The 70,886-nt window shown below is 36.3% G+C and overlaps 5 protein-coding genes across 8 annotated transcripts in view; 1 reads left to right on the forward strand and 4 right to left on the reverse strand.

Moving 5' to 3' along the window:
* The window catches only part of LOC132131958 (protein shisa-5-like), a 22,627-nt gene extending 13,549 nt beyond the window's left edge, over positions 1–9,078 (reverse strand). The window contains exon 1 of the mRNA XM_059544158.1: positions 9,013–9,078. The gene's annotated coding sequence lies outside the window, so the exon portion shown is untranslated. The remainder of the gene's footprint in view (positions 1–9,012) is intronic.
* On the reverse strand, positions 7,147–9,094 carry LOC132131369 (protein shisa-5-like). The gene is made up of 4 exons (XM_059543392.1): positions 8,926–9,094; positions 8,551–8,713; positions 8,319–8,331; positions 7,147–7,474 (listed from the first exon to the last, which is right to left on the reverse strand). The coding sequence occupies exons 1-4, from the start codon at positions 8,984–8,986 to the stop codon at positions 7,226–7,228; spliced, it is 486 nt and encodes a 161-aa protein (XP_059399375.1). The 5' UTR covers positions 8,987–9,094; the 3' UTR covers positions 7,147–7,225.
* An 11,321-nt stretch (positions 9,095–20,415) lies between these two features.
* bap1 (BRCA1 associated protein-1 (ubiquitin carboxy-terminal hydrolase)) lies at positions 20,416–26,800 on the reverse strand. Of its 3 annotated transcripts, none has more exons than XM_059543291.1 (17): positions 26,586–26,800; positions 26,352–26,381; positions 26,102–26,156; positions 25,122–25,254; positions 24,881–25,000; positions 24,486–24,547; positions 24,222–24,364; positions 24,070–24,148; positions 23,765–23,903; positions 23,506–23,650; positions 23,075–23,181; positions 22,864–22,994; positions 22,054–22,547; positions 21,724–21,944; positions 21,530–21,622; positions 21,379–21,451; positions 20,416–21,002 (listed from the first exon to the last, which is right to left on the reverse strand). In XM_059543291.1, exons 1-17 carry the CDS (start codon positions 26,620–26,622, stop codon positions 20,869–20,871), a joined length of 2,196 nt encoding a protein of 731 aa, XP_059399274.1. In that variant the 5' UTR covers positions 26,623–26,800; the 3' UTR covers positions 20,416–20,868. The 3 variants fall into 3 exon arrangements, with proteins under 3 accessions (XP_059399274.1, XP_059399272.1, XP_059399273.1); XM_059543289.1 differs by having other exon boundaries at positions 23,075–23,262; XM_059543290.1 differs by having other exon boundaries at positions 23,075–23,262; positions 26,314–26,381.
* Positions 26,801–29,350: 2,550 nt separating this feature from the next.
* Positions 29,351–56,279, forward strand: LOC132131988 (helicase ARIP4-like). 2 transcript variants are annotated; one of them, XM_059544193.1, is made up of 22 exons: positions 29,351–29,506; positions 32,247–32,404; positions 33,114–33,372; positions 34,652–34,764; positions 34,854–34,967; positions 35,968–36,203; positions 36,289–36,471; positions 36,554–36,687; positions 38,126–38,322; positions 38,413–38,755; positions 39,816–39,993; positions 40,073–40,294; positions 42,540–42,658; positions 42,816–42,925; positions 43,771–43,870; positions 43,948–44,153; positions 44,234–44,409; positions 45,448–45,644; positions 45,736–45,914; positions 46,007–46,095; positions 46,164–46,263; positions 53,858–56,279. In XM_059544193.1, exons 2-22 carry the CDS (start codon positions 32,284–32,286, stop codon positions 54,775–54,777), a joined length of 4,296 nt encoding a protein of 1,431 aa, XP_059400176.1. In that variant the 5' UTR covers positions 29,351–29,506; positions 32,247–32,283; the 3' UTR covers positions 54,778–56,279. The 2 variants fall into 2 exon arrangements, with proteins under 2 accessions (XP_059400176.1, XP_059400177.1); XM_059544194.1 differs by lacking the exon at positions 29,351–29,506 and having other exon boundaries at positions 32,249–32,404; positions 46,007–46,096; positions 46,174–46,263.
* Positions 56,280–57,251: 972 nt separating this feature from the next.
* On the reverse strand, positions 57,252–59,372 carry LOC132131156 (transmembrane reductase CYB561D2). The gene is made up of 3 exons (XM_059543144.1): positions 59,102–59,372; positions 57,960–57,997; positions 57,252–57,861 (listed from the first exon to the last, which is right to left on the reverse strand). The coding sequence occupies exons 1-3, from the start codon at positions 59,226–59,228 to the stop codon at positions 57,358–57,360; spliced, it is 669 nt and encodes a 222-aa protein (XP_059399127.1). The 5' UTR covers positions 59,229–59,372; the 3' UTR covers positions 57,252–57,357.
* Positions 59,373–70,886: the final 11,514 nt, after the last annotated feature.

Genomic DNA, 70,886 nt, shown 5'->3' on the forward strand with positions numbered 1-70,886 from the left:
TTTTTCACAATCAAATTTAAAGTATGAGCAAAACATGGGACATGGCGAAGGTGGAGTAGCTGGGCACTTAGGATCATGTTAGATGCATTGTCAGTCACCATGCACTGAACTTTGGAGGTTATTCCCCACTCAGCCATTAGCAAGGCTTTAGCCTCCATGAGATGCTGGGCTGTGTGGGTTTGGTAAAACCTCCTTACACCCAGTGCAACAGTTGCCATTTTTGCCTCTGGTGTTATGTAATGGCAAGTCACACCAAGATATCCATCCATATTAATGGAGGACCACATGTCAGCTGTAAGGCTAACAAATTCGGCCTTTTGTAGGTCCTCCATTGTCTTCTCCTTGGCTTTGTTGTACTTTTCGCTGACCATTATTTTAAGCACCTTCCGGGATGGGAGGACATAGCTTGGATCAAGCTTGTTCACAAATGCCCTGAATCCCTCATCGTCCACGATGGTGAAGGGCTGCAGATCCTTCACCACCATGTTTATAAGAGCCTCATCCAATTCCCTCTGTCTGACTTTTAAAAGAGAAGACAAAACATACTTTCAGACAAATACATTGGAAAAATACAGCTTCAATTAGTGCACATCTATTAAAAGTATAGCCTACTGGTTCATTATTTGGAAACCTTCCAGTGTTTATAATCAGTGCTTTATATAACTTATAAACTTTATAAACAGTGTCCCAAAAGGTTGTAATTATATTTCAATTATAATTATATCCCAAACAATGCATACCTTGCTTAGATGGCCCAGCAGTGTCAGTAGCAGGCCTAGGTACAGGGGGAATGCCATCCTCTGCACCCTGCAAAATGGCAGGATGAATGCTCCTCAAATGGCGCATCATGGATGATGTATTTTTGCAGTAGGCTAGCTGCCGATCACAATACACACATCTCACTTTATTTGGGGGTTCTAAATGGAAATGCTCCCACACCACAGATGTACGGCATCTCTTCTGGGGAGCTTCCATTTTATCTATCTATCCAAATCTATCTATCTATATATGAATCGATCTATGTATCTAGATATGTATCTTTAATCTATGTATCTATATATGTATCTATCTATAATATATGTATTTATATATGTATCTATAATCTATCTATATATGTATCTATCTATAATATATGTATTTATATATGTATCTGTAATCTATCTATATATGTATCTATCTATTAATCTAGCTGTCTATATATATTTATATCTATGTATCTATTAATGTGTCACTATATGTATACTCTGTCTGTCTCTAGCCTCTCAGTCAATGTGTTGTGTAAATTTAAATGTAAGTCTAAATTGCCTATAACTAATCAAATCGCACTATGTCACTATATCACCAAAAATCCGCTATCTCAAAGTCAAACTCCTCTCACAAAAACCCACGAGGTCAAAATGCGTTTATTTCACTTTTATACAGATGTGCGATTGTGTGGTCTGTTCCCGACCGTTCCAATCAAACGCTGATTCGGCGGACCACACCTGCTGAAACAATTAGTGAAACACTTCGAGGCTTCGTTTGGTCATAGTCACGTGACATGGGTGTTTCGAATCACGCTTCGGATCAGTGTTTCGACACATCTGCGCTTCGGGATCTCACAAAGCTTCGGAACGACTGTTTCGCTTCAGCCATCCTTACCACTACCAAGCAACACCACTTACCTTCGGTTCGCTTCCCCACAGTTTCTGTGTCACCCTCTCCTGCTGCCAACTCACCTCCGCCTTCCGGATTCGTCATTCCTCACCACCATCTTGGACTGTGCATTCCTCCCAGCGTTATTTGTGTCTCAGTTTTGTATTGTCTTATTGTCTTCATTAAATCTCATTAATCTCGCACTTGCTTCCCGCCACTCCTTCACCCAGTCGTTACAGAAACCCCATAACGTTTTGAGGTAATGTCTGAGATGTTTTTTTATGAAATACAGTTTTAAAAGTAGTCCGATTTAAATTATAATTACACAGATTTGGGAAATTTCCATTGGCTTATTACAGGGCCTAATGTTAACCCAACTGATGGAAATTAATAATAACTGAACTTGTAACAGTTTTGTTGCAAAGCACAATATTATGGTGAAATAAGATCATGTGTTTTATTTAGTTAAAAATGAATTATTGTTGTATAAGCACAGCAATAATAGCAAAAATGCTAACAAATGCAGGGCTTTTGTGGAGAGCCTGAATAGCTCTGAGGACCAAACTTGGCTCCTCTAGAGTGGGGTCACCAGGAGGACTCTGTGCTTGTCTTCCCTGACTCGTCTGATGACCTGAGGGATCAGAGCGATCGGGGTAAAAGTGTAAGTTGTGGGCCAGCGCATTTGAGTCCTTTGAAAAATAGGTTGGGCAATAAGAGTTGCCTTCTGAGGTGAAGAGGTCGACCTCTGCCTACCCGAAGATCTCCCAGATTCTGAGAACCATCTGGGGGGACATTGCTCCAGGATAGAATGTCTGCTCCCAGATTTGTTCTGCCAGGTATATGTGTTGCATTGAGCTATCACAGCTGGGTAATGCCCATTCCAAGAGGCGATTTGCCAGTGCGCAGAGGCAGTTGGATGAAAGGCCGCCTTGGTGATTTATGTAGGACACCACTGACATGCTATCCCCTTCAGGAACGCCTGAAGGGGCTCGTTCCACTGCCAACATCTCGAGGCAGTTGATGTGGTGATGGCTCTCCTCATGTGACCGTGAGCCGAAGGCTGGTCTGCCCTTGCACAAAGTGCCCTAACCCAACATAGACGCATCTGTCGAGAGCACCGTCCTTCTGGAAACTGCCTGCAGAGGTATTCCACAACTGAACCAAACAGGGTTCATCCAAGGTTTCAAGGCTGCCAAACAGGCCTAATTGACCTTGATGCGAAAGCAGAAGTGCCGCCAAGTGTGAGGTTGGACCCGGAGTTTTAGCCAGTATTGCAGAGTCTGCATTCATAGAAAAGGTTTAACCCGTGGAAACGCGGGGGTCTCCGGGTGAACTGCAGTGAGTGGTGGCCGTGGCGGGACTTTGCCCCTTCCTCTTTCTTCCCAAAGGATCAGGAAGATTTTGGAGGGGTCGAGTCCAGCACAATCTTTGGCCGGGACCTTGTCATTTTTGGAAGGTAGCATGCTTAGCAGGGCGAGCTCGCCGATGCTGCTCCTTAGGGGTGCTGCCTGGGAGGTAGAAGGGGCAGGCTTGCTCTAATGCTGAGGGCGACTCGAGGCAGAGGCTGATCTGGAGTGTTTGGGAAGGAAGTGTCACATGGCCTGGGATGACTTCTGTGCTGCAGTGAAACGCTCAGTGAACCCATCTACAGGAGGCCCGAAGAGACTGGTTGGAGAGACTGGGGCATTGAAAGTAGAAAGTGAAAGTGACGTGACATTCAGCCAAGTATGGTGACCCATACTCAGAATTCGTGCTCTGCATTTAACCCATCCAAAGTGCACACACACACACTGTGAACACACACCCGGAGCAGTGGGCAGCCATTTATGCTGCGGCGCCTGGGGGCAGTTGGGGGTTCAGTGCCTTGCTCAAGGGCACATAAGTCGTGGTATTGCCGGCCCAGGATTCGAACCCACAACCTTAGGGTTAGGAGTCAAACTCTCTAACCACTAGGCAACGACTTCCCCAGAAGTTGAGAAAGGCCACTTCGTCTTTCTCCTTGATCTCCATCAAGTTGAGCCAGAGGTGGCGCTCTAGCACAATCAAGTTGGCCATGGATCGTTCGATGGCCAGGTCCATGGCTTTTGTGGCTTGCAGGGCCAAATCCATGGTGATGCGGAGGTTGTGCAAGGCAGGTGTGTCACAACCAGACTTGTCTCATATTGAGAGAACGTGGAAAGCTTGGCGTCCATCACAGCTCAGCTCTCTCATCGGAGAGGGTGATGCACGCGGGTGCTGAGCAGGCGTGGGCTCACCCAAGTCTGGGCACTGAGCCCCTCTACCCCACTGTCTCTTCCTAGCTGGCTCGCGGGAGGAAGAAGACAGGAGGGCATTCATTGTAGAAAGCAATCCATGAGCGCAGAGAGGCAAGACTCATGCCCATTTTGGCGGGTTTTGGCGCACTGCATCGCCACAGGCTCACGTAGCTTTGCAACACCGTCATTGGTTCAAAAAGTTTTCCAGTTTGAACCAATGGCAGTGCAGTTGCACTGCAGTATTGAAAAAGTCTTCAGCATCGAGGGAAATTAAGCTTTTCCTCATACGCAGTATGAGTGAAGTATCCAAAGGCAACTTGAGTTATACCCACCAACTAACCCTTCGATTAAAAGTTGCATACCTTTATCTTTAGCTCATTTCTCCTCTTCTTCTTTTCCTTTTTTTCTAAATTGGGCACCTGATGGCTTTGACCTTTTCCTGTCCATCTCTGTGTTTATTTGGCACTGGACAATTAACAGATTTCCCATCAAATACTGTCACGACCAGAAGTCAAGACTAAACCAATTTGCCTGAATTCGAGTTCAGACTGCACGATTTTCAAAGTAGTCGGGTCACTGTTCTTTTCACACTGCATCACTATCTTGGCAAGCATTGGTTCAAATATTTAACATGCCAAATATCCCATGGCTGTCTGCGAATTATCACTTGCGTGAACGAGCACCGATTTGCCTGTGATTTTGGGCATTTGTCGGCAATTTCTCAAAAACCTGTCTGCGAGCAAAAATCAGGGCTAACATTTTGCAGTCTGAACTCAGCGTTAGTGACCACATAATCATTTTGTTTTACCTACTTTTATTAGACATTTCACGCAAATCAGAAAAACAGAAATCTTTTCTGTATTAATAATATTATGAATGAAATGTGTGTTATCTGGAATGGTGGAGGTGTGACTGACTTTAGCCCACTAATTCCATTAGAGTATTGCTCTATACAGTGGACCAGTGAAGAACCTTAATCTTTAAGAGTATATCCAAAATATACAATAAAAACAGTCTTAAGATGGTGCAAGATTGTTTAATCACATGGAGAGCAGTTCAGTTTAAGATTTCTGCTATTTATTCGCCGTAAGTCTGAAGTTGGCCAGTGACTGGTTGATTTATTTGGTAGAATAATGTTCAAAAACTACGATAAAATTGTACAAAGGATTGTTTTCACAGTTAGAGAAGATGCATTAACTTTTGACCATTAAACAATTAGTTTAAGATGCCATTTATTGACTATTAAACAAAAGGCCATACAACAAAAGGTGTCAAAACACTGAGAGCAAATCTGGTTAAAATGAAGAGATACAAACAAACAGTGGGTAATGACTAGAGTATTGAAAGCAAGTTTAAGCTAAATTGAAGCAACAATACTTTTATTCTCAACACAATCTTTCCAGAGTCTGTAGAAGAAGCGGGGGAATGTGAAACCCTCTACAATCCAGAGTTGATAACTGGCCATTTGTGTGTGTGGTGGTGTGTGGGTGTGTGTATGTGTGTAGTGGGGTTTTAACTGGTCTCTGGTGAATCCACGTAATAAGGGTTGTATAGCGGGTGAAGTGAGGTGTGGTCTGTGAGAAGCGCTGGTTGAAGCGGTGCTTGTAGAACGTACATGATCTGATCTTCATCATATGCAGCCTGACTGAAGGGAGTAGAAAACTGATCTGCTGGAAAACAATAATCAGTTGTTCAGTAATTAAAAATAGGATTGACCCCCCCCCTTTATTTCTCATGTAATGTAAAGTTTCTTTTTTTGTTGTGTGAGTCAGTCACACCATCTCACCCACTGTCACCACAATCATGTTCTCAAAAGCTAACACATGGCTACGTAATGATTTATTCTTGGCATGTGAACAAATAGTTCTGCGACAATAAAAAAGAAGTTTAGGTAGTTTAAGCTTCCACATATTTTTGCTCTTGACTTCCACTCACATTTTAGGTGGCTCCTATTTGTGATCCTGGAGTACAAAACCTTAAGTCTTAAGTCAATGGGGTATATTTTTAGCATTAGCCAAAAAAAATATTGTATGGGTCAAAATTATCAATTTTTCTTTTATGCTACCGTAAATATATCAAAACTTAATTTTTGATTAGTAGTATGCATTGCTAAGAATTCACTTGGACAACTTCAAAAACGATTTTTTCCGTATTTATATTTTTTTGCACCCTCATATTCCAGATTTTCAAATAGTTGTACCTCAGCCTAATATTGTCCTATCCTAATAAACCGACTTTATTCTTTGTAAAACAGGTAGATGTTTGCAGATCTTACCAGCCTCCAGATACTATATGGTCTCAGTCTATCCAGTACTAGATGTTCTTACTGGCCACGTGATACGAGGGTGGGGGTCCTGGTGCATATGACTGTCCCTGATATGGTCCTGTCTGCATTGGCTGACCCCCGTAACCTGCTTGAGTCGGCACTGGTTGGTATTGTTGGGATTGGACTCCCAGCATTATAGGCTGTGGCTGAATGGATTGTGTATTCATGACTGTAGTTACATGTGTTTGTACCGCAGCTGTGGAAAAAAAAAACAAGACAGAAATCAATTAATAATTAGATTTTGTTAGCCCCCTGAATCTTTTATAATCCCCATTAATGGAACAGTTCACCCAAAAATAAACATTTGCTGAACATTTATTTGTCATATATTTGACATGAGTTTGTTTCTTCATCAGAACAGATTTGGGGAAATTTAGCATTACATCACCAGTGATCCTCTGCAGTGAATGGGTGCCGTCATAATGAGAGTCCAAACAGCTGATAAAAACATCACAATGGTCCATAGTCTACACGACTCCAGTCCATCAGTTAATGTCTTGTGAAGACAAAAGCCACGTTTCCACGAAACAAATCTATCAAGACATTTTTTTTACTTTAAACCATCGCTTCTGGACAAAATTAACCATATTTCCTGTGAAAAAGTCCAAAATCTCTCATCAAAATCCACCAAAATATTTGTTTAGAACTGTTTTGACTATTTTCACTTGTAAAAAATTATTGGTCTGTGCATATTTCTCTCCTGATTCAGACAAGGCCCTTTTTTTTACTGAAGATAGCAATATTATGGATAGAGGATTTGCATTTTGGCCAAAAGTGACAATTTAATGTTATAAAGTGTATTAATGATGGATTGACTTGTTTCTTATAAAGACATTTTAAGCCTCACAAGACATTAGTTGTGTAGACTATACTTGTGGATCATTGAAATGTTTTTATCAGCTGTTTGGACTCTCATCCTGATGGCACCCATTCACTGCAGAGGATTCAATGGTGAGCCAGAAAATGAAAAAAAAATATATATATATATTTTCTGATCAAGAAACAAAACTCATCTACATCTTGAATGGCCTGAGGACAAGTACATTTTCAGTTTTTGTTCAAGTATTTCTTTAACACTTAAACACTTATGTCTGGGTTTTCTGCACGTTTGATAGATACAGCAGCAGGGGCAGCAGCAGCAGGTGATTAACAAGACGATGAAGACCACAACCCCTGCTATTGATAAACCAATGGCAGTTCTAATGTTTCTGCCACTGGACAGATAAAAACATGAAGTAACAAGCATTAGAAAAAGCATCTTCTAGTATATTTAATCTGTAATTTAATCTAATAATAAGTTATTAATTACCATTTCATTTATTAAAAACATCAATATCAAATCAGCATCCATAATTAAAATTGCAATATTGCCACTAAAAAAATTGTGTATGTATGAAATATGTTACAACATTTTTTAACTCCGTCTTGCATGGGCCAGGTTAACCCCCTCAAAAATTTAGAAGTTGTATTTAAATCAACAATTTGACTAAGATCTAAAACAGATATAAAATATAAAATAATATATTTTACTGAATGCGTAAGCTTTATTTGACGACTTTTGGAGTGTTGAACTGCAACACCCCTGACAACAACGACATAGCTTGGAATAGCAAGGATCATTTTTGATATAACTCTGACTGGATTCATCTGAAAGAAGAAAGTCACATTTATTTTTAAACATTTATTAGAGGATCAACCCTATGAGATGAAACATCTCGTTTTCATGGGGGTCCTCAGGATCATATCCAACAACATAAGAACAACAGAGTAGATACAATAATTTTTTTTTCAAAACCTTAGTGCACGCACTCACACACACTCACACACATTCACATGCGCCATTACGGACATGCACACACACACCAGCTCTCATTATCACCACCCATGTCAAATGGAGTAAAGTAAACCACATTGGTTCACAAACTGTGGTATGTATACCACTTAAACATTTTATTGTATTTTAAACCCCTTTTAAGTAAAACCTTTTTAATCTAGGACTCAGTAAAAGTCACGCGTTTTAAGAGGGGTATTTGATGTGAGATGTTTGAGAACAACTGATGTAACATATTGCATATAACACAATAATCCCAAATATAACTGACAAAGTTAACATCACTACGTATATACACACAAACATAACATGATGCCTAATCTGATATGCTAAAAACGTAGACAAGTATTCTGCAGATATGTTTACAGAGCAGTTCGGAACAGAGGAAAATATCTATGTCATTTTGGTTTGGAATTACGTGAGTGTGTATAAAAACTGTAATTTGTAATTTTTGGGTCTAATGGACAATTGTATTAAGAAAGAAAAGGCTTAAAAATCCTTACATAGTGCACATTGTTTGATCATAATCGGATAATCTTGAAGATTCAGAGTAGCAGCAGTATCTGTTATCGCAGCTTCCACAGCAGTGTTTCATAAACCCGCAGTTTTCCGAAGGCATATACTCGTTATCGCTGTTGAAGTAGCTCTCACAGTCATCAAAAAAACCTAAAAGAACAGTAGAAAATGCGACAAATTTCATAGAAGACCATACGATTATATGATAAATTCAAGAGAATCAATAGAACGGAATTTATAACGTGAACATCGTTTAAAAGTTAAATAAAAAAATATTTAATAAATAAAAAAAGTTTTGCAGCCATCGGTAAACCACTCAAATACATGTTTAAATAGTTTATTTATTTTTGTTGCAAACTTACCGTCTGTTACTGTGAATAAACCCACAGACAGGAGCAGGAGAACCGCTGAGGTGAACACCATCGCGATTCTCTTCCTCTTCAACTAACTTCTCTTGATGCTCACAGTGTTACCAGATCAGCTCGTGGGCGTCTAATGAACCAGTTGTAGACTTTCCCCCTCTTTTTTGTTATCAACTGTAGTTTATATTTGTTCAGTACCTTTCTATTATATGTTGGAAATCAATAAAACAAAATAATAAAAAAGGAAAGATGAAGAAAAAATAAAAATATTTATAAAAACATGTTTTATATTACATTAGTTTTTATGAAATGGAATTAGGTAGTCTGAATTTGGAGTGCTGTAACTCTTAAAAATAAAGGTTACAAAAGGGGATTTTCTTAGCAATGCCACAGAAAAACCATTTTGGGTTCCCTAAATCATTTTTATAGATATAATATTTAGAGAACACCTTTCTCCTGTCACAGTTATGGATTTCTGTTCTTTCTGAGTTTACTTATTTGGTCATGTTCCTTTTCTTGTTTATTTAATTAATTAGCCCCACACCTGTTTCTGTTTCCCACTGATTACTTTACCAGTGTTTAAAAGTCTATGTTCTCCGTGCATTATTCCTTTGTCCACTATTGATGTTCGATTATTTGGATTAATGTTTGGATGTGCCCTTTTTTCTCTTGTGGATCATTAAAAGAACTATTTAACTATCTCCTTCGTCGTGCGCTTTGATTTATTCTCCAGTACATGTGACAGAATAGCGTACCTAAAAAGTGAGTTCAGCTGCGTTTTTCTTTATTTTTTCTTCTGTTTTTCCCCTCTCCCAGTATGGCCTTACCAGCTGTCCAGCTCCTATACCCTGGAGCAGTTGAACCGTTCGCTGGAGGACCACACCAAAGGACTTCATTGATCTGGCGTGTCTTACCCACTTCCCAGACCGCTCGCTCTGTGTTTTTTATTACACCGGCCTGAGCGAGCGGTGTTAGACACACGCCTACCAGCGAACGGTCCCAAAGAGGATTTTGCCACTTTCGTGCAGTAGGTGCTGAAGAATAATAAGGAATCCCTGTTCACCATCTGCCCCGCTGAGGAGGATGTCTCCAGCCCTGCTCCCGAGCCAGAGACCAGCAAGCCTGAATCTCCTGTGTCTCTGCTGGTTCCATCCAGCCCAAGTCTTTCTGTGTTCCCTTCCAGCCTCCCTCTTCCACCTCCTCTCAAACCAGCCAGTTCCTCAACCCCATCTCCGCTGTTGCCCGTCAGTCCCTCAGCTCACCCTCAGTCAGCACCATCTGGTCGCTCTTATTCGCATCGGGACTTCCAGTCTCCAGCTCTGCCTTGGTGTGAGGATCCCCTGTCTCCGCCTCCAGCATCAGAGCCCTGGACTCCACCTCTGTCCTTCGACCCATCGGCTCCGCCTTTGCACTTAGCTCCCTCGTCTCCACCGTGGCCTGTCATCCCATCAGCTCCACCGGGCTCCCTCGTCCCTCCAGCTCCGCCTTGGTCGTCAACCATACGCCACCTCAGGACTCCACTCCTCTGGCATTGCCTCGTCACTACATCCCTCCGACTCTATCAGACTCCTCCTTCCCTCTGGCTCCATCTCCATCCTCAGTCACTCCGCCTCTGCAGCATTCTTCCGGAGCCCTGCCTCCACCTCATTTGCCTGTGTCTTCAGTGCCGCCTTGGCCTTCTAGATCCTCCATGTCACCCTGGCTCTCCGTCTTTTCTGCTCCATCCTGGGCTCCTCATCCATCGGTGCAGTCTCCGTCAGTTGGCCCCCTGGTGTTGTCGGCTCTCAATCCACCATGGCTCCTCCCGCCGTTGACTCCACCGTAGGCCACCATCCTGGCTGGCCCCTGTAGCTCCATCTGGCTCCGGGCTCCTCCCTCCATCCACTCCACCCTGGTGGTCTATGTTCTCTCTCCATTGTAAAGGTTCTTTGTACTGTATGTTATAATATGTAGGCAATATTATGTTTGCATATGCAGTCATATCACCCTGCAGTCCAAGCCTGGGTGCCCACTGAATCTAAGCAGGGTTGAGCCTGGTATGTACCTGGATGGAAGACCTCCTGGAAAACTAGGTTGTTGCTGGACGAGGTGATTAGATAGGCCAGCAGCAGGTGCTCACACTGTGGTTTGTGTGGGTCCTAACATGGTTAAAATGCTTTACAACTTTACAGCAGAAAAAAAAAAAACGTTTACATTCTGGTTCAAAAAAATTTGGTCTATATAGCTAATTTTGCCCTTCATGACAACTGTGAGGGTTGATGAATCATTTTTTTTTAACTCATCCTTTTAAAGGGTACATAACCTACCCAGTTTCACCTAATCTCATGTTAATCTTGAGTACCTATAGAGTAGTACTGCATCCTTCGTATCTCCAAAAAGTCTTTTGTTTTATCATATTTAATAAAAGAAAAATACAGCTTTCCAATTCTCTCCGGAAAAAGCCGAGCTTCTGGAGTCGTGCCATCACTGAAATGATGAGAACACACAAACGCACTTGCTACATTCCATTGCTGCCCCGGAAAAACAAACTGCATCCACTGTTCGTGTTAAGCTGGGTTCTTTGGGAAGCTGAACACGGTAAACTTTCCCTCACATCTAAAAACGCACTTATTTGGAGACATTCTCAAACAAATCCTATGCAGCACTGCTGACGATTTCCAAATGAAGCACTTTGATGTGCGCGGTCTCGCTCTTCTTAGGTCAACGTGTGTGTGGGCACGCTTTTCCGAGAGAAATCTAAGGAGTTCCACCATTGTCTACGTCATTAGATCCACGATCTAAAAAAAAAACAGCCGAAACATTTACCAACCCAGAAGTAAGATTTTCAGCATAGAAATTCTCTGTCATTTGTCCAAATTATTATTATTTTTAAAACTTTGGCCATGTTTAGCATGAGAATCCATCTCTTTATCACTGTGAACAACACTGAATACACAAAACACCATTGTAGCCCCACTTTAAATTATATTAAGCCTTAAAGTTTTGTATAATTAAGGACATGGCCACTTGTGTGACAGGTGGATATCCGCTGCTGTAACCGCGGTCAAGCCAGGTGGGCATGGCTTCAGCAACCAGCTCCCACTTTTTTGCTCAATTTCGATTATCCGGGAGTGACGTGCGGTGCCGCGGTGCCTGACAAGATGCCGATGTCCGGCTCATCCCACTCTGAGCTTCAAAATCGCTCTTCAGAAATCTACGGGTAATGTCACGGACACTATGGCCCGGTTTCACAGACAGGGCTTAGACTAAGCCAGGATTAGACCATAGATCAATTAGGACATTTAAGTAATTTTTATAAACATGCTTAGAAAAAAACATTACCGATGTGCATCTTAAAACTAAAAAGGCACTGATATATTTTTAAGATCAGTCAGTGCAAGTTTATTTCAGTGGAAACAGCTCAGACTTACATTTTAGTATAGGACTAGTCTTAAGGTATATCCATGTTTTTATACAGTCTATGGTCTTAACGCCCCAGTGTAGTGATGAGGACATTATACTTTTTAACAAGCACCATCTTTCCGATGTGACATTAAACCAAGGTCCTGACTCTCTGTGGTCATTAAAATATCTTTCAAAAAAGAGTAGGTGTGTAACCCCGGCACTCTGGCCAAATTCATCCATTGGCCTCTGACTATCATGGCCTCGTAACCATCCTCATATCTGCTGATTGGCTTCATCACTATGTCTCTTCTGCACCAGTAAGCTGGTGGTGCAATAGATGTTGCACACTGGTGGTGGTTGAGAAGATTCCCACCTTCTATGTAAAGCACTTTGAGTGTCCTGAAAAGCGCTATATAAATGTAAGGAATTATTATTATAAGTTCTTTGTGGACCCATTAATTCCAGTGAAGAACCTTTATCTTTAAGAGTATGTCCAAAATATACAATAAAAATAGTCTTAAGGTGGTGCATGATTGTGCAAGATTCTCACACAGAGAGCAGTTCATTTTAAGATTTCTGCTATTTATTCACCGTCAGTCTGAAGTTGGCCAGTGACTGGTTGATTTTTTATTTTTTTTGTTGATAGAATAATGTTCAAAAACTACAATAAAATTGTACGAATGATTGTTTTCACGCGTAGAGAAGATGCATTAACTTTTGACAATTAAAAGTTAAGTTTAAGATGCCATTTATTGACCAATAAACAAAAGGCCATACAACAAAAGGTATAAAAACACTGAGAGCAAATCTGGTTAAAATGAAGAGAAACAAACAAACAGGTGGTAATGACTAGAGTAAAAAAAGTTCACAAAGCAAGTATAAAATAAATTGTAACAATACTTTTATTCTCTACACGCTCTTTTCAGAGTTTGTAGAAGAAGCGTGGGAATGTGAAACCCTCCACAATGCAGTGTTGATAACTGGCCATTTTTGTAGGTGTGGTTGTGTGGGTGGTGTTTAACTGGTCTCTGGTGAATCCACGTAATAAGGGTTGTATAGCGGGTGAAGTGAGGTGTGGTCTGTGAGAAGCGCTGGTTGAAGCGGTGCTTGTAGACCGTACATGATCTGATCTTCATCATGTGCAGACTGACTGAAGGGAGCAGAAAACTGATCTGCTGGAAAACGATAATCAATTGTTCAATAATTACAAATAGGATTGATACCCCCCCCCCCTTTATTTCTCATGTAATGTAAAGATTATTTTTTTGTTGTGTGAGTAAGTCACACCATCTCACCCACTGTCACCACAATCATGTTCTCAAAAACTCACACACATTGCTACGTGAGAATTTATTCTTGCCATGTAAACAAACAGTTCTGTGACTATTCAAAAGACGTTTAGGACGTTTAGCAATAGTTCAACCAAAACGTGAAATCTGTCATAATTATCTCACCCTTGTGTTCCAAACCTGTTTTTCTTCTGATGACAAAATAGGATATTTTTAAGGAATGCTGCTATCAGTTCACAGTAGCTATCAACTTCCATGGTATGGAAAAATAAATACTATGGAAGTCAGTGCATGGCTACCGTCAACCGTCTGGTTACCAACATTCTTCAACATATCATCTTTTGTGCTTGAGGGTGAATATATGACAACAGAATTTTCATTTTTGAAATTAAAACACTGTTAACCTTTCTGACTGGAAGACCTCAGGCAGTATGGGTCGGAAGCAACACGTCCAGCACCATCACACTGAACACTGGGGCCCCCCAAGGATGTGTGCTGAGCCCCCTCCTCTTCACTCTGCTGACCAATGACTGCACACCGTCACAAAACTCCAACCTCTTCATTAAGATTGCGGATGACACGACTGTGCTGGGTCTCATTAGCAACAGAGATGAGACAAACTACAGGAGCGAGGTGAGCTGCCTGGCTGGGTGGTGCAGTGACAACAATCTCTCTCTGAACGTGAAGAAGACGAAGGAGATTGTTGTTGACTTCAGGAGAGTGCACACTCAGCACGTTCCTCTGAGAAGGAAGCTGAACTCGCTCCCGAACATGCCCCCCCTTCCCTCTTCTGACCCATGCACCACTGAATGCTGTACCTCAGCCTTAACACATTATTCAGACTATATAAGCTCTTTTGCACTACAATAATTATATCTGCACTGTTTACTTCACTGGTTTGCAATCTATCTGCCATGAGCCTTGTGCTGCTTTACTTTTCTTTCTTTTTTACATGACCTATTTGTATATATATAGTATATGTATAGTTGTACTTTATATTTAATTATTTTATTATCTGTATTTAATGTTAGTGTTAGTGTTATCTGTATGCACCTTGGGTCTGACAGTAACACAATTTCAATTCTCTATATGTATGCACTTTACATGTGGAAGAATTGACAATAAAGCAGACTTGACTTGACTTATCCCTTTATGTATATTAAAGGGATACTCCCCCCCCCCCCCCCCCCCCCAAAATAAATTATGTCATTAGTCACTTACCCCCATGTCATTCCAAACCCGTAAAAGCTCCATATCACCGTATGGTGTGTGCTCTTCTGTATCATCCGTGCCACAAGGATGCGTTGTTTTATTTCAAATCAAAGTTAAATACACATAGAAACAGGGCATCGTTATGGCGCGGATGATACAGAAGAGCATACGCAGCATATGGTGATATGGAGAGACACAGAGGAGACCGTTGACAAAAGAATTATTGAATGAAGTCATTATTTTTGTTTTCTTCACATACAAAAAGTGGTTCTGTTGCTTTATATAAACCAGATTGCACGTTTGATAGCAGATGGAGTATTCTGAAGACAACTTTCATACCTTTTATGGACCTTGACACTGTTATTTACTTGGCAGTGTATGGGACAGTCTCAAGCCTCCAGTTTTTCATCCAAAATATCTTAAACTGTGTTCCGAAGAAGAACAGAGCCTTTACAGATTTGGAATGACATGGGTGTAAGTGATTAATGACAAAATTTACATTTTGGGATGGAGTATCCCTTTAAGGACCAGTATGGCAATTTTGTTGCAACATGAACTTCTTGTCACAGACTTAAAACAATAAAAGTTCAACAACATTTGGTCTTGTAGAATGTGCTAGGCTTTATTCTTTTTGAAACAGGTAGATGTTTGCAGATCTTACTAGCCTCCAGATATGTGGATGCTGGTCCTGGGGCATATTGTTGTCCCGGCGTAGGTCCAATCGGAATGGGTTGCAATCCATAAACTGGGTGAAGGTTATTAGTCTGGTAAGGTGAGTACTGACTCTCCTGTGAATGGTATCGTGCAATCATACCTGTAATTCTTCGCACCATATTTACTACAAAAGATGAATCAAAAGACAGTATTTAGTATGAAGAAAACCCACATGTAGCTCTTTGTTCACAAATACTGACACTTACTATTTCTCATGTTTTTACTCCGGCAGCAGGAGATGAACACAACAAAGACCATGCTGAAAACCACTATGGTCACAATAATAATGGTTTCCATTTGATGGAGGGAATGACTTAATTATTTGAAGGTTTTGATTTTGGACAGATTAGGGAAAATAAACATTAGAAACATTAAAAATTGAGTGTTACATCTTTCAAACAACCAATTCAGTCTTTGAATAACAAACACTGGAACAATTTCCACCCAGTTGGTTCATCAGAATAAAATGTATTATTCTGATAAATAAATAAAAACTTATCATAATTACATAATAAGTTACAGCTAGTGAGGCTCATTATCAATTTTCCTTAACTTTTCTGCGTCCTTGGTTATTTTTTGTATTAAAAAAAAAGAGAAAACCGTTCAGACCTCCGTCCAACGGTTCTTACAAATAATCTACTAAAATTAACTACAATTTTTGACTCTGTCATCAAGATAGCTCTCTGTTCAATAAGGTTGATCATTATGAGTCAGATCTCGAGTCAAAATGATGAACAAATCATTCAGACCTTTTTTGTTAGACAGTTAGATTAAACCATTAAAAAGATCCGACTCAAAACAAAGATATTTGTCCAGGACTTGAGCTTAGCTAACATTTTTAGTGTAGTCTAGATGTTAAAGTTTATAAGTAATAATAATACTCATGCGTCATGTCTTTATAATTTCTAAATAATTGGCTAGCAATATTTAAGGTTTTAGTAATGAAAATGGCTATTATACGCTCACAAGTGGGGTTGCAAAAAGGTGGAACATTTCCAGTAAATTTCTGAAATATTCCAGAAACGTTTTTCACAATATTCCATGGATTTTTGGAAAGTTTCTAGAAATTTACCAGAAATTTTACACCCCTTTGCATCCCTAGTTGTAATACTTTGAAAATAAAACCTGAAACGTCTGACATCTATACTGTATTCACAGTTAAGAAACACTTTAAGAAAAGTCCGTAAAATAGGGCATGATGTGTAATATGAAAAAAAATTTGTATGGGTTCTTTACGGGTGTCTTAGCTGTAATTTGAATTACGAATTGCATTATTGTTTTATAGTTAAACAGATAATGTCCTGTTTTTTTCTACAGATTTTTTCTTATTAAGTGCTCACCAATTTGAATAAACAAACAATTACACAACACTTACCTACGGTCAGCACAAATAAAACTGCAGTAAAGAGCAGAAGAACAGTCCTGCTGTAGGCATAGCAGCTCTTCCCCCTCATGTTTTGAGCTGATTGTGTATTTCCGGAGAACTGCAGAACCAATTAAAAACCATGTTTTTCTTGCTGTTGTAACACAAGCAATCTAAACCAAAACCCACCAATGTAACATGTGAAGCATATTGTTTTAACAGAACATGTCTAAAACAAAACCTACGGGTCTCCAACAAAATCTTCAAGAAAATTGTGAGAGATTAAATAAACTAGATGCAAAACAATTTCTTCTGAACTCTGATAGTCACCTTGACTCTTGCTTAGTTTGATTGGCATGAAATTAATCGATAGATACATTACCAATTTAACAAATTTCCAATGCAAAATATTTGTACCAATCTAGGATCCAAAATAACTAGACAATGGATATATCATTGGTTAAAATAGGGAGAAAGAAACAAATTCAAGTATAAACAACAGTGGTGAATAAGAAAGCATAAATATAGCAGTACTAATGAACAACAATAATTGTATTCTCAACGCCATTGTAGGATAGTGTCCACTGTAGATAACCCAATAACCCTCCATGGTTTGAGGTGAGGTATAGTCTGTGGGCAACGATGACTGTAGAGGGTACATGGACTGACATGGATGGGAACAAGATGCCCTGGACCTATACTGGAAAACCAAAAACAGCAATCATTTTGATGATTTACCATCTCGGCTCAAAGTGTACTGTAAGTGTACTGTTTCAATACTCTTTGGGACTAAATTGGCCCACTTTCTAGTATATAAAAGTATATATTTTAAGTGTACTTTAAGTATAACAGTAGCACACTTTGAGTACACAACTAGTTTACCTCTATGTCTGTAGTTTGTACTGCAATCATATTAAAAGTGAACTTAGGTTTACTGATAGTTTACTAATTAAATACTTTGTACACTTGTTAGTCTCAGTAAACTACTAGTTTAGTAGTTTTATACTGCAAGTATACTAATATAAGGTTTTTTTTAAGTTAACTTTACATCATACTTTAAGTTTACTACCCTTTTCCTATTTAGGTTTTAATTTGTATATAGTTATATGAATATCTGAACATACAAAACATCCAAAGAACAGGTTACCTGCTTGTAAACATGCTTTCATGCTTCATGCTTTCTTTTTTTAAACACTTCAATGTGAGTAAGTTTCATAAAAAATAAAGAAATAACATTTTGAACAAAAAGCTGAAAAAAAGACTATGAATAGGATTCAGAATGATAATCAAAACATGGATGGAGTCGATCAACACCCCAAAGCTTGAATGTAATTATTACATCTTCATTGGTCACATTTTATTCCACAACATTACAGTTTTGATGCTGTTTCATGTTACAGACGAACATGTTAGATTACACGTGTTAGTGTTGTTACTTTTTTTCTTCTTCACTTGTGTTTTTTTGGAAATTCTGTGTAGAAGATTTGTACTAGCGCCCTCTAGCGTATAATAATAAAAACATGGATTCTAGGAGTATAGCTGAAATATATTGGTTGGGATGAGGTTCTAAAAACAACTTTGAGGCAGTTTTGACATATAAACATTGACACTTACGTCTAGTATTTCTGAACCTCTTATAGAGACAGCAGCATGGACAGACCCAGCAGATGATGAACAAAATGATGACCAATCCAATCCCTAGATTAAAGGCGCAGACGGCAATATAAACAGTGTTACTTTGAGGAGAATATTTGCTTTTGGACAGATATTAAATAATAAATTCAATAATATGTTACAAATGGAGATGCAATCAGTTTTAGCCATTGACTTGAGCTTAAGATTTAGCTGTGATTGTATTCGACATGTTCACTACACGTAATCATTTGTCATCTTGGGACTGTAGAGGTAAAATAATTGCGAGATGGTCTTTCCTCTAGGGTTCCTGTTCTCTCAGTCTCACAAAATAATGGCAGCTCTGTCCAAAACTTTTGATGGCGCTCTATTATGTTTAAATCTACTTGCTTGTACCGAAAATTAACCATTTATACAAACATTTTCTAATAAATAAGATTAATTCAAAAGTTATATATGGAATTTATTTTTCACATATAATTTTTTTAATGGTGTTTGAAATGTATTTTGCATTAGTAGTTAGTGTCTATAATCTAAACAGATTGGTAGTGAATGATTCTAACAATCTGGTTATAAAATACAAAATATATTGCAAAATGATCAAAATAAACACCCAGCTGGTGAGGGATAAATCTAAAACACTTAGCTCTGATTTATATTAAGAAACAAGAAAGTAATTCCTTACCAAAGACAGTCACTTTGTTCTTCAATGGTCAATCTTTTTATTTTATTTTGGGGATCTGAGCAGCAGTTCTCATCACACACAAACTACAGAGGTACATGCCTTAAATCTCAAAGCCTAAACAAATAAAACAGAGGAAATGTGAGCCATTTTAAAATTATTATTATTATTATTATTTTTAACCTTTGTATGTTATGAATCACTTGTTTTGAAGTTCGGAGTAAAGCATCGCTACTGTTTATGTTAAATGTTTCAGAGACAATCTAGAAACACCCTTTAATTTAAATCAGACTAATAATTGTTTTGATTGTGCCAATATTAAAACATTTCTGTATAGTCAGTTATTGGTTGTATAAGCAGCCATTCAGTATTTTTTTTTCAGTAATTTATTAACGAGAAAAACAAGAAAAGTCTTGCACACAATATATTAGCATTTTCATTACAAAAACATCAAAATGGTAGAAAAAAAATACTGCATGTTAACATAAAAAAAACCTGACTCGGTTCTTTCAAAGAATATAATTTGCATTTACATTAAACAACACTAAAATATTACTTCAATAATACTTATACTCACTCATGAGTTTAACATGTGCCAATTTTTTTGTGAATCGGTTCAACGATTCATTAATAAGATTCGATTGAAATGAACACTTCGTTCAAGGATCTAACATCTTTACTTGTTTGAAGTATTACTGGTCACATTACAGTTTAAACACCATAAACAATTTGAACGTCTCAATAACAATAGGGAAACATAACATAGCGCTGCTCTTCACCTTCAATGGGGCGTGATAAGAGGAACATGTTTTTTCACTGTTCACTACACGTATGAAGAGTCTGAAGACTCGTCCTACAAACTCAAGATCACCAGAGTAATTCAAAACATTTATTTCAATGTCTAGACCTGACAGTCATGTGTGGACATCAGATAATACACAAATACATATGTACAAACAAACAGAACATCTTTGAGACAAACCCACTGGCCTATTCCTTACCAACAAAAACAATCTTCCAGAAAATTCTGAAGAACAAGTAAACTTTAAAGAAGAACATTTGTTATTTAACTCTTGCAGCAATGATTTGTTTGAAATGAACCAATACACATTCACAAACCAACCGAGTTTACAGTCTTAAAACATGACAGTGACCGTACCGATCTTGGATCCAAAACGGCGGTCAACTTCGAAAAGCATATCTCTCTATTGGTGATTGGTTAACAACAGATATATACCCAGCAATGTTTGAGTGAATCTGGAGCACTGTTATCTTTGGTAGCACCTTGACTAGATATTTAGGATTTCTCGAATCTTTGTAACTTAAGAGTCTGAATCAGTCCAGTCCTTACACTCAGTCAAGATACTCAGTCATTTTCCCAAATTGGCGCTCCAGTGATTGTTGGTTTAATGATTAAGCCTGATACAGTACATGAAGTAATGATTCCTTATGGCAACATGAAAAATGGTTCAGTATCTCTAAACATCTTTTGAGAATCACCACTTTGCTTTGGAAGTGGTAATGTACTTTTATATGGGTTTATTATGTGAAACAATACCATATTTTTATCTATATCTAACAATGTCAATGAGGTGTTTGGTGTCGTTGTTCATCTTTTGAAATGTCTCTGGACAATGCTTCAGAAAGATTGTGTTGGTGATTAGCATTTATTGTCGCTTGGCTTTGTACGGTCGTGAACGTTTCCGCCGGTCAGGTTTGCGTTGTTTGTGGAGTCGGCCAATGCTTACGCCCTGTCTGCGACGCACAGAGATGTTCTGCTCCACCAGACTCGCTAACATACCTACAAAACACAGAAAGGACATTAGATTTAAGCAGAGGTTCCCAACCATGTTCCTAAAGCCCACTAAACACTGCACAATGTCTCCTTAATCTGACACCCGAGTGTCTACTGAGCTGATGACCTGAATCAAGTGTGTTTGATTAAGAAGATCATGTGTAGTGTTGGAAGGGTCCAGGAACATGGTTGGGAACCTCTGGACTAAAGGAATAGCTTCCTTATTTACTTTCATGTTGTTGCAGTCCATAAGACGTTCTTTCTTTCGTGGAACACAAAAGGAGGCATTTAGCAGAATTTTAATGCTGCCTTTTTTGCAATACATGAAGATTCTCGAAAACATCTTATTTCGCACTCCAGGGAAGAAAGAATATTTTTTTACCTTCTTGTGCCAGCATTGATATGAAGGTGCAGATGAATTCATCGTAGTTATGAGTCCTCCTTTGGTCATCGATCTGAAAAGGAGAAAAGTCATCAGAAAATCATTCTGGAAAGTCTTTTGAAATCATTTTCTTGTTCACAGGAAACCTTACCTTATACTTTTTCCTTTTCTCCACTTCTTCTTTCAAACACAATTCATAGGTGGCAATGTCTGCTTCCACGCACTTAAGCAAGGCCAGCAACTCCTGTGTGACAGAAACCCTCAAGTTCAAGGAAAGTTGCATCACAAACGTTGCTAATAAGAAACAGAGTGATGTAGAAAGAAAACAAATAGCTACTGTCTTACTTTTGGAGTATATTTTTCTCCAGGAGGTTTGGTACCGGTTTCAGCATTGGTGGACGGCAGGTTCTCCTTTTCGGGTTTGACGTCCACTGATTCTTTGACGTCTTCCTCTTTCATCTCCACTGATGGTCCTTCCTTCACCTCCTCTTCTCGTCCTTTACCAGTCGCCTCTTCTTTTTCTTTCTTTTCCACACCGTCTGCTTTCTTTATCCCTTCTAACATTTCTGTGAAATGAGATTGAGGTTACCCAAACCAGTGTGCATTAAAAAAAAAAAAAGTCTTCTGCGAAAGAAATTTCAGCTGATAAAATCTCATTGTTTTGTGAACAAGTACCTGTAGGTGGCAAGGCGTACATGACGCCGTCCTCTTGCAGTCGCAGTTTTGTGGAGCTCACTAGCGCCCCCAAGTCCCGGACGGCTCGATTGTGTCGGGCGTCTAACCTCAGCAGCCCCTCGTCTTCTCCAAACAAAACACGACTCAAGTGGGGCACCACAGGGCTGGAGGGACGTGTAGCTGCTTGCGATCGCGCGGGTGAGCGCAGTGGTGAGTTGAACGCGCTGCCGATTTCCGAGGCCGTATCCGTGCTTTCGTTACTGGGAGTGGGTGATGGCTGGCAGGCTGAGGTGATGCTGATCCCACCAGTGCGACCCTCGGTACGTACATTCAGAGCTGTGGATCCCGCTGTTGCAATGGAGTCCTTCCTTTGGACTTCCTTCTTGAGTTTCTCAGCTAAAACGCTGAGTGCTAGGTGACCCTCCATAGCCGTAACCGCACCCACTCCACTGCGGCCCATGGTACGTGTACGTAAACCAATCTTTCTTCGGACCCTGCCGACCACACAGACAACCAATGAGTGCTCTATGTAACTACATGAATGCAAATATGTCATTGGCTTTTGTGCAATTTTTCTTCTTCTACTGTAATTTTCTACTACTTACTACAGTCATGGTAAAAATGTTGCCAAGCAAGTTAGGTAAAGGTATTTAAGTAGTCACTATGTTTATATTTAGCTTTCAGTTTATCAATACAGACATTTGAAGGGACTCTATCGCCCTCTTGAGTACCGGAGGTTTGTTACCACTGCAAGAACGCATTAAATATGTAAGAATTTAATGTGGAAATTCAACTTTCTTAGTTTTATACCTGCTCGTGGCACCTGAAGTGCTACACTCCTCCTCTTCATCGTCATAGTCATCCTCGTCATCAGAATAAGGGGGCTGAGGGGGGCCAGGTAGGCGTGAGTGACCCACACCCGCAGCAAGATCCTCCTGTTCCTGCCAATCAACAAGCTTACGCAATGAAAGCACATACCATACTAACTATTCCAGATATCATGAAATGTAACCGATCTTACCTGCATGGGGGACTTGGCGTAGTTGTGGTTGTCCAGGAAGGCAGGCAGACGCTGGACGATGGGGTTGGGGCTGGGAACATGTAGAGGGGCTGGTGGCGGAGCGCCTCCTGTTGGTAAGGTGGCAGGTTTAGCCATGGGTCTGACTTTTCCAGCGGGACTTGGTAAAGCAGCAGCACCTTCCTGAGTTTCTAAAGTATCATGAGACATGTTTTAGGCTCTTTCTTGAATCCCTACATTACTGAATAACGTTTAAACTATATTTTTACATGACTAAAAAGACCTATTCGCACGGACTTTGAGGCAAAAATTGTCCTATTGACTTATTTCTCCACACGTGTCATTCTTGGCAATAACAGGCCTTAATCAAAAGATTGTCATTTCATTTAAATACATATAAAACAAAAAAATTAGGTTTATTTCAAATAGGGTACCTGTGGGTGTGCCCTGCTCTGTACACAAAGGTATCTGTGTATCTTTCCCCTCCTCCTTTTTCACAGCGGGGGGCGTGTCTTCTGAAGAGGAGGAGTCTTGTTGCTTTCGATCTTGGCTTGAATCTTGTTGGGCCACGCGAATTACCTGTAGCATGTACATTGGTGCACAGGAGCATTGACAATTGATGTTTAGAAATTTTTCACATGTTTAATACTCCAAAATCTGGATTTTATTCAAACAAAAAAAGCTTTTCCTCACTTTTTTCTCCCTGACTTGCTGGAGTCCTTCCAGAACGATCTGCCTGTTCTGTTTCAGGATGTCTAGTTTGTACTCGTATTTTATCCTGCGATCTGGAACCACCGCCATGAGATTGAACCGGATGTCATGGTATGGCTCTCTGAAGAGAGAGAAAGCAAATCAGATAACATTAATCTAGAAAGTGCATTATAATATATGCCAAAATTATTGATGTTGCATGCATGTTTATTTCAATTTCATCTATATATCATTTCCCTCAAATCCTCTTGGCCAGAAATAAGAATATTGATCAGTCTCGCTCTTACCCAGCAGTGGCCAGTCCTATTCGCTCCATTATGACCCGTCTGGCTTTATCCGTCCACTCTTCATCCTCACCCCATGGCCCTGAGGGAGACAGACAGATTCTTGTGATCTAATCTTGTCAGTAAAACAGTCCCTTGTGAGTTTAAGTTCTCACCGTGGTCGATGGGAAACGCCTTCAGCCCGTCCAGCTCAAACAGCCGGTCTTTGATTGGCACGTAACTCACAAAGTGAAACGCCTCCATCGTCCGCACAGCGCTGATGCCATTCTGTTTCTCAGGCAGGTGCCGCGGCTCTGGTCTACATGTAAACAAGACAAAAAACAGTAACTATAAAACAGCTAATTTAGACCACAATGAAGATTATTAATTCATTCTATATTAGTGGGGGAAAAAAGAGTGATATTAAAGCTTGACTCTACCTGGCATGGCTATTGTGAGCTTTTGCTAGCTCAGGAGCATTTCCAATGGCGTAACCTTTACTCTGACAAAGTCAAAAAATACAGAAACACGATTCAAAACTGGCATGGAGAAGACATAAGTGTGCTATGCTACTTTATTGACATTCAGACGTTCTTAAACATGACTTAAAGTGATAAAAGTAACTAAATGTTGGTAACCAAACAGCCATATAGTAGCCACTATAGAATCAATGGCTACTGTAAACAATTTGGTTACCAATATCTTTTTGTATGTTCAACAGAAAGTAGGTTATACAACTTAAGGGTGAGTAATAATAACAGAATTTTCATTTTTGGGTGAACTGTCTCTTTAAGTGTCCAAAAATGATCTCTTCGTTTTAATTTGTATAACTGACCTCAGGACTGAAGCCTTTGGTGAAAGTCTTCATACGGCTCAGAGTCATTCCCAGCTCCACGCCGCTGCAGTTCAGAAGCACACTCAGAAGAGCGTGAGTGGCACAGGAGTTCGGTATCAGCTGCACACAACAATCGACAAACAGACTATAGACAAGGTGGATAATAACTGCAGATTTACGCTGCAATGCAAATATCATCAGTTCTTTTTCAAATGAAGGAACTACATCAACTGTGACTCACCTGGTGAGCAAAAAACATGTCATTAACAATCTCGTCATCGATGACAGAGGTTTCATCCACCAGCGTGGAGACTTTACGTCGAGATCTTCGCTCCTCGATCCACTTGAAGAGGAAAATGAACCCATATACAGGACTGAGATGAAGAAAATTAAATATTATAGACAGACAGACAGATAGATTTATGTGTATTATTAATATTATTTTATAAATAGAAATATACAGCTTAAAATGGTAAAAAGGTAAAGTGTGATCAAAAAAATATTATACATTTTAAACATTTACACATATATATATATATATATATATATATATATATATATATATATATATATATATATATAAATAAAAAATTTAATAATATTTAAATTATTAATATTAATACAAAATTAAAAATACTTTATAAATATAAACATACAGGCTTAAAACGACAACAAAAGTTAACAAATTCATATTAGTTTATAATATTAAACCTGTTAACTGTCACTCACATTTTTTGAACATCGACTTGAAAGTGCATGATCCAAACCTAGATTTTTATAATTCATAACTGAAAACATTTTGTAACATGATTTTAATGTACCATTTTCATGGTAATGCAAGGTTTGATTTTAAAATGGGTTTCAAAATGATGAAGATTTTATGTTTTCAAGTGATAAATAATTTCTGTTGATTTCTAAACAAAGAAGAACTTTTTTTGACAAAGGTCAGAACTCCTGTTATGATGTAGGTTTTTGAGGTGCACTCTTGCCATAAATTAATTTATTACTTTTCCTACATAATTTTTAACAAAAAAGATTGGTAAAATATCTATTTAGGAGTCTTAGACCTTTCAAACGATAAATAGTTTGTCATTATTAAATTAGGATTTAATTGTAATATAGTGATGTAAATGTAGGGGGCCCACCAAGGGACCCAGTGGCAGTTAACAGGTTAATAAGCAGGCTTAGAAATGGCAAAAAGTGAAAGTGTTATTAATCCACCTTTGACATTTGCTCTGAAGATCGTAGATCTCCTCCACCTGAACGCCCTTCACACCTGAGTCCAAACCGAAGCAATATACATCACATTGAATCATTTGGCAGATGCTTTTATCCAAAGCGTCTAAATGCAATATAAAACTATATTCTCATCAAATGCTTTTCTTTCTCCATCACATTCAAACTCCATCCCTCATTTTTAGATCGTAACTTACACCTTAAAAGCATGAATGTCCAAAACAGATCAACTCACCAAAGTCCTCCACCAAGAGTGTGAACAACCCTGAAAGAAAACACACAGTATTATAACTAAATTTAACGGGTTTATATCAGATAAAGTGTCACATTATGAGACAAACTAGAGGTTCAAATGAGTGCCTTGACTTCTCATGTGCATTCAGTTCAAATAAAGATACAGCATATGTTATGAATAATAAATAATTACTAATGAATAGTACTATGCATACATGTTTATTTAGAGACTCACCCGGGTCACTTTCTAACTCCAGCCAACCTTTGTTCATTTTTGCTGAAATCAGAGTCGCCGAAACTCTCCGCTAAATCATTGACCAGTCCATAATATTATAAAGAGCTGCGTTAGTCATTTTCTAGTACATATTTGATCCATCTTTGGACGGTATGGACGGCTAATAAAAACAATAAAGAGCAGCGCCGTCGACTGTAATCGACGTCATATTCCGCTGCGTCGTGCGTCATGACGCATCACGGTGAAGAAGCGCTGTGCTGCAGTGAAGTTCAAGTCAGACGATTGACATAATAAACGGGTTTCGTAACAGTTTATTTATTCGCTTATTGCATTTGTGTGTTTGTGTGTGTGTGTGTGTGTGTGTGTGCCTGTATGTAGTTGTCCTGTATCTCTATCAGATACAACTTTTTTTCCTTTCTTTTTCTTTTTTTGTCATTTACAAGTCAGAAGTTTTTAAGTTGGATTATTCCTGGGTCTTACACAATAAGAAACCTTTTATAACATGCCATTTTGTAACATGCTATAAAATGCTTCCTGATTATAGAATAAGTTGTGCAACCTGAATAGCATGCAATTTAAATATATTATTATATTTAAATAATTTTAATGCATTAAAATATTAGATTTACTATATGTCCGATACTTTATTTTTAAATGATATACAAATATTTTAATATTTAATATTCAAAATAATAAAAAAATTATAGATGTGTGCTAAGATGCATATGTGCTTTGTAAACAGTGTGATAATTAATGAAAGCACGTTATTACATTATAATTGACAAAATAATATTATATTGCAATAATAATAATAATAATTATGATCATGTAAAAAGTCAAAGTCATCTAGATGGAACTGGGGTATTTACGCAACCTTTTCTTGACCTTTTCTGTTTTATAACATGCTATAAACTGCTTCTAATTATATAATAAATTATATAACGTACAAGAAATCATGATCAATAATTTAATTTAACTAAATATTTTACATATAGCCTATTATATATCATTAACAATTATTTTAAATTATAAGAAAAAATATAATAATATTATTATCAATATAAGTAATATTTTAAATTATATAAGAAATATAAGTATATGTATATCAGTAAATATTTTAAAATACTTAAAAAAATATTACTACATTATATATATATATATATATATATATATATATATATATATATATATATATATATATATATATATATATATATATATATATATATATACAGTACAGACCAAAAGTTTGGAAACATTACTATTTTTAATGTTTTTGAAAGAAGTTTCTTCTGCTCATCAAGCCTGCATTTATTTGATCAAAAATACCGAAAAAACTGTAATATTGTGAAATATTATTACAATTTAAAATAATTGTTTTCTATTTGAATATACTTTAAAAAAATAATTTATTCCTGTGATGCAAAGCTGAATTTTCAGCATCATTACTCCAGTCTTCAGTGTCACATGTAACATCCAGTCTATCACATGATCATTTAGAAATCATTCTAATATTCTGATTTATTATGAGTGTTGGAAACAGTTCTGCTGTCTAATATATTTGATGAATAAAAGGTTAAAAAGAACTGCATTTATTCAAAATAAAAAATAAAAATTCTAATAATATATATTCTAATAATATATTTTCTAATAATATATTTTCTTTACTATCACTTTTTATCAATTTAACACATCCTTGCTGAATAAAAGTATTGATTTTATAATAAAAAAAGAAAGAAAAAAATATTACTGACCCCAAATTACTGACCAGTAGTGTATAATGTTATTACAAAATATTTATATTTTAAAAACATAGCTTCTTTTTTTTTTTTTTTTTTTTACTTTTTATTCATCAAAGTGTCCTAAAAAAGTATCACTTTATGAAAAAATATTAAGCAGCAGAACTGTTTCCAACTTTGATAATGAATCATCATATTAGAATGATTTCTAAAGGATCATGTGATAATGATCCTAAAAATTCAGCTTTGCATCGCAGAAATAAATGATAATTTAAAGTATAATGCATTTCAAAACAATTATTTTAAATTGTAATAATATTTCACAATATTACAGTTTTTTCTGTTTTTTTGATCAAATAAATGCAGGCTTGATGAGCAGAAGAAACTTCTTTCAAAAACATTAAAAATAGTAATGTTTCCAAACTTTTGGTCTGTACTGTATATATATATACACACACATAACAAATTATATATAATAATTATATATATCATAAACAATTATTTTAAATCATAATAAATAATATAATATTATTATCAATATAAGTAATATTTTAAATTATATAAGAAATATATATATATATATATATATATATATATATATATATATATTTCCATAAACGTATATATGTTTCCATAAACGTTGCTGTTTTATAACATTTAGCCTAATATGAAATGTATGATTATTATATAATAAGTTATATAATACCGTATGTGTTATGCATATAAAACATGTCACATTGCATATACTATTTTATACTGATGCAGTGATTCTATACTTAATACACCAAAATGTATGAATACTATAAAGCCGCATGCCAAAAATACTAGAAAAAAGATTAAAGTAAGGAAGCAAGGCATTTCAAGATTGTTCAAGACATTCTTGTCTCGAACGTCCTTTTGTAAGTCATCTGTCTGGATTATACTATGCTTTTACACAACACGACACCTCGGTGTATTTAGTTTTATACAATCCCGAGTGATTATGAAACGCTGTGACATTCAGCTCCCCGGACCGAATGAAGAACGGAACCTTCAGAAGGAGTCCGTGCGCCTCGGAGGACGTTTGAGTTCGGTGCTCCTGCACAAGTGATAGATAAATTACTAGAATCAGTGAGTATTACAAAATTTAATAATTTAATGAATCGCAGCACAGCGGGGAGATCCTAACAAAGTGTGTAAAAGGTAAGACGCTGGTTTACCGCCACAAACGCGTGTTTAAACATCGATAATGTATTTTATTAGATCTATGAGCACAGTTAGCGCGGAAGCTAACGTCAACAAAAGAGAGCATCGCCGCCCATGCTAACGAGCTAACGGCTAGCACGCTGGGTAGGCTTCAAATAATTATGTGTTTTATACACCACGCATATAAGACCGTACAGAACATCTGGGTATGTGTGTCTAAAGAGGTTTGGCGGTCGTATCGCGAAAGTCAGGTGAGTTTTCCGTCTGGTTGTTCATCTGTTAGCAGCGCCGCTGGTCTCCGAGTACGGTTATGTAAATGTGTCTCATTCAGTTCTTTCCACAGAAGCGCTTTAAAACACTTGTGTGTGATGTGTGACGCTGAGATAGATTAATATACGTCTGGTGATGTGTGGTTCTGCAGGATGACAGCGAGCGCAGGTGCAGAATAATCGACCTGAGCTTCAGTTCAGTTTCACACACTGTCTGTCTGTCAATGGAAGAGATGCGCTTTAATTAAGTTTAACGTGTTTTCGTTCTTGTTTTCTATGTAAACCACAATGTTATACTCGATGTCAGCCGAACTGTACTTCTGTATATATATATATATATATTATACACTCAGGCAAACACAAATAAATGCATATATTTGATTGGAAAGTCGTTGAGTTCTACTGTTTTTGTTGTAACAGCTGCAAAAACCTTAAATGACAGATCTGTCATCATTTACTGTCCCTTCATGTCACTTTCAAACTTTGTTACTGTCTGCTGTCAAATATATACTATTTATATTGATATTTTTGTTTTATATATATATTTATTTATTTTTTATTTTTTTCTTGTACATATTTTGTATATATATATACAATTGTATTTACAAACAAATATATGTAACTACATGTACAATTATAAACACATTAAAGTATGTATATGTATATATATATATATAAAACAAAATTGTGTATACATTTATAAAAAAAATATATGTATATAAATTATAATGTTTTTACACCAAATTTTACATATTTTATTATGAAGTTATGTATATCATAACATTTATGTATATGTATAACAATGTAAAATAAAATTATATGTAACTATTATATGTAAATATAAACACTGTGTTTATAAGTGTGTGTGTGTATATATAACTAAATTATATGTGTATAATTGTATAAAAAAATTGTAAATGCATATAAATTTCAATATTTTTACATAATATTTTATTAAGTTATGTATATATTATAACATTTATAGAGAAAATACATCACAAAAATAGTTTGGTATGACTCAAGTGTGTATGTTTATATAAAATATGTAAAAACTGTGGTAAATTTTACACACACATATACATAAATTGCTTAATAGTGCTATATACGTCATGAATCAAACATATACAAAAAGTGCATTATGAATATAGTCTGTATGACTTGGAGACTGAAGGCTTGAGTCTCTTGTAGGTCCTTTTTGTGACTCTCTCAGGTTTTTTTATTTTGGTGCCTGACAGCATCCAGCCTCATTCACTTTCATTGTACAGACAGAACCATCATAATTCATATTTTGTGTGTGTTACACAGAGACAGTCTCCGTCTGTTCGTAATATGAAAGCGGTGCCGGGCGCTGGATGAGGCAGGTGCGGGGTGGAGCTCATGAGTGTGTGTTTTGGAACAGACTGTGCTGTACTGTGTGAATGTGTCAGTGTGTCACGGGCAGCGTGGCCTACATTCACACACCGCACACTGCTTCCTCTTATATAACCGCTCTTATGTAAGAAGCCCGAGTCTCTCGCTCCCTGTCCTCCCTCTTCTGTTTTTTCTCTTCTTCTAGTTCTTTCTGTTTCTTCTCTTTACACTTTAAACCTGGGTTTAGTTGTGTTGTTGCTCTGATGTTTGATTACAGCTGAGAATCGCCTGGCTTAAAATGTTGCCTTATTCTTTTCACTCTTACCTGAAAAGTAATACTGTAATACTAATACTAAGTAATACTAATACTGATATAAATTCACAGGTTTAGGGCAGGTTCAGTGTTGCCACAGAAGTATTTGCATACGTTGATTTTGCATATTATTTTAAATGTGTGTGTGTGTGTGTGTGTATAAATTATATATTTATGTATATATGTATAATTTATGTACCACCATATATATTATTTCTAACACCAGGTTTTCAGATTATCAATAGGTTGTCAAATGTTCAGAAATGATAGTCTTGAAGGCAACATGTCATCATTTTCCAGCAAAAGCACGTTTAGGAATTTTTGTAGCTGTATTGCATATTCTCTTTTTTGTAAAGTGTAAGTGTAATAAATAATAATTGTAGTGAACAAAATAATGGTTAATGAAACAAATGAAGCAGAGGCTGCATTTATTTGATCAAAAATACAGTGAAAACCTTAAATGAAATAGTGTTACAAATCAAAATAACTGTTTTCTATTTTAATGTATTTAAAAATAATTTATTGATGTGTTGTAAAGCTGTATTTTCAGCATCATTACTGCAGTCTTCAGTGTCACACGATCCTTCAGAATTCATTCAAATATGATTATCTGCTTCTCAAGAAACATTTCTTACTATTATCAATGTTGAAGTCACATTTCTGGGGAAATTGTGATTCTCAAATAAATAGAAATTTCAAAATAGCTGCATTTATTTGAAATTTCAATCTTTTATAATGTTATAAGTGTCTTGACTGTCACTTTGAAAAAAATCTAAGCAAGCCCAAACTTTTTGTCCACATGAAGATGTGTAAGTAATGCTCTTGGAGACCCAGGGGACAGCATGTCAGAAGAGGCGATCTCAGGGAGTGACCTGGAGCCCAGCCTTAACAGCGACGAGGAAGAGGAGATGGAGGAGGAAGAGGATGGAGAGAACGATGGGGACGATGAGGAAGACATGGGCGGTGGGTACTTTTATTATTATTTTTTGTAAGCACCTTTGTGTTTTGTGCTCTTTGCATTGATAAAGTATGGCCCTATGATTTCCCGAAACATGGATGGAATTGTGGAATCCAGTCATAAAAACTTGTCAAATTTTGGATGAATTATCAACTAAGGAATAATCACAGAAATATGTTTTCCATGTTTTAATTTTAATAGTAAATTCCCTTTGTTTGCCAAAATTTTAATTGAAGCTTCAGTCCGTAAATGATCGAAAATCAATTTGCGAGCAAGTACATAACCACTGGTGCCACACCTCGAGACATTAGATTCATCCATGCTGAACTTCTGAGGATACTTTTTTTTTTTTTTCATAAATGACATTGTAAGAATAAATTTGAATAAATAGTTTTTATGCATTCAAATAATTAGACATGCTAAAACACAGACTTTGGTAACAATAAAGCATAACGTGAGAAAAAATTAAACTTGTAATTTTGTTAAACTTGTAATAAATTGATGTTAAACTGTATAAGTTTCATGAATCATTAAAAAGGTGTCCAGAAAAATTAGAATGGGAATGAAATGGAATTTGTAAAAAAATAAAACCGATTTTATAGGGCCTTAATTAAAGCATGTTTATAGGCTTCAGTCTGGCATCGCCACTAATGTGTGCGCTCAGCTTTCAGTCTGTGAATCAGTTGTTGAATGCTTGGTATTTCCTCTCAACAGACCAGCTTGAGAGCCTGGAGGCCGAGGGTCCAAGAGATCTGACCAGCCCTGCACCTACCTCACCGATGTCTAGAGACTCCAGCCCTGAGCCCTCCCCCCGTCCCGCCTCCCAACCCTCGTCCACCTCACAGACGTCATCACGGCCCGGCTCTCAACCCCCATCCAGCCCGGACAGCCGCAGCAACACGTCTGCCAACAGCAACTCCAAGAAGAAGAAGTCCAAGACCTCTAAACCTGCTCACTTGAGGAGGAACATCCGGTATTCAGCTTGATTTAATGATTATGCATTAGTTCCCGCACACTTGTTTTTAGTGACGTCGAATATCGAAGTATTTTTTTAATTAATTTTGGCTCAGTGGTAGAGCATTGCATTAGCAGTGCAAAAGGTTGTGGGTTCAATTCCTATGTAACACGCATACTGGTAAAAAAACAAAACCAAATGTATAGCCTGAATGCACTGTAAGGCTCTTTGGATAAAAGCGTCTGCTAAAATGCATAAATATAACATTTTCGTTAAAGCATTATAAGCCACGCTTCAAAGTGTGGCTTATAATCCAATCTTTGATTTGAAGTAATAAAGTAATAAAGCAATAAAAACAAAAGCATTGTGATTCATGTAATTAAATTAAAAACCTGTAGAAACAATATATTTTTAGTCCAGACACTACAGACAATAGCATTGTTTTGTTTTGTTTTCTTCTTTTTTCAGTTTTGTGTTTTTGGGTTATTTGGCTTTTAATAACATGTTGTTTCAAACTAGTGTTAAGAAGATATTCTCTTTTATTGCAGTTTATCTATTTGAGTCAGTAGATTTTAGTTACAATACATAAAATTCAAAGGCTGTTTTATCTTAAAAAAAAAAAGTCCCTTACATACACTTTTATCACATCAAGCAATAGATAACATGACTATCTGTAAAAATAAAAAAGTGCATAATGTTTAAAATAATGTTTATAAACTAATTATAATTAATGAAGTTGCTTAAACAATTATTAACAAAATAGCATCATGTATGTATGTATGTATAGTTTAATACAAAAGGTTGAAAGCCAATCACACAGTACATTTTTCATTTAAAAAATGCGAGTTGCAGTGCGATGGGGGAAAAAACACCATTAAGTCTCGAGATATGTTTTTTCAAAAGTGAACTTGCATTAATATTGCATGGCTTTATAAACATGCTGTTCTCTTGTGTGAGAGGCGAGTGCAATGGTGATTGATGTCCCTCTAGAAAATGCGTGAAATATGCATTCTGTGTGAATGGCTTGGTTTCAGTTTTGATGATATCCGCATCAATGTTATCTTTTAGGCTAACAAAAACATTAAAACGCAATGACACTTACATCGCCATCGCTGGGTCTCCTTAATGCACACCTAAAACTAAAACTGGATTTTATTTTAAATTCGACGAATGTTCGAAATTCAGATTTCTTTTTTTTTTTTTTTGACAGTCCTAGTGTGAATGTTGAACACGTCACACTTCTATATTACAATAATCTGTCTTCCTGCTAATTGCATCTTTCTTCTCCGGCTCGCAGGACGCTCCTTAAGGAGCACCAGCTGGAAGCGGGAACCAAAGCTGCCCAGCAGGAGGAGCTGGAGCGACGGAGGCGTCTCGAACAGCAGAGGAAAGACTTCCCACTTCACTCTGGTGAGACTGGCCTTTGCTGCCTGCTCCTCCTATGCAGAATTCTTGGTAATGTAGTTAGTTAATTTGTTGCGTTGTGTTGCCATTGTCAGATCTTTCCACTGCAGCGTCAGGTCTCAAACAGGAAGTGATCTGTCTGGACAGCAGCGGAGATGAGGGAGAGGCTAAAGAAGACCCGCCCCCTCAGCTGCCTGCACGCAGAGATGGTAAAGTCAAGTATTATTACTAGTACAGTGTTATGTCATTTACATTATTGCATTACATTTACATTTTTCTTATTATTTATGTTATATTTACTATATATATCTTATAAACTCAAAATATGTTTTGAAGCAAGTCTTAAAAGCAACTCATTTTTATTATTATTAAACATAATTACTTGCATGTTTTTATTTTTAGTAAACATTTACTTTTGACGTTTATTTATAATAATTATTATATAATATGTATTACGATAAATGTTTAATAATACCAATTACATTAAGCATATGTAATATATATAATATTTAAATACAATTATTTACATACTTTTAGTAAACATTTATTGTTTACGCACGTTTTGTATTTATTTTAATATGTATTATAATACACGTTTAATATTAACAATAAAAAATAGAAATAATAATTAAATGTGTTTAAAATATAATTATTTTGATATAATATTTATAAACAACATTTATTTACATATTATTAAAAAATTCATTACATTTATTCGTGTGTTTAATATATTAGTATATATATATACTATAATAATATATATACAATAATATTTAAGTTATGAATGTTTGTTTTTTAATATTATTCACAGTATTTACATATGCACATTAATAAATATTCATCATTTTTCTCGAGATTACTGTGTGTGTGCGTACGTGTGTAGCTATATAGATTTTGTTTATAAAACCTAAAGTGTGTGTGTGTGTGGACTGCACGATTAATCGCATGTGATTGTCATCCGTGTCTCGTCAGTAAAGCAGGTTCTGTGATTAGCGGTAAATGTCCATCACCTGCTTTCAGATTTCTTTTCAATCGCATGCGATTAATCGTGCAGCCCTAATATGTATATATATATATATATATATATATATATATATATATATATATATATATATATATATATATATATATATATATATATATATATATATATATATGTGTGTATGTGTGTGTGTATAGGTATCTTGATGTTCATTTGTGCTCCTCCAGATGTGATCGAATTGAGTTCAGGGGATGAAGATGCCCTGCAGATAAGCAGTGAGGAAGACAACACTGAGGACCGCTCTGTCACTCCCGGCACGGAGGAGAGCAGCGGGTCTCATGTGAACGACAGCCTCAATCAAGCAGACGCCCAGGGAAGGGTGCTGGTCAATATCAACCATCCTGGAGATGAGGAGGACCTGTTCCTCGCACCGCAGCTCGCACGCGCTGTGAAACCTCACCAGGTACCTGCTGTTCTGATATGAACTGAACACCATTTTCACATTTCACTTGAACCTATTTGTCGCCGTCTCTTCCTCTCTCTGTCAGATTGGTGGTATTCGTTTCCTGTATGATAACCTGGTGGAGTCTCTAGAGCGCTATAAGAGCAGCAGTGGCTTCGGCTGTATTCTGGCTCACAGCATGGGCCTGGGCAAAACCCTGCAGGTCATCTCCTTTATCGATGTCCTGCTGCGGCACACTGGAGCCAAAACTGTCCTGGCCATTGTACCTGTGAGCGTCTGAGAAGCAAAGACCGCCTGATTGTGTCGCTCTGTGAGAGAGGTTTGTGTCTTATGTTTGCTCTCGCCTCCAGGTGAATACACTACAGAACTGGTTGGCTGAGTTTAATCTCTGGCTGCCTGCTGCTGAGTCCCTTCCCCCCGACACGGATCCAGTCCAGGCTTTACCTCGAACCTTTAAGGTTCACATCCTCAATGATGAGCACAAGTATGAACGCCGCACTTCCTCTTATTTGTACTCCTTAGAGGTTGAATCTCACAAAAACTGACAAGAAAATGTTTAGGTCATATTGCACTGCAAACTAGGAAATAATTGTTATTTGTTTTTATATTGTGACATCATTTGTGACCCTGGAGCACAAAAGCAGTCTTAAGTCTCTGGGGTATATTTGTAGCAATAGCCAGAAAAACATTGTATGGGTCAAAATTATCGTTTTATCTTTAATGCCAAAAATCAGGACTTTAAGTAAAGCTCATGTTCCTTGAAGATATTTTGTAAATTTTCTACTGTAAATATATCAAACCTAAATTTTTGATTAGTAATATGCATTGCTAAGAACTTGATTTGGACAAAATATTGTCCAATCTTAATAAACATACATCAATGGAAAGATTATTTATTCAGCTTTCGATGATGTTTAAATCTCAATTTCGAAATATTGACATTTTAAGACTTTTTGTGGTCCAGGGTCACATTTAAGGATAATTAAGCACACTTCTGCCCTCAGTTTTCATTGCTGTAATTCCAGTGCCATTAATGTGATAAGAATATAATATGAAATTAATAATAGTTATTTTATATATATATATATATATATATATATATATATATATATATATATATATACATATACATATACACACACACACACACACACACATTTACATACATATATAATATTTATTTATTCATTTAAATGCATTATTTAAGATTAAATAGGTAATACCTAATTATTATGTAAGAGCAAATATATAAGTAAATTAATGAGAAAATTACATAATAAAGTTAATATTAATAAAACAATATAATATGTCCATAAATATGTTCACAAATAATTATATAATTTGTTTTTATTTATGGTGATTTAAATAAACAAAATCTTTGCATGTATTATAATAAATTATTCTAAATGATTACAATAAATGACTTATAATATTAATGATAATAAAAAAAAATGTGTATATATATATTTGTATTTATATATTGTATGTATATATTTGTTATGTAGTTGTATGAAACATTTTCATATATTTATAATAAGAATCATTGAAGCACATTACAGTAATGAATTTAGAGAAAAAACATTTCTTAATTGTTATAAATTACAATTAAGATTTGGTCTCAAAACTAGCCTTACTCAAGAATAGGCTAGATATTATTTATGCAAAATATAATCCTTTATTAAATTTTAAGTTACTTTATTTAGTTTTTGTGAGATTTACTCACAAAATGACATGTAATCTTTCACAATATGTTTGGGATCCCTGTTAATGTTTTTATGTTGGTAATGATTGGAGTGTTAATGATAATGGTGCTAGCGATTGCAAGGATCACAAATATTGATAAAATGCATACCTTAAATGCACTGCAAGTGGATTTTTTAGCATCTGCTGAAACTTAAATGTATTTCTTGCACCTGGACCAGAACCACGGTGGCCCGGGCCAAGGTGGTGGAGAACTGGACTCGTGGTGGTGGGGTGCTGCTAATGGGGTACGAGATGTACCGCCTACTGTCTCTCAAAAAGAGCTTTGTGACCGGCCGCAAGAGGAAGTCCAAGAAACCCGCAGGACCTGTGATTATTGACCTGGATGAGGAGGACCGTCAGCAGGAGCTCATGAAAGGTCTGTCGGGGATTTGCAAGTGAAAAATGCCTAGCGTTTACTCTGGTTATGGTCTGTAATGAGTGTTCGTGTGTCCTCTGTGATCTTCAGGGATTGAAAGAGCACTGTCTCGACCCGGTCCGGATGTGGTCATATGTGATGAGGGCCACCGTATCAAAAACTGCCACGCCAGCACCTCGCAGGCCCTGAAGAACATCCGGTCGCGGCGGCGAGTGGTTCTGACCGGATACCCGCTGCAGAATAACCTGATCGAGTACTGGTGCATGGTGGATTTCGTCCGGCCCGATTTCCTCGGTACACGGCAGGAGTTCAGTAACATGTTCGAGCGGCCCATTCTGAATGGCCAGTGTATAGACAGCACGCCGCAGGACGTCCAGCTCATGAGATACAGGAGTCACGTCCTGCACAGTCTGCTGGAGGGCTTCGTGCAAAGGTCAGGAATTAGCATGAAATATTATTATTTAATACATTTTTTATGTACAATTAAACGTTTTTATTTTTCATTTCATGCCTTGTACTAATTATTTTAGTCATTTTTATTATTATGGAGTATTAATATTAAATTTCTTATTAAATATTATTTACTTGTTATTTATAATAAAACACTATATTAATGATATCTATTAATATACATACTTGTTATAGTAGAGTTATAGTAATTAAAATAAAACATTGTATTAAGTCATAAGTTATAAATATTAATTATTGTTTATTTAACATTATTAAATATTTCTTGTTTTATTATCATTAGTAATATTAGTATTGATGTCATTATGAAATATTTCTTATTCTTTACATTAATTTTATGTATTTAATGAATGTATTTACAATGTATTTTATGTATTTAATGAATGTATTTATTGAATTTTACATAATAATTACATGTATATTATTGTTTACATATAGTTATACATTTTTTTTACACATTATTAAATATTTCTTTTTGCTTACAAATTATTAATTTATTTTTCTTTATTGTTTACACGCACACACATGTTATTATTATTATTGAATGTGTATTGTTTACATTTAATTTGGTTGTATTAGTTGTTGTTGTTATTCATTTTGTAATATGAAATATTGAATTATTTATTAGAATTTACATATTGTTTACATTTATTAATAAACAGTTGATTGTTTTTATTATAATTATTATTACATTTATTATTGTTGTGATTTAATATTTATTTTTGTTTACAAATTGTTTGTTCAGTCTTTACGTTTAGGTTTTGGTTGTTTTTATTAATATTTAATATTATTGTTCATATTTATTATTTAATTTTAACATGCTTATTATTATATTAGCAAAGTACATTTTCCGGAAAAGTAAATTGTCTTGAAAATGAGTCCTCCTTTTGTTTACTATTTTAAGTAAATTGATCTTTTAAGGAGGTTTAGGTGCAAAACGAAAATGCTGTTGTTGTAGGTTAGACCATTCATTTTTATTTTTTTGACCAAAACAATTAAGCTGAACTTGTTTTATGCCTGCCCAGACGAGGTCATGATGTTCTCTGCAATCAGCTGCCGGCGAAAGAGGAGCATGTGATCCTGGTACGACTGTCCCGCCTGCAGAGGGCGCTCTATAGAGAGTTCATGAACCGCTTCAGGGAGGCGGGAAACACCGGATGGCTTGGACTCAACCCGCTTAAAGCTTTCTGTGTTTGCTGCAAGGTACTTGCACCTCAAAGACGCGTGTGGTGCTATATAGTAGCTATGTATTCTTGTAACTAATTTTTGTGCATCCCCATAGATCTGGAATCATCCAGACGTTTTGTACGAAGCTCTGCAGAAGGAAAATCTGGCCAATGAGCAGGATCTTGACCTGGATGACCTCAACTCCACCAGCGGGACCCGCTGCTCTGCTCCAGGAATAAAGAGAAAATCGTCTGACCCGGCCAACAGCAAGATGGCTGCTATGGGACCCCTGAACCCCTTACAGGAGAGGGCCAACCAAGTCATCACATATGAATGGGTAAAACACAGTTGAAAAGTGTGATCATCAAATCACAAAGACTGTGATTTCAGTAAATTATTGTATGTGATGCATGTTTCAGAGTAAAGCGCAGCACTGTGTTTTTACATGTGTTTACCGGTGTTTTCAGTGGCTTGATTTGCAATACATTTTCTTCCCAAATTTGGTATGAACTTTGAATAGATTTAAGTTGTAGTGATGGGAAGTTCGATTCTTTTCCGCGAACCGGTTCTTTCGGACAGTTCAATTCAATAAACCGGTTGAAAAAAACGGTTCACCGGTTCTTTTACGCTCGACGTAATGACGTCATTGGCGATGACGTAATGGCGTCACGTCTCTCAAACATTCAAATATATAAAGTCAGTAATCATAACTTTAGTCAGTTAAAAACCTCATAATCATGAAAAGTTTACAATGAAGTTTTGCAACAACGCACCCAAATACAGTAACAGCAATAATGTGCATATGAGGATTTAGGTCATGAAGATATAAAGTAAATAAATTAGGTGTCATCAGCGCAGAAACCACTATACATAAACCATTGCGATGTATTGTTATTAAATGAACTTATGTTTCGCCAGATTGCCCCTTCATTCAAGCCCTCGGTTTACCCGCGCTCATAACATTAGCACAGAATCAGTTCAGAATCAAATACCAAAAGAATCAGTTCGGTTCAGACGCGCTGTGAGTCAGTCGGCTTCACGCTGAATCACGCATGCGCAGTATCATCAGCTCCTCTGTTCTCAAAACGGACACGTCCGAAAGAAACGGTTTTGGTTCAGTGTACTGATGATCCGAAAACCGATGCAACCGGTTCTTGACTCGAGAACGAGAATCACTCTAACCGGCACGTGCTGCAGTTCAGTATAATCAGCGGCTCTACTCGTGTTCATGTTCTGTTTACTACAAACTCAATTTGTGAATGTGTCATCATTAATTATAAATACAGTACACATATTTCATAAATCATCCCTTATTCCTATTAAACATAGAGTCTTTAGAGTTCTTAATTATTGTCCAACTTCCCTGAAACCCCCTCTGGCCTATACATAATCTACAATATACAGATTAGAAACATTCATCTTGAAAAAAAAAAATAATAATAATAATAAAAATGTATATAGATCTCTTATCACACTTTCCGAAATACTTTACACGCATGCGCAGTAGCATCAGTTCTCAAATCGGACGCGTCCGACAGAAACGATTCTCAGTTCAGTGTACTGGTGATCCGAAAACCAATGCAACCGGCTCTTGACTCGAGAACGAGAACTGCTCCAGCAGTGGGCGTGTTCGTTCGTCATCTGGCTCGGCTCGGTGTTCATCTTCAGTTTTCTCTTCACAGCAGTTCAGTCAGTCACGTTAAAAAAGTTAACATCTTAAGTAATTTGTGGATTAATGCTTATTGGAGACGTAAACCGTTTCAAACGATTCAGTTCGATTTGGTGAACTGGTTCAACTGGTTCACTAAGAAGAGCCAGTTAAACTGAACGATTCGTTCACAAATCAGACATCACTATTAAGTTGGACTTAAGTAAGTCATGTGTAGAGGTCAACCGATGTATCGGTTTTGCCGATTAATCGGCACCGAAAAAAGTTTGCTTAATTTTCAGTAATTAAAAGATAAATGAAATTAATGTTTCATGCCTTCATTTGATAACCAGACAAATTTTAATACACAACACAGAATATTTGAGGAGGGGGAAAAATCATAAGGCTTCTTTAAGAAACAAATGAATAAACTAAGTTGTTTTATGGATTCAAATAATTAGACATGCTAAAACACAATTTAGTATCCATAAAAAATATGGTGGGAAAAAAATAAAACATTTCATAGGGGCCCAACCATGTAATTTTTGTTAAACTTTTATTAAATTGATGTGTTTTAATTAATTAATTAGACTTGCTTTTTGATTAATAAACATTAACTATTAAAACAGAGTGAAGAAAAAAAAAAACAGAATTTGGGAAAAAAAAAAACATTGATTTTGTGGTACTATTATTATTACTTTTATTATTATTACTACTATTAGTATGATTCAGTACTGTGTTTTTTTTTTTTTTAATAAAGCACTGTTTTAGTTTTTGTTCAGTATCCATTTTAAAAGCTATCGGTTAATTAATCTGTATCGGCCAGAATGGTCAAACCTAGGTATCAGCAAAATCGGTTGACCTCTAGTCGTGTGTTATTCATGATGTAATTTCTGCACATTTTGAACACATCTTTTCAAATAATTTGTTTTAGGCAAAAGACGTCATGTCCAACTACCAGACGGGTGTTCTGGAGAACTCGGCCAAGATGGTTCTGCTTTTCCACCTAATTGATGAGAGTGTCAAACGAGGAGATAAAATGCTTGTTTTCAGGTGGGGAATGTTTGGCTTTTCCATGTGTGACAGTGTACAGATGTTTGCCTTTTTACAGTAATCTCTCCTAAAGCTTCCTGAACTGTCAGCCTTGCTGTTATTTTACTTTTACATCAATGCTCACACTGGTTTATTCATCTGTGTGTGATTCTTGCAGTCAGAGTTTATCAACGCTCACGGTTATGGAAGATTTCCTGAGTCGGAGGCCCATGCCAATCCAAACAGAAACTGGGACACACACCTGGGTCCGGAATGTCAATTACTACAGTGAGTTTTCAAACATTTTCTGATGCCAAGGACCAGGGTTGTTAATTCTAAAACTAAAACCAAAAAAAAGAAAAAAAACATTTATTTTTTATTTTATAAGAATTATTTTATTTCAGCTAGTTGCTAAGGCCACATTTCTCATTTTCATTTAGATAATTTAAAAAACAAAAATAACTAAATAAACCCAAACTATAAAAAATAAATTTAAAAAGATTCAAAAAATTATAGAAATAAAAAAAATGCACAACAAAATTTTCAGCTATATATTTCAAGACTTACACTGTGTGAAAGAAATAGTAAGTGTTGTTATTAGAATTTTTTAATGATAATTTTATTGTGTGTAGGAAATTTTGTTTAAAAATTTGGGAAATATCATAATAATAATTCATAAAAAGGCAGCTTTATTTTTAAAAGCCTCGTTTATACTATGTGAGAGAAATAAGTGTGATAAGTGTCTAATAATTTTAATTAATAATAAAAATTAGTAATATTCATATAATGAAGTAATTTTTTTAAGTTATTTTGAAGTTATATTTTAAGCATTTTTAAAATGTATGTGATCAAATTGTCTAATTTATCTAAATATCTGAAAAATGTTAATAAAATAATTAGTGATTCAGATATTCTAGCAATACATCTCAAAATGCATTTTCATAAATATTTATCCCCCAATTTTTTTTTTTTACTTTTTCACTTTTTCCTCACTTTTTCTACAGATCATTATTTAATGCATGTTAATCCATCATTTTCATTTCTGCGTTCTATAGATCAACTAAAGCTGATGTTTGTGGTGGTTTAGTGTATATGTTGTTTGTAAATACACTGCGTGTCTGTCTCTTGTGCAGGGTTGGATGGGAGCACATCTGCTTCAGAGAGAGAAAGACTCATCAACCAGTTTAATGACCCGGCGAACGACCAGACCTGGGTCTTCCTGCTGTCCACCAGGTGAACTTGAGTGCAAATAAATGCCACAAATAGTGACGAAATGATGCGGTCTGGACTAACAGGTGCTGTGTTTGCAGGGCTGGTTGTTTGGGGGTGAATCTGATCGGTGCGAATCGCGTGGTTGTTTTCGACGCATCGTGGAATCCATGTCACGATGCTCAGGCTGTCTGTCGCGTTTATCGCTACGGCCAGCGCAAGCCTTGCCACATCTATAGGTTGGTGTGTGACTTCACACTGGAGAAGAAGATCTATGACCGGCAGGTGTCCAAGCAGGGCATGTCTGGTAAGAGAGGAAGGTCTGGGATTTTTTTTTTGTGTCTTAATGCAATAACAATTCTGACATTTTGATTGGCTGTTGAATAGATCGAGTCGTGGATGATTTGAACCCTGTCCTCACCTTCACACGGAAGGAAGTGGAGACACTGTTGCACTTTGTAGAGGAGGAGCCTGGTCCCAGCCAATCAGAGCTGGTCCCTAATGAGGACATAGATATCGTCATTAAACAAGCCTGCCTGTTATATCCACACCTCTTAACCAAGGTAATTACTCTGCTCGTCTTCTTCATCTGTTTTAAAATGTTACTATTTCAAACTAAATTCTGGAATAGAGAATTCTATTCCGCAAAATTCTGAATCATATGGTTTGAAAGCTTAGCTCATGAATATTAATTAGGCTGTGTTGCTAGCATATTAATGGTAATAAGTATAATTGTATGTTTACATAGCTGTGCAACTTTTTTGGAGCATACATTCATGTATGCTAATTTCTATCCGTAATCAATACCAGCTACTGTTGTACAAATTCAACTATTTGGGCAAAATTTTGAATGCTACAATGGTGCAGGCTTTGTTTGAGTATCAAGTCATTTTTGACATGCTTTGTAAACTTCATGGAGTTTTCAATTGCAACCATTTTACAAATTCAAAAATTCTGAACCCTCCTTCAGTGTAGACTTGGCTTATGAATATTAATAAGTTTGTACTAACATAGCTCTGTATCCTTCCTGAAGCGTTTAGTCGTGTAAGTTCATTTCTATCTTTATTCCACACAAGGTACTGTTGGCCAAATCAAGCTATTTTGGAAAAATACTGTATCTTAATATTGCGTAAGATTAGATCATGAATATTAATTAGTTTTCTTCCTGGCGCGTCCAATCATGTTACATCTATTCTGGCAAAATTCTGAGCTCATGAATATTAATTGGGTTGAGCTTACGTTTCTTCCTAACCTTCCTGGAACATCCAGTCACGTAACATAATTTCTCTGTCTGTGTTATACATCAGCTGTTTAGTGTCCAAATTAAGGCAAAATGATGAATATTACTATGGTGTGAGCTTATGAATATTAATTAGGTTCATTCATAACCTTACTGGAGCATCCCGTCACATAAGTGAATGTTTAAGAAATTCATACAAGCAAACATTTATAAATTGGAATGTTTCGAAAAAATTCTAAATCCCACAATGGTGAAGGTTTAACTTGTGAATATTAATAAGATTAAGTAATTACAGAGTGCTAATATTCCTTTCTAGGTCTTTCAGTCGCCTATGCTAATATCTGTCTGTTTTTCATTCCAGCAACCGTTCCAACACGAGTCTCTTCTGATGGACCGCAAGGAAATGAAACTGACCAAAGCGGAAAAGAGAGCAGCCAAGAAAAGCTATGAAGATGAGAAGCGGGCGTCTGTGCCGTATCAGCGGCCCTCTTACGCACATTACTACCCAGCTAGTGACCAGAGACTCACCAATATTCCCGCCTTCAGCCAGAGGAACTGGTGGGTCCACCACAGAAAACCCTCAATGTAGTGCCTCTCAGTTTTTAAGAGTGTTTTAAAATGTGTTTGCTTATCTAAACCTTTCGTTTAGGCGGCCCCCTCCTCATTTAGAAGAGAAACCAGTTGCAAGTGTGAGGCCAGTTCAGTCCACACCCATTCCCATGATGCCCCGACAGGTACCCATGAGTGTCGCCAGTTCAAGTGCGGGATTCCCCGTCAACTACCTGCAAAAGGCCGGTGTTTACGTCCAGCGCATCGTCACCACCACAGGTACAGCAGTTCACTTGTAATCCATGCAATTTCTTGCAATGTTTAATGTCTCCCAAATTGTTTCTCCATGGTTTTATATCTCTGCATTGCAGATATTGTGATCCCAGGTTCCAACAGTAGCACGGATGTCCAAGCCCGGATCGGTGCGGGAGAGAGTATCCACGTTATCAGAGGATCCAAAGGTACCTCAGTTCCAGAAGACTGTTCCCTGGGAGTTGGTAAGGTTTATTCACTTAATATTCTGTCACTGGTGTTGCAGGCACATACATCAGGACCAACGATGGGAGGATATTTGCCATCCGTTCTGGAAAGCCAAGACCACCCGAAGGAGGAGCCACAGCTTCAAGAGGTGTGCTAATCTACTCATTTGTTAATTAGCCTTTCTTAGCAGTCTTGAGGCAAAACTGACTAAATTTTATAAACTTTTATTGCATTTCAAAGTCAAATTTTTAAGAAGTCATTCCTTTGGCTGACATAAAGAAACTGGTGAAACAAACCAAATGTCAGTAGTACCATTGTCTTTGCAGTTGAGGATATGCTATGCAATGCTCTTTTCCAAGTAGGTATGGCTGGAAATGTTTACTTAAAGCACAGTATAATTGTGAGAGAGAGAGTAAAGTATGCCTTGTCTCCAAAAATTTGATTGATGAGGGTCATAAAAGCCATCTGTTCTGGACACCTGTTTGTACACCCCCCTCCCCTCCCTGTACAGCCAGTGACCTTAATATGAACTTATGAACCAAGGAGGAATTTCGGAGGGGGTGAGAAGTTGTGGGAAGCTATGTGGTTTTTTTTTAAACTTTGAAAAGGGGCGAAATCATGAAAATGGTGTAAGGGGAAGATTTTATTAAGGTTTTAAATAAACAGTGTATTTCAAGAAAAAGGTTATAAACGCATAGCAGCAATGGAAACAATGTAATGATCGTTTTCGTAGTTGGAAAAGTGTAAAAACGTTGTTAAAGTTAAAACTAGGTTACTGGTTATTTATCTGATACAACCAAACGAGTCAAAACCATCAGATATGTTTTCGTTAAGCAATACGTGAAAAAGATGTGAGAGCTTGTAGCATTACAATTTAAAAATGGTGTTTTGTTACCAGTTAGAAAATAAAGAAAACTAGGTAATAGAGTTTTAGCATTTGTACCTTACCTCAAACTGAAAAAAAGAAACGAACGTAAAGCAGCGATACAAACCAGAAAAGTAGGAGTTTTGTCACGATGTTAGAAAAAGTTAAAACAAAAGAAAAAGAGGTAGGCATTACGCGGATCTAAAATAAAATACACCAGACCCCGTCTTTAAAACACCAGCACAAGATACTTGTCAAAACTATGTTGTACTTTACCACTAACTAAAATTTTACTGACAAGAGTTAAACAAAAGAAAAAAAAGATCTCACAGCAAAGTGTTATGACGTCTCCGGTAACGTTAGCTCGACTCAAAAAAAAAAAAGAAAAAGAAGCGAACGTAAAGCAATGTTATAAACCAAGAAAGTAGGCGTTTGTCACGTCAGGTGAAAAGTTAAAACAAAAGAAAAAAATAGGTAACTTAGGCATTTACGCGGATCTAAAAGAAAATACATCAGACAAGATACTTGTCAAATCTATGCAGTACTTTACCACTAACTACAATTTTAAAATGCGAGACTGTTAGACGAATGAAAAAAAAAGATCCTCCGGCAGAGTTGTGAAGCGTCCGTAAAACAACCTACCACCACCGCAAACACAGTTAGAATGAGGCTCGGGAATGCTCCGGAAAAAAAACCACGCCTCCAGCGCTAGAGTGGGCAGGGCAGGAGGCGTGATAGTAGCATTAAATAGATTTAAACGTTACAATAATTAAACTAAGTAGTTTATAATAAATAGACATCAGTCCTTAATTAGTGAAAACTTTATATCCGTTTAAACATATGGTCAATTTTTACTTTTTAAATGATGTAGACATATACGATTTTTATTTACTTTTAGGCTAGTCTTAAAAAAAAAATAAAAAAAAAAAAAACATAGTTGAAAAAGCGTTATTTGTTTTTAATGTGTTAATTACTTTAATCTATGACTAGTCTAAATTTAGACTATCTCCGTCTATATATTTTTTATTTTTGTCAAGCTTAATTTCTCAAGCTATGTCAATTAACACACACACACACACACACACACTTTCCTTCTGTCAAGCTTGTGTCGCGATATCTAGTAAATAAACCAGAAGTCATCTCGGTCATCTCAAGCACCGAAACCCGAATGTGTCGGTGTCTGTGTGATTACAGGCGTCTACATATCAGTTAGACATCAAGCGGTTGTAAAAACATCTAACAGGTTTTGAAATGCTTGTAACTGGCTTGTGAAACTAATTTCAAAGGGTGTTATATATATATATATATATATATATATATATATATATATATATATATATATATATATATATATATATATATATATATATATATATATATAGGATTTTTATTTTAATTACATTTATCATTTTTATTCACAAGGTGATTTTTAAACACAAATGCACACAGGTCATACAAACAAGTGAAGTCTACCTTGCTTTTTTCAAGCCTCAATACACACACACACACACACACACACACACACACACACACACACACACTTTCCTTCCCCCATGCTTATTCTGGGAAACATTTCTATAGCCACATCTTTATTTAACAAAATCTAAAATGAGATCTGATTTATTGCTATATTAAATGCTTCTGTAAGTTGTAATCTTTCGTTGTCATATATTTTACATTTTATTAAAATAGGTTCAACTGTTTCACAATATCACATTTAACACAAAGTCCAGACACATGTATTTCATCTTATAAATAATGACTGATTAAGTGCAATGTGTCCAATTCTATGGCGAGATCTTCTCTTCTATTCCCAAAAATTCTCCTTTCATTTCCAACTGGTCTTTGAAAATTATATAAATGCTGTCCTTTATTCTAACCAACCCATTTAATTTGACACGTATCTTTTTATTTTTATTTATTTTTTAATTAGACCTTTTATTTCTAATTTACTCATTGGAGTATTAAATAAAATGTCTGACATTTTAATGGTCTACTTTTATCTGGTCCACTACTTTCATTAACTTCATTACCTATATGTGTGGGTATCCATACAAAATAAATCTTTGTTATTGCTTGTATTCTGAACAAACTCTGTAAAATGACTGATAAAATGCTTTGTCTAGTAGAAGCTTCACCACTCTTTAAACTTGATAGTACTGAAAATGTGTCTGAACATATGATTACTTTAGGTATATTAATGTGTTCAACCCCACTGAAGAGCCAAAAATATGACAATCATTTCTGTAGTATAAACGGACGGATGATTAGATGTTCTTTCTGGTATTCTATGCTCTTTATTTTTAATCTAAACAAAAGACCTTGATGTTTTATTTTATTTTAATAAGCCACTCACACTTACTTTAGTAGCCTTAATCATCGAATATGTCTTTTATTTTGTTCATATTAACTTCTGGCACGAAATTCTAGATTCATAAATGTATGTTTTTCAAATTACCCCACGTTTAGTGGCGTTTAAAGAGGAATTTGTGATGTATTTGGAGACGTTAAAAGGAATGAAAAGTCCCAAAGCAAGATTTTTGTATTCTTCATTAGAGGACTTTGGTTTCTTAATGTGAAAATCTGTTACTCCCCACTACATTTTCTTTATCATTGTATTTTTCTTTTTTCTTAAGTGTTGTTTTATTTATTTTACATTTATTTTGTTTTATGATGTACAATGATATATAAGTGTTATAACAAGTCTAAGTTAGGTTAACACAGTACACGAAGCATGGGATTTAAATAATATAATAAATAAAAAGAAAACAGATTGAATAAAAAAAAGAATAGAATTGTTGTTTTGATTGCTTCCACCGTCCTCATCTGTAAGTCGCTTTGGATAAAAGCGTCTGCTTAATGAATAAATGTAAACGTAAATATCTCATCATACATTTAAACCTTTGCGACCAACGTTATTAGGGTGGTTGGGGAAGTGTTAGTGTGTGTTTTTTATTTTTTATTCGATGCTTTAAACATTAAAAACATAAAGACGTACATTACTGGTAGATTTACAAATACGGTCTGAGATTACACTCAATGTTTGTTCACACTCTGTACATCATAAAACAAAATAAATGTAAAATAAATAAAACAACACTTAAGAAAAAAGAAAAATACAATGATAAAGAAAATGTAGTGGGGAGTAACAGATTTTCACATTAAGAAACCAAAGTCCTCTAATGAAGAATACAAAAATCTTGCTTTGGGACTTTTCATTCCTTTTAACGTCTCCAAATACATCACAAATTCCTCTTTAAACGCCACTAAACGTGGGGTAATTTGAAAAACATACATTTATGAATCTAGAATTTCGTGCCAGAAGTTAATATGAACAAAATAAAAGACATATTCGATGATTAAGGCTACTAAAGTAAGTGTGAGTGGCTTATTAAAATAAAATAAAACATCAAGGACTTTTGTTTAGATTAAAAATAAAGAGCATAGAATACCAGAAAGAACATCTAATCATCCGTCCGTTTATACTACAGAAATGATTGTCATATTTTTGGCTCTTCAGTGGGGTTGAACACATTAATATACCTAAAGTAATCATATGTTCAGACACATTTTCAGTACTATCAAGTTTAAAGAGTGGTGAAGCTTCTACTAGACAAAGCATTTTATCAGTCATTTTACAGAGTTTGTTCAGAATACAAGCAATAACAAAGATTTATTTTGTATGGATACCCACACATATAGGTAATGAAGTTAATGAAAGTAGTGGACCAGATAAAAGTAGACCATTAAAATGTCAGACATTTTATTTAATACTCCAATGAGTAAATTAGAAATAAAAGGTCTAATTAAAAAATAAATAAAAATAAAAAGATACGTGTCAAATTAAATGGGTTGGTTAGAATAAAGGCCAGCATTTATATAATTTTCAAAGACCAGTTGGAAATGAAAGGAGAATTTTTGGGAATAGAAGAGAAGATCTCGCCATAGAATTGGACACATTGCACTTAATCAGTCATTATTTATAAGATGAAATACATGTGTCTGGACTTTGTGTTAAATGTGATATTGTGAAACAGTTGAACCTATTTTAATAAAATGTAAAATATATGACAACGAAAGATTACAACTTACAGAAGCACTTAATATAGAAATAAATCAGATCTCATTTTAGATTTTGTTAAATAAAGATGTGGCTATAGAAATGTTTCCCAGAATAAGCATGGGGGAAGGAAAGTGTGTGTGTGTGTGTGTGTGTGTGTGTGTGTGTGTGTGTGTGTGTGTGTGTGTGTGTGTGTGTGTATTGAGGCTTGAAAAAAGCAAGGTAGACTTCACTTGTTTGTATGACCTGTGTGCATTTGTGTTTAAAAATCACCTTGTGAATAAAAATGATAAATGTAATTAAAATAAAAATCCTATATATATATATATATAACACCCTTTGAAATTAGTTAGTTTCACAAGCCAGTTACAAGCATTTCAAAACCTGTTAGATGTTTTTACAACCGCTTGATGTCTAACTGATATGTAGACGCCTGTAATCACACAGACACCGACACATTCGGGTTTCGGTGCTTGAGATGACCGAGATGACTTCTGGTTTATTTACTAGATATCGCGACACAAGCTTGACAGAAGGAAAGTGTGTGTGTGTGTGTGTGTGTTAATTGACATAGCTTGAGAAATTAAGCTTGACAAAAATAAAAAATATATAGACGGAGATAGTCTAAATTTAGACTAGTCATAGATTAAAGTAATTAACACATTAAAAACAAATAACGCTTTTTCAACTGTTTTTTTTTTTATTTTATTTTTTTTTAAGACTAGCCTAAAAGTAAATAAAAATCGTATAGGTCTACATCATTTAAAAAGTAAAAATTGACCATATGTTTAAACGGATATAAAGTTTTCACTAATTAAGGACTGATGTCTATTTATTAAAAACTACTTAGTTTAATTATTGTAACGTTTAAATCTATTTAATGCTACTATCACGCCTCCTGCCCTGCCCACTCTAGCGCTGGAGGCGTGGTTTTTTTCCGGAGCATTCCCGAGCCTCATTCTAACTGTGTTTGCGGTGGTGGTAGGTTGTTTTACAGACGCTTCACAACTCTGCCGGAGGATCTTTTTTTTTTCTTTCGTCTAACAGTCTCGCATTTTAAAATTGTAGTTAGTGGTAAAGTACTGCATAGATTTGACAAGTATCTTGTCTGATGTATTTTCTTTTAGATCCGCGTAAATGCCTATTTTTTTCTTTTGTTTTAACTTTTCACCTGACGTGACAAACGCCTACTTTCTTGGTTTATAACATTGCTTTACGTTCGCTTCTTTTTATTTTATTTTTTTTTTTTTTTGAGTCGAGCTAACGTTACCGGAGACGTCATAACACTTTGCTGTGAGATCTTTTTTTTCTTTTGTTTAACTCTTGTCAGTAAAATTTTAGTTAGTGGTAAAGTACAACATAGTTTTGACAAGTATCTTGTGCTGGTGTTTTAAAGACGGGGTCTGGTGTATTTTATTTTAGATCCGCGTAATGCCTACCTCTTTTTCTTTTGTTTTAACTTTTTCTAACATCGTGACAAAACTCCTACTTTTCTGGTTTGTATCGCTGCTTTACGTTCGTTTCTTTTTTTCAGTTTGAGGTAAGGTACAAATGCTAAAACTCTATTACCTAGTTTTCTTTATTTTCTAACTGGTAACAAAACACCATTTTTAAATTGTAATGCTACAAGCTCTCACATCTTTTTCACGTATTGCTTAACGAAAACATATCTGATTGTTTTGACTCGTTTGGTTGTATCAGATAAATAACCAGTAACCTAGTTTTAACTTTAACAACGTTTTTACACTTTTCCAACTACGAAAACGATCATTACATTGTTTCCATTGCTGCTATGCGTTTATAACCTTTTTCTTGAAATACACTGTTTATTTAAAACCTTAATAAAATCTTCCCCTTACACCATTTTCATGATTTCGCCCCTTTTCAAAGTTAAAAAAAAAAACACATAGCTTCCCACAACTTCTCCCCCCCTCCGAAATTCCTCCTTGGTTCATAAGTTCATATTAAGGTCACTGGCTGTACAGGGAGGGGAGGGGGGTGTACAAACAGGTGTCCAGAACAGATGGCTTTTATGACCCTCATCAATCAAATTTTTGGAGACAAGGCATACTTTACTCTCTCTATTGTGCACAGCTCATCAGTGCACGTGTTTCCAAAGATATAAGATCTTGCTTTTAAGTCCTTTTTGGGCCTCTGTTTCACATTATCTAGAGGTCTGCGTGGGACAGATTTTTTAGTCGTTAAAAGCAGAGGCAAAAAAAAAGGTGCTTTACCTCACTCAAGAAACATTGAGAATATAGAAGAGTTTACCTAAAACTGTTGATCTTTCCTACCTCCCCAATACTCATTATTTCAAAACTTAGGCTGTGCCACACTTCGTGGGATAGACTCAGTACTCGCAGGGGTGTACAGACCTCTACCTTGATTGAGACCACAGTTTTGATTGTTGATGGATTAACCCTTTAAAGGGGTTTCACTGTACAATCTTTCTGTGACCATCTCAGATCTATACTTAGTAGTCTACATTAGGGCTGCACGATAAATCGCATGTGATATTTAATGCGCATCTTGTCAGTAAAGTGGGTTCTGTAATCAGTGGTAAATCTCCATCACCTGCGCGCTTTCACATGGAGCAGAATTTACTACACCGAGCTGTTGTTCACTGACAAGCTGCACAAAATATGATCATGGTTTTCTGCAGCTTGTCAGTGAACAACAGCTCTTTGTAGTAAATTCTGCTCCATCCGAAAGCGCGCAGGTTTTACTGGCAAGATGCACATTAAATATTGCATGCGATTTATCGTGCAGCCCTAGTCTACACCGACATAAACTAACAACATTTTTTATTTCTCACAGAGGAATTGGGCCCTCCCTTGCATTCTGTCAGTAATGGTCGTGCATCTCCTCAGGAGCTGAAACGTTTAACTCCCGAGGCTCTGCCTCGCCCTTCGCCCCAAGACAGCCCCAACCTTCTCCGAGAAATCCAGAGCAACAAGGACCCAGTTCCTGTTGGAGAAAACTTACCATCTTCAGCAACACCTGAAAACTTGGGAGCAGATAGATCTGACCAACACCGGCAGCTCAGCAATGACACTGCATCGTCTGTGGCTATTCAAAGTTTGAAACGGAAGTTTATGGAAAGTCGGACATCCAAACAGCCTAGCGCCAAACGGACCTCAACATCAACCGGTGCCACCGCAAGTTACCCGGGGTTTCCTTTAAGCCCCGGGTTTGGGTTCCCACCTATGGGGCTGAACCCTGCCTTGTTGGGTGCCCTGGGTCACATGACTCCTCCCCCGTCTCTTGGAAGCAGGTCGCAGCTCCTACAGCAAGCTGGTCAGGCTTTGGGTGACCTTCATGCCATGTTTCCCACTGACCCACTCGGACTTGCCATGTCCAACAGCACTCTTTCCTCGACCTGCTCGACCAACACCACATCCTCCACCCATGGTGGAATGCTGGCCTCTTCTTCATCCTCTGTGCCCTCTTCATCATCGTCCTCCACTTCCTCTTCACTCCCACCCTTCTTCATGAACCCAAGCATGGCAAACATGCTCTCGGGCTTCCCAGTACCATTTTCCCAGCCACTGTTCCATGATTCCCTACTACCTAGAGGCCTGTCCTCTATGACAAACCCTGCCTCCACTCCCTCCAGTTTCCTCTCTTCCTCCAGTCTTTTGGGGGCAGCGTTCAACCGCCCCGATACTCACCCCTCACTCACAGAAAACGGCGGGAGCAGCTCGGATGACGATGTCATAGAGGTGATGGGCCAGTGATCGCAGTGATTGGCTGCCTTGGATTCCGTTGTTCCAAATGGAAGAATCTGATGAATGGAGCTGAAATTATGTAAATCCAAATGCTGAATACGCATGGAGTTAAGAAAGGCGATATATATATTTTTCTTTACTGTAAGGGACCAGAGCACAGGGCTAACTTGAAGAGCCCTAGTCGTATCTCTCTCGCAAAGGGTTAAGACACATACTTGATGAATTCCCTCTGAGAGATACTAATCTGTACTCAAATGTGATTGTCTTTACAGACTGTTTGCATTCATAAGAGATGACTTTAGAAATACTAAGCCGTTTGCTAGACCTTGTAGCATCACCTGGAATGATAAATGAGAAATACATGACCTTTTTTATTATAATTGTAAGTACTACTTGTAAACGGTGGTCCTACATGAATATTCATATTTGTTTAAAATCGCAGACTGGACAGCGGTGGGGGGGGGGGGGGGGATTCGTAACAGTCGAATTGAAAAGTAACCGAAGCCATGCCTAGCGTTAACACCGCCGAGACCTTTTTGCTTTCCTTTGTTAAAAAAAAAAAAAAATGACAAGGAAAACCTTAAACGCGAATGTATTTTCATGTTAGCCTTTAAAATTTGGTGGAGGGACGTAAGTTTAGTGCATTTAGTTCAATATTAGCCTTACAGCAGACAAATGGATCTGTGTTCTCGTTCAATTGAGTAGCAAACAAAATCATCTGTTGTTCTCCATGGGGATCATCTTACGAATGTGTAGACTGTTATGCGACCTTATTTGTTTTTTTGTTTTTTTGCGCTTCGGATCATCTGCGCGCTCATTCAGTTTCATCCGTGTTGGGGCCACAGTCATGACCAAAGTGTTTGTTTGGCCGTTTCGAAGAATCTCGATGTGTTAAACGTTTGTGTTAATGTTAACTCATTAGGCGCTGGTTGACCTGTGACTGAAAAATCCCTCTGCAAATAACACTGTTCATTCTCTGTGCCTATTAGAGCTCTTTGTTTTGACTCCTCCCATGGTCTGCTTTCTGATTGGCAGATACCCACTTAATGATCTATGGCCTGAGTCTGCAAACGCTGTTATATCAATATAATGGTGTGCATTTGACATGTGATTTATATCTTTGTCATTGTTGTTATTTGAATCTTTTTTTTGTAACATCTTATTGCATACGTGTTCGTTTTTTTCTCTTTACACTATGTACAAATTTACCAGAAATATTTATTTATAATGCTGAAGAGTAATTCGTTTTCTTTCATTTTTTTTATTTTTATACGTTTTCAGCCATTTTTAAGAAGGAAAAAAAATCCCTCTATCAGAGAGACACAGGGTTTTTTTCCCCCCATAGGTGAGTTCAAGACCATGATCTGTGAGCGATTCAGCAGTCGGGACCCGCAAAAACACATTTGAACACATACAGGTGCTGTCCCGAGATGTCCATGTCTCATGTTCCCAACATGGGGAAGAGGATAAATGACATTGTATTTATTAAATATTGTTTTAACATAAATAAACCCGTCTCCTCCTGTATTCAGAATAATGGTTTACACAGCATCATGGATATATTTTAGGCATGATGTGCAACAGTTTAATGCAAGAGAAAAAGGCTGCTTTACATTTTAAAAATGTAACGTGTTCAGACGTGGTCATTTAAAAAAAAATAGACAATGTATAATTTATTCATATAAAGTAGGCATTAAAAACGTGATCTGCAAGTTTCAGCAGAAATATAGAACAGAAAAATGTCAAACATTTTAACACAAAAAAGTTAAATACTTGTTGCTTACAGGTTCAATATATTACTATTTAATTTATGTATAATATTAATAATATCAAATTTGTAGATTTTCAAGTAATGAAAATAGCATTCATACATTACCTGTAATTGAACAGAGAAATATTTTGTATATTAATAAATATACTATATTATATTATATACTATATTACTAAATTGATTATATTATATAAATATTAATAAATATATATATAAATATTAATATTTGTACATAAATATTAAGTTTCCTTTATTTAAGGTTGTTTTTTTTTTTAGATTTGTTCCAATTACTTAATTATATATATATATATATATATATATATATATATATATATATATATATATATATAAAAAATTTAACAACAACAACAATTTTTTTAATTCAACAAAAATATTTTGTAGAACATTAGGAAAATTAATTAACATGTTACCATAATAATAATATGAACACATTTTCATTTAAAGTAAAAAGGCATTATGTTTTCATGCATGATCGGCAATAGTTTAATTGAACAGAAAAGGGTAGACTGGCACTGATAGATGAAAAAAAATGCATAAAAACTATAACAATTTAATAAACACATTGATCCTTGCATTTAAGAAAAATTAGTTGCCTTTAGTCATTTCCAAAGATAGTTGCACCAAATGCATGCTAGCAACACAACTGAAATGCATTCAAGAATATAAACCCGTTATAAAAAGTAAAAAAAAAAAAAAACATTTACATAATTAACAATAAAATTAGCTCAGTAACTTACAACTCTGGTCCACTTAAATGTCTGTATCATTCCAGGTTTGCAAGCCTTGAGTGTCTTGTTTCAGTACTGCATTGGTTTGCGGGCCATGTAAGCATTCGTTACCTGATTCATAACGACCAGAGCGCACAGAACGGGACAGAGGACAGCCAGGTACCAGACGTACCCGCTGACGCTGCTGGTGAACCACGCCGAACACAGTCCGAGAAACAAGCTCAAACTGCCCAGCAGGTACGTGAGTAAACCGGAGGCGGCGTGGTAGCGCTTCAGTTTAGCCAGCGACCAGCCTTTGGCGAGTTTGGGATAGAGGAGCGGAAGCCCTCCGAGCGACTGCAGCCCCACGACAGAGACCGTTAAAACTCCTATCAACCCATGCCATGAGGTGAAGTGAGGCTTGTCGTTCAGGTTTTTGTTGTAAAAGATGGCGGCCAGACCTGCAGCTGCGCAGCAAACACACAAACCCTGCAGGATCCAGTGCAAGCGGCCTTTAGTCTTGTGCTTCAGCTTCTTGATGGGAGATGAATAAGGGTTGAACAGCAGAATGGCTTCGGTCATGAAGAAGGAGAACTGAGGGATGGGGGAAAAACACAGAAAATCAAACTTGGGAGATTTTGTGATCAAAATGATTTATGTGCAAAACATAAACAGGCCTGTGTCAAACTCACAGCGAGGGTCATAAGAAACGGATGCCATGAGAACAGACCTGTGAACAAACACAGCAGACTTATTAGAGTATTATATTGTACACTGTATTCATATTTTTTAAGAAGCTTTTTTAATTTTAGTTAAAGTTTTAGTAACTTTGTTACGTTCTTTAGTCATTTTTATTATGTATTTTATTTAATATACTTCTATTTAGCTTTTGATTTATTTTAATTTCAGGTTTAGTTTTATTAATTTTAGCATTATAAACATTTCAGTTAGTTTCCAATGTAACATTTCTAAGTTTCCTTTATTTAAGGTTCTGGTGTTTTTTTTTCAGATTTGTTTCAGTGATTTAAAAAATTATTTTAATTGTTTCAGTTCTATTTAAAAATGACAACACTGATACAGAGACACACCATGAGCCTCACAAGGCATTTATTTATGTATCCATCCATTCATTTGACATCATTAAATTGTTAGGAGAGCATTATTTTAATTGTATATATTTAAGATTAATTATTATATGAATAGTAATGTGTGTATCATCACCGAAACCATATTACAAACATTTGATATTATGTATGTATAGTAAAATTGCATTTTATTAATGTTATTACTATTAGTGCATTATTATAATATATTTGTAAATATATTAAAATAAATACACATAGTGAAGTATACAAACAAATAAATGAAAATATAAATATTGTATCATAGTCCATAACATTTTTTATTTAAATAAGATGTTATTTTATTATCAATAGCGTATTATGATGACAACATTATTATATTTTTATCATTACACAAAATACACAATAAACAAGACAGAATTGTTTGTATTAGTATTTTCATTACATAATACATTTATATACTTTTTGTAACATATGCTAGTGTTTATCCCTTTAGATTTTAATAATGTCATTATTATTTCTTTGCATACAAACGTAATTTTTTTATGTTTATGTATAGAATTTATATGACACTATTAATTATAGAATTTATATGAATTTATATTTATTATTTTTTGTATAATATTATAAGAACATGTCAGAAATATATTACGAAGACTACTAATATTTTACAAATATCTACTAATATTATCACTCCACAACAGTAAACCCTTAATGTGAATGGTTTCGTCAGTTTGAGTGACGTGACTCACTGGACCCAGGTCTGCTCAGAACAGTGATGAAGACGCTGAACAGCGCGCACAGGACCTGAGTGAAGACGCCGCAAACCGTCCTGCTGTAGCGGTACAGCTTCGGCTCCGACTCGTGATGGGCGCTCATGCTCTATTTCTACCGATTCTCTCTCAAAAGTACACAATACAGCTCATTCACACACATATACAATAAAACCGCAGCGCAAACCTCTCTGAACTGCTCTGATTCTCAACTAGGAACTCTTGATTCTTTGAAGGTTTCCGGTTACAAACCCGCCTGTCAAAATAAAAGTCGCAATCTCGTAATCAAGCAAAATCTAATCTGATTATGTCGGGTTTTTCACAAAATATAAATATGATGATTAATGATTGCTTTTTTCACTACTATAAATTAATATCAATACAATCACAAGTAAACTTATTTAGGAATTTATATTTGTTTGCACCGAAGTCTGTTTTATCTTCCTGATAGAATTAACTTTTATTTTGTAAGTAATTTCTTCCAGATTTCGCCAGTTCTAGAAATTCCTTTGTCCATGCTGACGTGGGATTTGATGTTTACATGCACGGGTTTCCATCGTTTGCCATGCAGGGTTGACACTGGATTTTTGTTATTTATTTTTTTTATTTAATTTTTTTTTTACGATTCTGCAAATAATTAAATCCTTCACAGATCACTGTTATCTGTCAGTGCAGATTTTACCAGATGTGAGACCCATTTTTCAAACATTATTAAAATATAATAAAACAGTACAATTGTATTTCGAGAACATACACTGTAAAAAATTTTACGCCAGTACAACAAAAAAAATCTTAGTACCAATTTCCTTCAGCTTTTTTTTGTTCACTCAACTTTTGTAAATATCAGTTATACTGACTGAAATTAATTTGTCAGTCATACAAAAAATATTTAATTGGGTCAACTTAAGATTGTTAGTTTTGTGAAGAGGTGCAACTATTTTTTTAACAAACCTTTTTAAGTTGCGCCAATTCAACATTTTTGGTCTGTAGAACTCAATGTCTGAAGTTGAGTGAACAAAAAAATTCTATTGGAAATTGGTACTAAGTAATAATATGTTACGACTGGAAACTACAATAACATTGTCCAAGTCAAAAACTGAAAACAGTGAGTCAATGTTAACAAAACATTTATTTTTGTTGGAGGCAAAAGTTGGTTGGTAAGTGTAATTTGCAACACTGCAAATTGAAATACTGCAATACAGTAAAACAGTTTTACATAACACTGCCAATGCACATGAGAAACACAAACTTTACAAATACTTTTCAAATTTAAAAGAGCATCCATCTACAAAGTAATGGCGCACCTAAACATGAAACATTTAAATATCAATTGAATCAAAAAATATCAAATAAATGAATAAGCATTTGGCTCTTTAGATAATTCAACCCAGTACAAGTCTTAAAAATTCAAAATATTTAAGCCAAAGCGATTCAAAAATAAAAATTGAAATACTGCAATACTGCAAGTAAAACTCCTCACTGCTGTTAAAACAGTATTACAAAGCACCAACTCTGGCTATCAATCCAACAGGGAAAATTTAAATACTGCAATACTGCAAGTAAAACTCCTCACTGCTGTTAAAACAGTATTACAATGCACCAACTCTGGCTATCAATCGAAAAAATAAAAATTGAAATACTGCAATACTGCAAGTAAAACTCCTCACTGCTGTTAAAACAGCATTACAAAGCACCAACTCTGGCTATCAATTCAACAATGAAAATTGAAATACTGCAAGTAAAACTAAACACTGCTGTTAAAACAGTATTACACAGCAGTAACACTATGTTATATGTATATGAAATCTTGCTAAGCAGTAGCAAATGTAAACATAAGCATTTTACTTTTAGAGAATTCAAGGCTAACTTTTAAACACTACAAGCATCTTGAACTGCCTATACAGTAAGTAGCTTATTCTTCAGGGACTGAACTCTGTTGGTGCACTTTTCACCCAATCCCACAAAGATGTTTTGCACTGCCTCAAATGTGTATTTTAGTCCTTTTGAATACTCAATGTTCAGTGCATAGAGAAGTCCAAAGAGTACCATGAAAGCAGTAGGAAAGTCAGGTAGGTCCTGCATGACCACAGTTTCCTCCAGAATGATGCCGAAGTTTAGACATGACTTTGTTGTCTGTGAGATATCGTCCTCCATAACTTCAAGGATGCACAGTTTCACTCCTCTTGTGTAGGTCTCCTCCAAATCACTGTCCTAAGAATTATATAAATTACATGAAAAATTGTTGTGCATATGTACAAATATAAAAAAATAAATCAAAGCTCAAACTCTAGCAAAAAACAAAAAAAAAACAAGCAGGACAAGGATAAGAACCATGGGAAAAAAACGCATCCTGCCTCGTGACTCACAAAAGAGGCCCAGATGACTAAAAGGATCAGAGACAACAGTGCACGACGAGTGAAGACCAGGCCTGGACTATTTTTGGTATGTTTTATTTATGTCTGTGATGCTGTCGTCCGTGAGGGGCTGCTGTTTCAATTTTATTTTGTATTTTATATGATTAAAGGTCCGTTTGAACGATCGCCGGTTTCTGACTTCTCCTTCCCTGATCCTTTAACTGTGTTGGAGCTGAACCCCAGGAAGGAGGAGGCAGGAACCAGCAAATGTTCACAACTTTAATTATAAATAAACACAAAACTAAAGTAAAAGCGGCAGCTCCCCACAGAGCACTGTCGCTCAAACATAATCAAAACATAATGCAAATAGTCCAAGCCTTTATCCTTCACTGTCGTCGCTCCTCCTTTTATCAATCCAAAGCTCTTCTGTGAGACAATCGAAACCGGTGCTGCACGCAGGTGAATTGCCTTATCAATCACGCCACCGGCCTTGCACCATTCTCACGGCTCTCAGCCTCGTACTGCTTGCCACAGGCACAGTACGTGTTAACAACTTAACCTGATGTAAATACTTGATGAAAACAAGCCACATGGAAACTGTCAGCACCTTTATTAAATTTAACCACACATTTCATAAAATAACAGTGGTCATTGAAAATATGACATGAACAAAAGCTAAAAACTTACCAGACAATTCTTTGATATTGCATCGTGCTCCCTGAGGTACAAGGGGAGACCCCGTAAAGCTGTAGCGTTTCTGTGTGATAAGATGTCTGTTGTCTAGAGGGAGATAAATAATTTTAATTATGATTTACTTCTGCATGAATCCTTAAAGATCGTTTAAAGAGACTTAAAGCAGAACTCCGGTCAATTTTAACATTGAGCTAATTTTTTGGGTAAATTTGGAGTGCTGTCAATACAGAGAACAACGATAAAAATAGGCGTTGCCTACACAGTGTTATCTTCTTTTTAAAAAGGCACCCTGTTGACTTCAATGGGGCAATAGTTAAACCTGCTTTTAGGCTCTTAACATCCTTGATGTGTCATTACAAGTGCACAGCCAATGTGAGTGATTCCTTCAGAGTGAACGTGGGTGAATCTGACTGCAGTAGATGTGAAAGATATGGAAAAAAAAAGATAATTATTCAGCCAGCGCTCATACCTGTATTTACATCCTGTTTTCGGTCGAAGTCCACAGTAATCGATTGTCGAGTTCACGCACGTGATCATAGGTAACTAAACATATGCACGTAAACTCCACAATCGATTACTATGGACTTCGACCGAAAACAGTATGTAAATACAGGTATTTGCGCTGGCTGAAATAACATCATTTTTATTCATATCTTTCACATCTACTGCAGTCAGATTCACTCGTGTTCACTCTGAAGGAATCACTCACATTGGCTGTGCACTTGTAATGACACATCAAGGATGTTCAGAGGGTAAAAGCAGGTTTATCTATTGCCCTATTGAAGTCAACAGGGTGCAAATTTTAAAAAGAGGATAACACGGTGTAGGCAACACCGATTTTTGTCGTTGTTCTCTGTATTGACCGCACTCCAAATTTACCAAAAAATGAGCTCAATGTTAAAATTGACCGGAGTTCTCCTTTAAAGGGATACTCCACTTTAAAATGAAAATTCTGTCATTATACTCACCCTCATGTTGTTTCAAACCTGTATGAATTTCTTTCTTCTGCTGAACAGAAATGGAGATATTTAGATGAAATGTCAGTAACTAGGCAGTTTTTGGTACCATTGACTTCCATAGTAGGAAAAAATATATAATATGGAAGTCAATGGTACCAAAAACTGCCTAGTTACTGACATTCTTCTAAATATCTCCCTTTCTTTTCAGCAGAAGAAAGAAATTCATTCAGGTTTGAAACAACATGAGGGTGAGTATAATGACAGAATTTTCATTTTAAAGTGAAATATCCCTTTAAAAGAGTGTCATGGGGCTCAGGGCAAAATAATCTACAAAAACTGACAACAAAAATGTAATCATACTTCCACAATCTTTTGAAATTAGTGGTTATATATTTAAATCGTTAAAATTAATGTGACAGTTTTTTGTATTATATACAAAATTATAATATAGAATATATAATAATATAATTATAATATAATATAATTATATTATAATTGTATATACAGTATGTCACATTAATTATAATGATAATCTTAAATAAGATTTAGAGAAATAACCCCAATTTCAAAATAATCATGAGTATAGAAATCATACCTGCTCATCAAAATGATCCAGAATTCTTTTCATGTCATCTCCAAGGTCTTTACTCTTTGCCCGATACATTTTGATGAGGGCGTTGCTATATTTGTTAAGAGCTGTCATGAAAGCTGTTTTAAGGTCCACACAAGTGATCCTTTGGAACTCTTTACAAACCTGAAAAAAAAAAGGGGAAAAAAAATATGTGAACAATAAACTCCATATACAATCAAGACAAAATAATGTACGGAAACTTGTAACTTACTTGCTCCTCCAAAAAGAGGCCAGGCCATCGTTCTTTGATGACAGAGACCAAGGGTTGCTCATTAACCATTTCTTTTCTCCTGAGAGGGAATGTAGTTTCCATTTTGGTGTTCAGTTTTGTCATGTCAATGTTCTTTTTCTTCACTTCAAGCTCAAGCTGTTCCCTTTCATGTTCCAATGCAGCATCATCTAACCCAACAGGATTGTCTGGAAGGAAGTTGATTTCTGATCTTCTTGGTTTCTTCTGGGGTACTCTTGAACCATCATCTCTTTTATTGTCAAGCTCACTACATCCAGCACTGCGTAATTTTTGCCTGTAATTCCCCATTTTAAATTTTAAGCTCATCTTCCAGCCTTTGCATCCTGTGTCACAGCCAAGTTCCCTTAGACAGGGATGTCTGGAAACTAATGCAAGTGCCACCTGCTCAATTTCAGAATCACTTGGGTAAGCTTTAAAGGAGTACATTGTTTCTGCTAACTTATCAAGTATTTCTATCTTGATGTCTCGTGTAACACACATGGTAGTGTTCTGTTTTTCATAGACTTCATTAGCTTTTCTCAGTCTGAACTCTACATCATAGGAGAAATTTGGAATTAGGAAATTGGGTGGCCAACGCTCTTCCCGGACTGTGGAAGAAGATGGACTGGACAGATTGGATGAGATGCTTGCTGTGTCTAGGGTAAAATCAGTTTCAGACCCTGTTCTTTCATTTCTTGGGGGTTCTTCTACTGAGGCAGTTTTGAACATTTCCCAGATAATCTTCAGTGTGACCTTTTCAGAAGGAAGTTCTTCTATGTCACTTAAATTACAAAGCGAACCATCAAAATCGGGGTCCTCATACTGGATCACAAAGTTTTTATCAATTTTCAGTTTGTCACAAAGAATTTCTTTGAGCTCATCTACTGATGATGGCACTTTGGGGAGTGTCAGCTTTTTTATGCACTCTGGATTCACGATCACTCGCAGCAACATTGTGGTTTTCTGAAACAAAATATACCATTTAGTGATTAACATTCTCTTGCTAAACTGTGTACAAATGTTAAAGGAGAACTCCGGTCAATTTTAACATTGAGCTCATTTTTTTGTAAATTTGGAGTGCTGTCAATACAGAGAACAACGACAAAAATCGGTGTTGCGTACACCGTGTTATCTTCTTTTAAAAATGGCACCCTGTTGACTTCAATGGGGCAAGTTTTAAACCTGCTTTTACCCTCTGAACATCCTTGATGTGTCATTACAAGTGCACAGCCAATGTGAGTGATTCCTTCAGAGTGAACACGAGTGAATCTGACTGCAGATGCAGTGAACGAGATGGATACAAATGATAATTATTCAGCCAGCGCAAATACCTGTATTTACATCCTGTTTTCGGTCGAAGTCCACAGTAATCGATTGTCGAGTTCACGTGCGTGATCATAGGTAACTAAACCTATGCGCGTGAACTCGACAATCGATTACTGTGGACTTCGACCGAAAACAAGGATGTTAAGAGGCTAAAAGCAGGTTTAAAATTGCCCTGATTGAAGTCAACAAGGTGCAAATTTTAAAAAGAGGATAACATGTAGGCAACACCAATTTTTGTCATTGTTCTCTGTACAGACAGCACTACAAATTTACAAAAAAATGAGCTCAATGTTAAAATTGACCGGAGTCCTCCTTAAATGCTGCTTGCAATCCCAATCTGAAAAATGCTAACTTTAATGTAACAAAAAACGTTTAGGTGACACCATGATATTTCCCCCGATACTGTAGGCTGCAAGTGGGTAGAAGTCATTTAAATCCTTGAGCTCAGCAACAATCAGATCTTCGTATGGAAGTTCTTCAACCTTAAAGGCACGAACATGTTCAACATACCAAGAAGAAAATCTCTCCAGCACAAAAGCAGCCTCACTGTCAACAAACAAAATGCAGTGGATCTTTGCAAATTCTGGCAAGCCGCCACAATGTCCAACAGACACCATCATACCTTTGGAGTATGAGGTCCCATGCAATTCAGTGTTTGATGCAAGAGATACCGTGTTAAGGTGAGCATATTTTTTCTCAACAGCTGTTTTCACCCTTCTTTGCAGAGAGGACACCTTCACAACTTTTACTTTGTCAACATGAATGGATTGTTTGAAAAAGCTGGGAGACTGCATGACATGTGCAACCATAAGTTGGTGCTGGGTAGACAATGTCTGCAATATGTTTTTGAAATTGTGCATGTTATGGACAACACGCTTGAAGAAACTGTGTTTTGCCTCAAAGCGCATTGTCCATAACTCCACACAAGGACCAAAATGGCGTATGAGGCTTGGGTAGTGTTCCAGAAAATGGTGTTTTGGTTTCAATTTTTCATTTGGAAACACTTCTTTAAAAAGGTTGCGATGGTCAGATATTTTTGTCTCCAGGTAGCAAAGACTGTCCTCTGAAAACTTGGGTGAAACAACAAGCTCCACTATGTCTTTAAGATCCATCAACAGTTGCCATGCCTTCTCAGTTTCTGGAATAATTTTGCCAATCATGAGTGGTATGAGCCTAATGAGTGTCCAATTTTCGTGTCCATTTCCACCAATGGTTTTTTTGGAGAAGAACGTTTTGGGGATTTTTTGAGGCCGGTTCACCTTGTCAGAGAAACAGTAAGGGAAAGACTGAATTACACTGTTCAACTGGTCAAGGGTAAAGAACTTATCAGCTATTAGCTTCTGGAGACACAAAGACAACTCATACGGCACAATTCCTTCAAACAAATCATGCAATGCATCTGGAGGAAATCCAGTTACTGGGTGAAAGAAAGCGAGATGAGTTTGTAAGACACATTCTCCTTTTACACCTTGTACATTTGTCAGAGTTGGGGTTGCTTTCAGCTCCTCAATAAATTGGTTGTGTTGTTCTATACTTCTTAAGGGAAAAAGTCCCTTGCTCACATCAGTGGTCTGTATATCCTGGAAAGAAGCGAGACAAAACCTACAGAACTTCTCAACACGAAAACTTTCCTGAAATCCTGCTAGGCCATGTGCTCCTAGATTGTCTGCAGAGACAGTAACGACTGTCCCTTTGATATTTTCCCCAAAATGATCTACATACAAACCCTCTCTTTCAAGTGTCTGCACATCCTTCATTAATGGCTCAAAAAACATGTCATAGCCAAATTCTCTTACATCAGCACTCTTACCCAACAAGGCTAGTTGAATAGCATGCAAATTTGCTCTGAATTGGGAGGGCCAGTTCAAAATCACCCAGTAGACTGCTGTAATCTTGTGCTTTTTACGTGATGTTCCCAAAGGATTGGCAACCTCAAAGTCATCAATATATAGACCAAGTGCAATAGCTACATTCTCATCACAAAACAGAGGATGCTCTTTGAAATGCTGGCCATCAAAACAAGATGCATAGAAGCCATTTGTGGTAGGATTAGAAGAACAAGTCTTTTGCACGGTCTCACTATGGTCTAGAAACTTTTTCAAAACTTCAAGAATAGGAACATAAACAAATGATTTATTTTTTTGCCTACTGAATACAAACTCAACAGGTTCAACGACATCAAAGTTTTGTTTGTAATATACTTTTCGTTTATGATCAGTTGATAATGTTCCTTTGTTAGTGGTAGCATACAGAGGATTTGTTCTGTGAACAGCTTCATTGATTTCTGTGATTAAAGATTGGTCAGCTTCACAGTTGTGGTGGCATAAAATATCTGTAATCACCTTTTCTGTGGATGGTTTAGACAGGTTTAATATTTCATTCAGACTTTGAAAAATGTGCTGTGTAGCACTTCTAGATACACATAGTTCTGTCTGCATACAAAGGAACAAAGAAGCTAACTTCTTCTCAAGAGTTTTGTTAATATCTTCAACATCAGCAGCTTCTACATGTATATCATGCAATGTATCCTCAAAGCATTCTGAAGCAGAATCTAACCAATTATCAGAGTCTGTGCGATCGACAGTTACAACTGATGAACTATAATCACTCATTTTGCATTTTTGGTGATGTTTGAACTTGTGACTGTGAAATGTTACATAGACATTAGTTTTAAAATTACAGTGCAAAAATGGGCATTGCACTGTCTCATTCCTTTTCAGATGTGTACCCAGATGACTGATAAAGTTTTTTTCAGTACAAACATTGTGATAATCACATAGGTCACATTTAAATGTAGCTTGCCCTGTTGTTTTATCAGAATTTGTGTGGACCCTATATAAATGAGTTTTCAACGCACCTGGTGTTTTGAAAGAGCAGACACACTCAGGGTACAGGCACAACAATGGTTCACGTCGGCCTGGGCGCCAGTGCTTTAGCCTGTAGTGTCTCAGCAGCAGATTTTGACTGGCACAATTGTATTTACAGTGTCTACACTGCATGAAGTTTGTTCTCAAGGTAGATCTGTTTAAGAGAAGAACACAAAGTGAATGATCAGTTTGAATGATCAGGCAAATACATGAATGAACAATGAAATAGAAAATGAATTTATACTTATGCTTTTTAGTTTTTAGTGTATGACAACTGCTGCACAGAGACTTTCAAAAATCATTATCTCTTCAGAGCATTCAATTAATCTAACTTACTAGGCCTACTGTTGTAGCAATTAATCAGAATTCTTAGCTGCCCTTCAGTACTAACGTTATTAGCAGATCAAGAACCATGTAGCCTAATATGGCTGAAATCAACAGAATGTGAACGACTTCAAAAATATTAACGTTACTGTGCAGCAAAATTCATCTCAACAAAAGATAAAAACTTAAATATTTCACGTAACGTCGTTGAAATTATTAAAAATAAAGCTAATTTAAACATTCAGTAATGTTTATAACTTACAAAGTAAAGTTGTGGCATTTCTATTTTTCCAACGAACCAATATCATCTAATTCAGAAGTAAAGTACAACAAAACCAAATAAAATCACTCACCATATATTCCTCTGGATTATTATCGCCACGTGCTGCTTTGTCTTTAATAAAGATTTTCTTTCTCCGACCGCTTGATGAACACGCCTTGTCTTCTCAAGTTGTTTCTCCCGCATTAAAAAGTGAACGTTGACGTTGACTCACATCAAGGTTGTGCAAAGGTTACGTACTGAGGGGCGTGGTTTGGCCCGAGAGGAAAATATCATTTTTATCGTAAAACATGCTGCTAATTATTTTTAAATGTATGTTTTATTCAAATGTAACATTTCAATTAAAAAATAACTCCTAATTAGGCTAACTGTGTTCTGTTCTGTCTTCGAGGGCATGGGTATTATGCAAACTAGTGAGATGAGAGCATTGGCGCCCACTAACGAACTTCACAGTAAAAGTCTTCTTCCGCCAATTTAATGCTGCCTTACTTAAATTTCCTCCCGCTTTTGAAAGACTTGAGTTCAATTTTGACTTCATGTGTGTGTGTGTGTGTGTGTGTGTGCGTGCTTGCGTGCGCGCGTGTGTGCGTGTGTGATGAAACTAGTATTTATAAGAATTAAATTAGCACGTAAAGGCAGCATAATTTCCAGAGTTCACAATATACTGCTGTGCACAATATACTATACTATTACTTCTAACAATAATAATACTAATACATTACTATTGTACATTATCTGTACAATATATTACAATTTATACAGTGGGGATGATTTAATTTATTAATACTATTATTCACTAATACTTTATTTCCAGACTCCAGACTTCCATAAATAAATAAATAAATAAATATATATATATATAATAACACTATTACATTTGACACAATGAAGTTATTTAAAAAAAATAACCAAACAACATTTTTTCTTTAATGTCCCATAAACAAATGTTATTAGTATTTGCTAGTGGGAGGGCAGGTCCTAACTCAACTTAATAAGTTGGCCAAATTTTTTTTGGATGAACTTGCAAAACCTTGTTCACAAAACTTAACTTTTTTAGTTTATAGAAAGAAACTTGGTTTAGGTTGAATAAATGTATTAAAAATAGTTTTACTGACTTTTTCATAGAAATTTGCTGTGCCAACAAAAAAAAACCCAGTAATTTGAACCTTTTTCGAGTTGGATTTTTTACAGTGTAGGTTTATTTATTTAGGCCTACATATATAGGTGTTTTTTATATAAAAAACACTTTATATAGGTGTACACAATACACAATATATATTTATATATATTTTTTAGATTATAATTACTTTTCCTGTTTATAAATACTGGGGTCAGTAATGTTGTTGTTTTTTTCCTTTAAAAGTATGTTAACTTTGTAATGTAAATGTGAGAAATAGTTTACTTCAGGGTTACACCACTTTTATTTTGGAGTCATTCATTCACAATTTCACTGTGAAACAAATATACTTTATGCATAAAAAAAACAATATTAAAAATAAAAAAATACATATTGGCATTGACCCATGCTGATGACTTATGAAATGGTTTATGTTCTTGATTAGAGACTCAATAACTGCATACTGGATATTGTTCTGAATCAAAATATTGCAAATTTGCCCATAATATAGTTAGTTACAGCCACATATCAGGGGAAAACAGCAGAGTCTGTTCAGTGAAAATGACACCCAATGACCATGACAAAATCAGACATTCATGACCAATTACTGGTGTGAATTCCTGTGTCCTCTGACCCGCTGGCCCTCGTCCAGACCAAGAGGAGGACAGAAGCCTTCTTATCTCCTCCTGTGGGTCTCCAGGCTTTCCTTCCTGATGAAACAAGATATCCGCCATCAGAGAAAGAGAATTACAACAAGCCTATGGACGTCTGCCAGCTCCTAGTGTGCACTAGATTTCTATGTATTCACTGCACTGAAAGTTTCACATGTGAAAATGGGAAGTGATCTTCTAAATTGCAATTCTTTCTGTTTCTGAAGGTTATTTCCAGCACATATGCATAATTCCAGAGCAATATTCTAAAGAATTGTCAAATGCGATTTAAAGTTAAGTCTGTCTGTCTGCTAGTCTTAAAATATATACCATA

Source organism: Carassius carassius, chromosome 48, assembly GCF_963082965.1.
Source record: "Carassius carassius chromosome 48, fCarCar2.1, whole genome shotgun sequence".
In the NCBI taxonomy this organism is placed as follows: Eukaryota; Metazoa; Chordata; class Actinopteri; order Cypriniformes; family Cyprinidae; genus Carassius; species Carassius carassius.

What these genes read in the sequence shown, in the direction of transcription:
- LOC132131369 (XM_059543392.1), bottom strand. Translation starts at nt 8,986, where the DNA reads ATGGTGTTCACCTCAGCGGTTCTCCTGCTCCTGTCTGTGGGTTTATTC. An exon ending in TTTATTCACAGTAACAGACG is followed by an intron (nt 8,714 to 8,925) that starts GTAAGTTTGCAA and finishes CTGTTCTTTTAG; the next exon opens with GTTTTTTTGATGACTGTGAG.
- LOC132131156 (XM_059543144.1), bottom strand. Translation starts at nt 59,228, where the DNA reads ATGAGCGCCCATCACGAGTCGGAGCCGAAGCTGTACCGCTACAGCAGG. An exon ending in TCTGAGCAGACCTGGGTCCA is followed by an intron (nt 57,998 to 59,101) that starts GTGAGTCACGTC and finishes GTTTGTTCACAG; the next exon opens with GTCTGTTCTCATGGCATCCG. An exon ending in CGTTTCTTATGACCCTCGCT is followed by an intron (nt 57,862 to 57,959) that starts GTGAGTTTGACA and finishes CCCATCCCTCAG; the next exon opens with TTCTCCTTCTTCATGACCGA.
- bap1 (XM_059543289.1), bottom strand. Translation starts at nt 26,622, where the DNA reads ATGAACAAAGGTTGGCTGGAGTTAGAAAGTGACCCGG. An exon ending in ACATGTTTTTTGCTCACCAG is followed by an intron (nt 25,001 to 25,121) that starts GTGAGTCACAGT and finishes TGTTGTGTGCAG; the next exon opens with CTGATACCGAACTCCTGTGC. An exon ending in GAGAAAAATATACTCCAAAA is followed by an intron (nt 21,623 to 21,723) that starts GTAAGACAGTAG and finishes TCTGTCACACAG; the next exon opens with GAGTTGCTGGCCTTGCTTAA.
- LOC132131988 (XM_059544193.1), top strand. Translation starts at nt 32,284, where the DNA reads ATGTCAGAAGAGGCGATCTCAGGGAGTGACCTGGAGCCCAGCCTTAAC. An exon ending in AGACTTCCCACTTCACTCTG is followed by an intron (nt 34,765 to 34,853) that starts GTGAGACTGGCC and finishes TGCCATTGTCAG; the next exon opens with ATCTTTCCACTGCAGCGTCA. An exon ending in GCGCATCGTCACCACCACAG is followed by an intron (nt 45,915 to 46,006) that starts GTACAGCAGTTC and finishes TCTGCATTGCAG; the next exon opens with ATATTGTGATCCCAGGTTCC.